The following is a 72,089-nucleotide window of genomic DNA, read 5'->3' as shown; positions in this document are numbered from 1 at the left end:
TACTAGTGTACAAGATCCATCAACCATGCAACACATACTTCAACTGCTGTAACTATTTATTCATATATTCTTTGAGTGATATCATATTATTTTGTTGTGGAAACAACTGATAGTTTGTCCTGGTAGACAATATTGGTAAAGTATGAAGTTCCTACTGAAAGAAGATATGACACAATAAGGCCAAACGGCTGACAGTTCTACTCACAAAAATACAATATTGTAAAATAAGATGCTGGGCTCTATATCAGGATGATAAAACAACAAATGAAGACTCATTTATCATAAATTTGTTAAAAAAGCGCACTTTAGGTGCATTGAGATAGACTACAGTCACTTAAATGGACGTTGGCTGCTGTATAAAGATAACTTGAAAGGGAGGGTTGATATCAGGTCAATCATCTGGTTTGAAACAAAAATAAGGAGAGTTTGTTCCTTTTCTTGGCACTAAATAATTTGCTGTTTTATTTTTAAATCTGTTATCTTTAGTACCAGTGGTAACATTCACCAGTGCGGTTACATTCTGCAAGTTAATGAAACTTTGGATATGATAATAGTTTCCTTTTTTTATTTAAGAATAGGAGTTTATTAGTTGGAGGAAGATGCTCTATTGATGCAGTCCACTGTGAAATATTAATAAATACTTAGATATGTTAATAAATAGAGGGTTTAAAATGGATTAAAAACTGTGATTTAAATACATATTTTCAGTTTCTCAATGTGTTTAAAAGTGCATGAAAACTGTTAAAAACGCTCAAATGCATTTTATTTAATTCAGTTTGTAAAAGGATGTTGAAACACGTATTGGGGATGAAGCTACAATTCAGCTAAAGAGGTCACAACCAGAGCTGGCGGTCATTTGAAATGCTAATTTAATGTTGACAGCGGACCACAGTAGAGCCTGACATTTATAAAGAGTAACAACAGCACCTGCAACAATAGGACTTAACAGTTCACTACCCAATTGAAAAAACACAAAATAAAAAGATGACAGAATACGATACAGAGAGGCTGATTCTCAAAGTGAGTGAGCCTCCTGCTCATCTCCATGTTTTCCCCTTTTGTCTCAGGTCAAAAAAATAACTGAATGTTTGATTTTCAACATAAGTTACACTGTAATTTTCAACTACTGTTGGCTTTCAATTTAAATTTGGATAGTTCATTGTGTATGTCTGGAACTTTTATACTTTTTTTATGTTCATGCTCAAGCTTATTTTAAATTTTTGTAGGGTTTGTTAAAAAAAAAAAAAAAAAATCTTAAGCATTGCAGCTTTTTATCGTCTTCCAACAGCATTGCAGCATTTCACTACGGATTCTGAGATTTACTTAGTTTAAAACACAACAAAGTATTCCTCAAATCATCACAGTGCTGCAATATTTCGATGACTTTATCTCCGTGTTTTCAATGTGAAGAGGACTTGTTGTTACGATGAGCTATCCAGTATTCAGGCTAAACCTTGAAGGCAGAACAAATTTCCTGGAGAGCCTCTTTCCTCTCCCACTTCTTTTTTGGTGAAACCCTCAAGAAGCCGATGGTTTCGGCTCTCAATCAAACATTAATACTTCACTGCACGTAAAAAGCTGGCAGATTGGCGTCGGAGACGAGCCCTTGATTACCGTGTGTGACTAATATTTCTCAGCAGCGACGGCGGCGACGCTGGCACGGGCGCTGGTGTTGTCATAGCGATGTCTCATTAGGCAGGGCGCTCGCAGACAACGCCGGTGGAGGTGCCGCACGTTTTTAAGACAAGTGAATTCGGCCTGTGAGGTGGTTATTGCAAAAGCCGGTGTAGTCTGAATTGGATATTGATCCTCTGGGGGGGGGGGGCGACGGCGTGGAGCGAGGCAGTAACTGCCCAACTGAGGCTCATTTCGTGGACGGCGAGCCAGAGGACGGACGGCCTTGGTGAAACTCACATGGTCGTTTGAGTGAATTGTGAATTGCTAAATGTTGCCAAATGCAAATGTAATAATGTAAAAAGATGCAAACAATGTAATGAAATTGCTATTTTTTTAAAGCCATAACTGAGAAAGTGATCCATAATTTGTATCCTTAATGAAAATGACGACTATGCCATCCACTTAGTTGTTTTTAGATTAGCAAACTGCACAAAACCAGTAAATTCATCAATGACTGAACTACACTTAGAGAAGATGCTCAAGAATGAAATCTGTAAAAAGTACAAAAACAAAAGCTGTTTCATCCGAGCTGGGGAAGACTTCCTCTTGAACTGAGACGTCTTCTCAGATCCGTAATGACTTCAGACAAAACACAACGCAGGAAAATGACGGATCAAAGATTTGATGAAGAAAAATCAGGGGTATTTTTACTTAACAGTCTGATTAAATGAGCAGCATTTATTATTCCTTTGACTGATGTATTCTGAGCTCCAGCTCAGTTGTAATGAAAGTGGAAATCCCACGTCTGTGTTACTGTTTGTTGGATCAACTTGAGCGGTCACTCATGCTAATGGCTCATACAATTGCCACTGGTTTAATACTGAATTTAACAATCAAATGAATGGGTGTATTAAGAGATATTGCAATTCCTATTTTAAAAAAGGAAGTTGAAAAATGTAAAGATGTTATTACAATGACTCTGATACACTTCCACTGATCCACAGTTGGTGGAATGAAGCCATTTTGAGGAAGTTCTTAAAGGCAAGAATGTCTAAAAAGAAATAATTTCTCCAAGTAATGAATCCAAGTCCAGGCCAGACGGCCTGTGTCTGCTTTTCATTCAAGGGTAAATGTGAGACTCTGAACTTTAGCCGATAAACTTGAAAATATGTAAATTCTGGAGCCATAGAAAAAGACACTGTGCTCCAACCAGTGGTGTCCGCTCATTCTCTGTCAAGTGTAATGCCGCAATCAGCCGTATCAAAAGAAGTGTAAAGATCAAGAGGGATTAAAATAGAGCAATCCTTAACACTGGCAGCCGGTTGAAGATCATTAGTGAATTTATGGTGAGCTGTTTTGGAGCTGTGAAGGGCTTTAAAAGGCAGGCTGATTAAAAAGACTGCTGTTTTTTTTTATTCTTTAAAGCAAAGACTTAAGGAAAAAAAAAGTACTTTTTAAAATAATTGTCGATCAAAGATTAAGGTTTTAAACCGTCAAGCTGACATGGACACAAAGTAGCTTTTAAGTGATGCACAGAGATGATGAAGGGTTTGGAAAAGAGCCGCTGTTTGCATATGACACATATCAGGGAACCTGCAATTTAAGCTGTAAGAAACAAATAATCATCTAATCTCCGATTTTCCTCAAACATCAAAAGAATGTGGCAGAGTGTGGCACAGTGCAATCACCCGACTGCAGCGCAGCCTGTGGTTAGGTTTTCAGGGACTGAAAGGCTTCCAAAAAAACTGATTTTTTTTTTCTTCCTTATACTTTCTCAAACATGACATGTTACATAAGAAACTGCAAATCTGAGGAGTGAAGTTTCCTGCATGTAGATGTACTAACAAATCAGGTGGATGAATACTGCAAACAGAACACGCACGCACAAACACACACACACACACACACACATACGCACACACACGCATGCACACTGTAAGTGATTTATTATGAATGAGCTGAAGAAAAAAAAAAAACATAAAATATTTAAGAATGTAGACTTTGACAGATGCTTAAAAGAGTTCCAACCTGACTGAAAGAAAAATGTATGAAAACAAAAAGTAAAAATAAAAACAAAAGAAAGCCTAACAGCGTATGTCGTGGTCATTTGGACCATTTCAGAATGATATTTAACCTGTGTTGTGAAATCTAATCAAAATCTGAAGTCTGAGCAGCATTCACCCGATCAGTGGACGAAAACCATTACTGGCAATCTAAAAAAAAGAAATAAAAGTTCTTTTTGAAGTACGTTTTTTTGTGAACTTGGACGTCAATGTGCTGCACAGGAAGCGATAACAAGATCAAACAATGCAACATAAATTATGAGAGAAGGTAAGAAAACAAGGGTTTTGGATCGCCCTAACCCTAAGAGAGTTAAAACCAGATAAAATATTAAATCAACAACAACAACAACAACAACAAAAAGAACCAATTACTACCTGGCTAAAAAAGAAAAAGGACTCCTAGTTATTCTATTGAACAGCCAGACGACAATGCTTCGAATGATGCAGCAAAATATGCATACATAAGAGATGCAGACTAATGCGCGGATACAGTCCAGAAATATAAACATCATGCGATGTACAGAGGTAAAGTCAGCGGGAGAAGAAGTTCAGACTGACAGCAGTTGCGGTGGAGTGGGGTCTGCAGGGGTTAGACTTTAAAAGGGGAGGCGGCTCTGGGGAAATAAGCTGCTCCTCAGTCTGCTGGGAGCATGAGAACAGTCTGATAAGTCTTTTGTTTTAAGTAAAGCTTTTGTTCAGCGTAAGACACTTCCACTGATCGGCAGGCAGTATTATAGACCAACCACTGACAGGCAGACAGACATGATCTATTCAAGGTTATGAAGGCTTCATTTTGTGTACAAGTGCATTTATTTTTTTTTAAAAATAACAAAATCTCCAAAGAGTCTGTCTTCCTAAAACATACTAATAATCACAAGATCGTTGATGAAACCATAGCCAGGGCTGAAGAAGGGCACAATTCAAAAGAAGAATTCAGTGGGATGAACTTTGTGGTTGTTTCATTGTTTATATTCTCCTGGATAGCATCAACACCCCGGGGGCACGCAGGCCCTTTCACAGCCTGTCACACAAGGCTTTCTGGAGAGACATCTGCGGCGGCGATACTGCAGCTCCAGCCTCTCGGCTCTGGCACGTTTAGAAGACACGTTGTCAACAGATAGAGATTGATGATAGCATCTGATGCAATTTACTCCATGTCCAGGGTTGCTGGTTCACATTCTGCGGTTAATGGTTAAAGCACAGGTCGCAAAAGAAAATCTTCTCCAAATCTGTCAGCTGGAATTGAACTGTGGGCTTAAACAGCAAAGCCGCTGGATTGGATTTCTTGTTTATCTGCAAATGCAGATAGGAACGTTCCCAGGATGTGCTCGGCGTGTGAATGACGCTGTGCCGTGTTTGGTGTACTTCAAAAAATCATTTTGACTGGTTCAAAGTGACAAAATATTTACAGCATACTTTAATAGTCGCATAATTTCCCTTCATACAACGAGGAGCAATTCGGCTCCCACTGAGAAGAACGAGTGTCCACACACAGGCTTTTTGTCGAGGAACTGAATCGTTAAAATCTGAAATATTACCATGATAACCAGATTAGGCAGGGCAACTTATCAAGGAATCTCCTGATAGGCTCTCTGAGCAGTTTGATGGATTGGATGCAGGTTTTTTTTTTTTTTTTTTTTTTTTAAACTCTGAATTTATCCTTAATTGCTCCTCACAATTAGGTATCAACACAGAAAATACAAAGGGAATATTTGTTTCCTCAAAGATATTTCATCAGACTTTTATTTGGGGTCTTGTGACTATTTTTGCCTTGTTTTATGCAAATCAAACGTACCAGACTGGACTGTATCTTGAGATTGTGTCTCCTCATATTCATTTCATCTTGTGTGGATTCACCCTTTATGGGCTGCATTTTTTTGCTTGAAACCTGCAGCATACGGGCTCGGTCCATTCATCAGCTCATTGTGATTCTTCACAGCAGCATCTTACAATAATTTTCAGCTAAGTTCTGTGAAAATGCAGATGCGTAAAGTCGGAGTACTTGAGTGTCGGCAAACAATTAGCGTTGAAAGCAATTTCAAATGTAAAATGTTTTTTGATTCATCAACCGTCTCTCGCTAAATGTTTTGGGATATTTGTCTACTAATTTTCTTTTCTAAATTGGAGGAGTCAATACAATCTTGATATTTCAGTGAAGTATAAATCTTCCTTGTTTTTCTTGGTTTATTTTTGTTCTTTGCGAAAAAGCAAATGTGATGTGTTTCCAAAGCACTAAATATATCCCTTAAAACACTCCGTCCCGTTGACACATGGATTTATTCATTTTTGAATGGCTGTTGAATTGTCAATAAAATGATATACACTCATTCCTAAGATAAGTTCAACCAACATTCTGCAATTTAACAGTTTTTTTTTAGACATGCTGGTGAATCTTTTCTGTGATTAGACAGTTATAAGTCAAAAGAACTCAATGTGCAAATCTGTATTTATCTGCTTTCTGGAAGTTTTAAATATTCTTGACAAACAGTCCCAGATTTGTGGTTCTGAAAAGTGATCTTGTAAAGAAGACTCACATGTGGACAGTAGTCTGCATGGTGTGTCAGCTGCTGTGGGTTTTTTTTTAGAGTGACTATATTGAATCTGTCCTTTACTGAAGATTACATTGAACGTAAATGCTAAAGGTTAGGAGTGTGTAGGCAGGAGATACGGGCCAAAAGAAACAAAAGCAGACCGGCGTTCCCTCCAGACCTGCGCCACATGTTGATATAGCCGTGGAGTGTGTTCTACTGAAGAGAAATTAGATTTGAATTAAAATAGAGGTTGAAAGAGGTACTCAAACACACACAGAGAGAGGATGGATGTGAGTGTAGTGGCTGAATGAAAGAATAAAATTATTCAGTAGGAACAGTGAGACAAGCCTATATGCGTCTTAAATGCCACTTATTCTATATGTATTAGGTTGATGCCAGTCCTGGTTTCTGAAAAATGAGAATGAACTCCAGTGACCTCCTGCTAAGTGAATTAACATGGGTGATTGTGGATGTAATTACTAATTAGCATGATTCACTGATTCTACAGTCTCTCACAGGTGGATCGTTCTCACTGTTTGAAGATTTTAAAAGCGAGAAATTGAATTAATACCAACTTTTTTTTTTTCTCCGCAAAATGTGAGAACTGCTCTTATTTTTGGGAGCTGGAATGAAAAGTGGCACCTTGTAGAAGGCCAACACCAGTGGGAGCGAATAATTGTGTCCACATCACAAAAGGTTAACAGAATCATTTGTCATGTGGCTGCATGGCCTGAAATCATATATCACCTAATATGTGGCAGCGCACACCACCTCCATGGCCATCAAATACTTCAGAGACAATATCATAATGGGACACACAAACAACCCCGTTGCCCCTTGAACTCCTGGTCTCATAAAAAAGCCAAAAGCCAAAAAGCTCCAAGCTCCACTGCTCTGACAGTCTCTCCTTCCATGGCCTGAAATAGGTGAGCACTTTTGTTTACTTAAATCAAAATCCAATACAATGCCCTGGCAGTTTCTCTCCTGTTGTGTTTTTCTCTCTCTCTCTCCCTCTCCCAGCAGTCGGCTGTGTCGCGACTCAAACAGATGCCCTTGACTTTTCATTAGGTTATTAACCTTTTGGGAGGTGAGCTATGATTCAGAGGTGGGCGTGGAGTTCCCCAGAGGCTGCACTGCAATACTGACTCTGTACCGAGAGGAGAACAGAGGAGACGTACGGAGGAAGAGAGGGAAGGGTGGATGAGAGGCGAGCAGGTAGGGCAGGTGTTTGTGACAAATGGAAAACAATGGATGTTTAAAAAAAGTCCTGTTGTGTTGAGCCCGGGCGTCACTGCCTGAATGCATAAAGCCAACGACAAGCGCTCGCAGAGGGATGAAAAACAAATATGCTACTTTGTCACCGTAGGTATTAGTATCATACATCAACACTTGCGTATCTGTCTTGTGCTGCAAACTCACTTCTACTGCAGCAAAAAGCTCTTTGACTTTTTCAGGGGGCTTAGCGCCGCTTTGCCGAGTCGTCGCAGTGTGTGTCCTCTGGACGGACACAAAGACCGGCGAGACGGTGAACTGGCAAGCTGATAGAGCAGAATGCGCACCAGAATAAACAGAGATGGAGTTTTTAAATCATTTTTACTTCATTAAAACTGAATCCTAAGAAAAAGAATTGCAGTAATGAGACTGAGGAGGGACACATGGTGCAGTCTGTGGCTGCTAAAGCAAATACCAACAGTTCATTTATTTCCACCTAATCTAAAGACATAATCAAATCTCCTGCAATTAATTTTATACTTCGCTGCTGAGGAATGAAGAAAAACTGACAGATGATGACAGACGTTTAAGGTCTATATTTATGTCTATCAGTGGTGCTTTAGTCAGCCAGTTTAGATTAGTCATGTACTGAGAACATGACTGTAGCCCAGGATCAATCTGCTTGAAATGTTCATTTAAGACCAATATGAGGGGATCGTTGTGGAAGCATGTCCCAGTCGAAGTCTCCTTTTATTCTGGAATTATATATCGACGAGCACACATGTAAGGAAAGATTCTATGTTCTGAAGTTTTGGTTAATGACAATATTTGCAATATTTTGAGGCTACAAGTATATATGTTGCTCAAAGGGTAACTGTTTTCAAGGTCTCACGGTTTTAAACTATTTTTATTTCACAATTTTCTTACGGCATAGGTCTAATTTGCATGTTTAAACTTTTACTGTCAAAAAACTAAATAACCAACTAACTGAGTAAAACAGTTTCCAGTCCACAAGAGTTCAGTTTTGATGTAGACATCTAAAGGTTTTGACCTGTGAATCAGCGTTTTGCTTCTCACTGTTTAATTATCAGAGGTGGGACCAAGTCCTTGTTTTGCAAGTCAAAGTCGAGTCTCAAGTCTTTGCACTCGAGTCCCGAGTCAAGTCCCGAGTCCTGACAGTCAAGTCCTGAGTCGAGTCCCAAGTCAAGACAGTCGAGTCCCGAGTCGAGTCCAAGTCCTAAACTTTTTTCCTCGAGTCCTAAACAAGTCATTAAAAAAAAAACTGGGGAGGCACTGTTAAGGAAATTTTGGACTGAGATATTGATACTTTTTGAGAAGCGAGCTTGTAGATTGGGTATTTTCACCATATCTGTCAAACACAACAAAAAGGTGCTGTGCTCCACCTGCCCCCAATGACCAGTCACCGCTGCTTTTGAGAAGTGCTTGAGATGATGACTATAACTGATTTTACTTTTGGTGTGGCTGCCTTGAAGCCCTCTGAGGCAACTGTTGTTGTGATACTGGGCTATACAAAAATAAATTGATTGATTGATTGAGATGCTTAGAGAATTATTTCACATTGTAGGTGATTGTCATGTTTTTAATAAAATCCTCTGGCCTCAAACTTTTATATGAGTTACAAACCCAACAATGCTGAACTTCATGCTGAAATCAGCTACATGTCAGATACTTAAGCTACTTGTCAACAGGATTTACAGCTCAGGGACAGCACAGAAACAAACCACTTAACTATATTCATCACAAATAGGAATAAGGTCAAAGCATTTCCAGAATAAAAGAATAAACCTCGGGAGGACAGTTGGAGTTACATTAGAACACATGCTGTTACCAGAACATTATATCTGTGACTGGACCAATCTTGGCTTCAAGCCTAACTATCCATTTCCACTCAAATCGAACATTTTACACAAAGCAACTCCAGGAGTAAATGCAAAAATTACAAAAACACAGTCAGGCAGCCCACAACAGAAACACCAATGATCAGTCTGTCTGATGACTCTGTCAACTTTGTCACAAAAACCTGGTGAATCAGCAGAGGAAGAACATGAAGCCTTATTGTCTTACCTTTGTTGCTGGGAGGCTGGAAAAATTTATTATCCTCATTATTATTATTAGCTTTAATTATTGGAGCAAAACTCTGTCATGAGTGGATATTCCAGGTTATGGTATGACCTCTTCCTCTCCTGCTCTCTGGTGTTTCATGGAAGTTTTAATTCTGCTGTGCTGTTTACTGCCTCCTGTACAACCTGCGTACGGCCAGTCACTCTGTTTCCTTCTTTCATTTATAAAATCTGAGGAAAGACCTAATCACAAATCAACATTTCAACATTTCAAAAAGAAAAGCAACCGACATCAGAGGAGGCAGTCTGTTAATCCAAAGAATCACCATCAGACGTCCTCAGATAGCTTTAGACTGATCAAGCTAATGAACCAGATCTACACACTGACATGTCTCTGCCCTGGTAAAGATGCTCTGCCACCATTAAAGAAATATATTAAAATACTAACTGCGCCATCGACACAACAACAAACATTACTGAACATCCAAGGTGTGTTAGACACAGAGAACCATCAGTCTCAGGAGTGTTTTCCATTATTTTATTTGTCCAGGAGCAGAGTTCAACAGAAATGAACAAAGCTGACAGAACTGGTGACTGAAGAGGCGACGTCTGCACAAAGAAAGAAAGAAAGAAAGAAACAATAAAATAATAGTCCGGTTATCTCCCAGGTTACAGATTACAAGTTACAATGGAAGTGCAAAGTGTACTTATTTGATCAGGAGACCCTGGTTCTTGCTGGAGGTCCCAGTGGAGACCCTGGTCCGGCCCCTGCTGGTGGTTCAGTGTTCTCTTGTGAAGTGGAGAGCAGCCTCAGTTCTCTGCAGCGTCTGAAAATGAGGCTCTGCTCCACGATGTCCCAGGAGAGGCTCAGCAGTGTGACGCCGAGCGCCCACATACTGCGGAACGGCTCCGCTGTGCTGCGCCGCGCAGGTCGCAGCACTCACGCAGCCTTACTAGAGCGCCCACCTGATGCGGTGCGGCTGCGCCACAGCACTCTGCCTTTTGACCAGACATGCGCTCAGCGCATGTGTGGGGTTATGTTTCCATGACTATCTCCATGTAAAAATGTTTGATCAGGCACTTTATATCGTTACAATTTACTCACCACTCATGCCAATAACTTCAGCTATTGTTGCCCGAGTGTTCTCCTTTCTGCTGGTGTCTTTATAAAAAAGATGACTGGTGGTGACCTGTAGGACTTCCAGTCCTCACAGCTGCAGTTCTGTTGGGGACAAAAGACAGTGTCTGAGTATGTTTAGCTCTGTTTTCTATGTTCAGTGTTAAATGTCCAGTGAGCTGTGAACCAAGGGGCAGATTTAAAAAAACAGTCTTCACTGAAGTGTGCACATTTAAACCTATCTTAAAAAAAAATTGTGTTTCCTTAATGAAATAAAGCATCTTTGATGCATTCTTCTTCATTACAGTTCAAAAATAAAAATATGAAATTCATCCCTATTCACATCTTTCAATAAAACTCGCATTTCTTTTTAATCAAAAGCAACAGGTCCCCCGGGGACGAAAAGTATGTTGATGATGAACATTAGCTGAAACTAGAATGAGGCCAAACAGCCTCAAAATGTTGCTGTTAGCATGTTGACAGTAAAGTTCTTCAGGGCATATCCACATTTCAAAACAGACTACCGCCTCTTGCATAAAGTCTATAACATGGGATAATCACAGGGTTAAACTAGCAACCAAGTTTTCAAACTCACCACAGGTGCTGCAGAAGACAGAGCTGCTCTGTGTGGGGCTTCCACTGGAACAGACGCACATTTAGAACAGCCGCACTTTTTTGTTTTGTTTTTTTAATCCTCGTGAACGTCTGTTTGCGTCTCTGATGCTTGCGGATGGTGCGTTCAGGAGCATCGGAATGTTATATAGTACTGAAAATAACCGGGGTTAAAATGGCTACACGTGAAGGATTTCTGTGTGGTGGAGAAAAAAAACATCTCTGGCAAAAGTCTCCCCCTAAACTGACGCCTATGCGCGCATTCCAGGCGGGCAGTGTTGAAACCAGTTTATTAAAAACAATCGTGGCCGACCTGTTGTGTTGTTTGGAATGCGCCTGGAATGCGCGGGTGTCGAAAACGAGCGCTCCCGTCAATGCGGAAGTGAACGAACTCCGCCCGTTCCACGTGGTCTAGGCGACACGAAACAAGCGCTCCCGCTGCAGGCGCACCTTGCCACTGCGATCCCATGAAATGAAGCGATAAAAAATAAAAATGATTCATACATCGCACTTTTAAAATGACTATTATGACTTGACGTGACTCGTCGAGTCAAAGGGTTCGAGTCAAGTCCAAGTCTAGAGTCACTGAGCTTAGAGTCCAAGCAAGTCCAAGTCTTTTTTTGATTTTATCAAGTCGAGTCAAAAAGTCATAAAATCGTGACTCGAGTCCGAGTCGAGTCCGAGTCTCGAGTCCAAGTATCCCATCTCTGTTAATTATTCTATTATCTGTGTTCTGGGTATATTTGTATGGCATTGTATCCCTCTGCTCACAGACCGTTTAAGTGATCCAAAGTGGTCAAAATGCAAGTCAAAACAACAATTACCACTGGTGAGATGATGTGCCCTGTTAGCCAACTGAGGGAAATTTTCTGCTCAACGTGGGTAACCTCAATTGACACCACATCCATTAAACTGTGGGCTAATCTGGCAGTAAGTAAATGGGAAACCCAAGTGACCTGCTTTCAGTGTGCAAACACATGGAGGAAAATTGCATGCCACATTCTCTCTCTGTGTGTTTTCAATGGTATGACTCAATTATACCCCGAGGTATCTTTGTCAGTGCTTTAGAAAAGAAAAAAAATACCTCCAACTCGTTCCAAAACCGGCTTTGCACATCCAAACCGTGTGATGACAAACAATAGTGAAAGCCACCAGTGATCCATAAATCCCCAACAAAAGACTGTTCATAATCATTTAACCTTCATGCCCAATTTCATGCATATATAAAATAAGAACTTGACTCTTTTCTTTTGACTCTACACCTGTATTACGTGCGCAGCGGCTCCCGTGGAGCTTCGGGGGAGCAACAAAGGAGAGTTCCACATTAAATAAAAAATGAGCAAAGCGAGGGAAGTTTCATTATTCATCTCACACTGGCATGCCCAACTCCCCAGCTTCCCGAAGGGAACACTATGAAATTTCAATTGGCATCATTCTATGTGTTGAGTTTTAATGTCAATATCGCAGACAGTCTTCAGCAGCCTCGCAGCCTCCCTTCTGACTCCAACAAGAAACTTCAAAGGAGCACTTCTCTGAATCCCTCAGTCTTGCATTAAAAATGTTAACCTTGGAGACATGCTAACTACCCGGTCGTGCACGTTGTCGAATTCCAATGAAGATTCGGATCATTCAAGACCAGGGAAGAAAACAGGAGCTAGCCATGCCCCCTCTGCATCTGTCCGTCTCCCCATCTCTTCCTCTGACCATCACGCTCCCCTCAAAACTGCAAGCATGCGTGTTTTTGTGTTCATGTTTTAGAGATATCACCACTAACTACAGCTGACAATTTCTGTAGAGACACACACACCAAGCCTCTTTTTGTTCTGCAACACTAAAGTCAACACCCAATAAAACACAGAAGCGAATGGCCTTGTATGAAAAAAACAGCCTCATTTGATATGATCTGATTGAAAAAAAACAAAAAAAAACCCATCCACTTCCACTTGGAAAAGCTGAACTGGTTCTTTAGGGGATTGTGTGACTGCTGCTCACTTAGCCTCAGGTGTGCAGCTCTAATGGTTGGCAGTGAAAGCTCCACCTGAGTGCCAATGTGCTCGTAATGCTGCCAGAGCTGCGTACACTGGCAGTAAAGTCTGTGCAGGTGCAGTATTTACACTTTGGTCTGCTGCAGAGTGAATGACATGCTGTCCTCCAGCAAAGTCATGTGACGCCACGTGAAATCTCAAAAGACAAAACAGAGAGAAAACTTTGTAAAAAAAAAAAAAAAAAAAAAAAAAAATCTTGAATTTTTTTTCTGTTTTATCAAAGCCCGATTCAGACCAACCATTTTTTTTTTTTTAGATCTAGAGAAAGGCTATCAGGTCAGCCCATCAGGGGGTGAACACAGGCACGCGTTCAGGTAATGAAAAAATCATCAAAGTAACCCCAAAAAAAAAAACCAAACACACAACGAAGAACATGAAAACTCTAGATGGATCGGCCAAAAGCACAGAATCACAACAGGATGTCATCGTAGCAAGGTGAGAGAACAAACCACTAACCCAAGGTGACGCCTTTAAACCGATATGATAATCTGCATGTGGGGAAAAAAACAAACAACAAACTTGATCTGAAGTTAGAAAGTGGCTCTGTGAAGCCTCAGTTGACCCGATGTCGATACTGAAGCCATCAGCAAAGTTCGGAAACAAAAAGCTCAAAATAATTTCCCAACTCTGCAGCGTTTGATCCCAGAATGATTAGTGCGAAGGCAGCTTTCCAGGATCTAATTATTAGTGCGAAACCCTGAGGGTTTTCAAACTGTCACTAACTGAAGGAAGCGATGTTGCTCTGGATTATACGTTACTTATATATTATATTTTCAACATCTGATGATCAGTCCTTTAGTTTTACATAAAACCTGTCTGGTCGTCACTCGGGTTTCATTTCATTCGGACTGAATGTGCTCGCAAAGACAGAAAGAAAATCTTCTCCTTTTCACCCTCACTTCATATCTGAAGAGGTTTAAATAATCCTTATCGGGTTCATCTCTTGCAGCTGGGAATCTCAAGAAAAGCATTTCCACATAATGTGAGCTGTCCATCTGATAGACCTGTAAGGAATAGATTATCATCATCATCCCTGCACATTTGGAACACCCACACAGTCTCTCAATCGGCACATTTAGAGAGGGCATGAATAGGAAGGAAAATGTCATTAGTGAGATAGGTAATCTGTTTCTGGAGAGGAATCAAAGATCATAATTGGATTTTCTTCAAGGCTGCTCAAAGCTTTTCGGAGTCTCGTCCCACTATCATATTAATGATTGTAAGCCGACTGATCTTGAGAGTGAGCTTGGTGAAAAATGGCCGCCTCTGCAGGTGCCCGCCTATAACTTAAACCAGACTGCAGCGACTGTGCGATCATAGAAAACCCTTAGCAGGAGGTTTAACTATTTAAATGGATTCACAGTATGTACAGTGAGTGTTACACAGAAGACATGAAGGACAGGGGGAGGAGTAGAACGAGAGAAACTGTGTTATATCACAGAAGAAACACATCTGGGACAAATGATCTCATTATTAAGCCCCCTTAAACACTCAGCGGCCTGCTCACCAATTCATCTACTGAATAATGATTAGCCTGTCTTATTAAAACATAACCAGACACGGCAGACTGGATTTTTTTCTGTATGCTAAAATGGTGTACATGCCTCGAAAAAGCAAGACTGAAACACTAAAAAGGTTTTCCTGGGTGCAGTGATCAGAGGCTACCGAAAGCGTTTTGAGGAAATAAAGCAGTGAAACAGTGACTTATAGGCAGCCGAGGCTCAGACCAGCTGCTGCATCTCCAGCCACATAATGCTGCTTCTGATATAAAGGTGTAGAAGAAAGTTGTGCCTAATACATTGGTTTTATTAAGTAGCGGCTCCCAGCTTTGCACAACAGGAGGAGCTACCTCTACACTTTGGACATTAAAGTCTGTTACTTTAATGGTTTGTATCATTTATGTTATGTTGACTTGTACATAATTGTTGTTTTGATATAAGTCGCACGGAATCTCTATTGAGTCAAGTCAGGAGAGATGAAGCATTTTTCCTCCAACTCTAATTTGCTTAATTAGCTAGCTGTCACTTCAGCCATCTGGAAATAAATAAAAAAAACATGCGATTGTCTACCTGTGAAGAAAAAAAAAAAACAAAACAAATCAAGGACACATTGTTTACTGGAAAGGACACCGGAGAGCCTGGTAGGCAGAGCAGCAGCTGTTATCGGAGCGGAGATGAGAAAACAGTCGGCTCCTCCGGAGAGAGACGCTATATGCAGCCATGGAGGGAAAATCAAGAACTGTTAGGATCCAGATTTAGCAGGTCGGAGGACAATTGCAGGCTGCATGAAACATGAAGACCCTGAGAAGTTAACACCTATAGCTGACACTTCAAATCTCTCCTCTCCAGAATACATCATGCTAATGAGCTCCACTTTACTTTTAACATGCGTTGAAGGCTCGCTGCTGGAAGCCTCCACAGAATATACAGTTTTAGTATGAAGAGTAATTTAATAGTCTGGTCACACACTGTCACCGACAGCTGTTCTAATCAAGCTTTTCTGGATCCCATAAAATGCATCAGTCAGTGGAGAGAGTGATAAAAGCCTTCTTGTACAATGTAAACTTTCCTTGTTTCCGGGCGGAAGTCTTTTCCTGTTTCTTGTAAAGTATTAATGAAGAGTAAACACTTTCCCCCATATACATAATTAATAATTCATTCTTGAGCAAATTGACTGCAAAAGAGTTCCTGACTTTAAAACGACGTAATTACATCCCAGGTTGTAGGGAAACACACACACAAATGGCTCGTAGGCTTCCAAATAGTGAAATTAATTTCAGTAAACAGGGTTATGTGTGTAGTGCAAATCACACCGAGCACGCCATCGCTGGTGTAACGCAGATTATAACACTTTTTGGCACCACCTTTGTTTAAATTAATCTCAATAGACAGTATGTTATTTTCCTCCAGTATGATGACATTTTTCATCACCGGATATTTTTAAAGGTGTTCTGATGAATGTGTGTGGAATAAGTCGGCGCATGAAGCGGCATCATGTCCCGGCTACACGCCGCTGATGTCTGAGCAGATGGCGCCTCTGCCGTTATGAAGGCAGGTAGCTATAATCTGAAGTGTTACCGATATGGAGCGCTTTGAAAACTGCTTTAATGCTGCAACACATGAAGAACTATTACAGCAGCGTGATTTCTCTCACAGTGGTGGTTTGCTGAGACTTATGTTTTATCACAATTACGCTCTGCGCTGTCGAATCACACCCGGGCAGAGCGGCGGAGGCATGCATTTAGGCGATAGTGCGCCGCAGAAATATGACACTCAAATACTTGCAGCACCGGGGGACATGAAGTAAAAAAAAAAGAAAAAAAAAAGCAGAAAATCGCAAGATATTTGACAATCTCTGCTGATGTGAAATCTCTGACTGGGAATTTGTTAAAAATGATTTTCTTCCTTCCCCATGTTACGCTCCTATTGGCTGTTGGTGGGATGATTTTCTGATGTCACTCTTGCCAAATCCTGGAGAAACTTCACCTTGTGATAGTTTTGCATTAAAAGAGCCAACCTGACAGCTGCGGTTTGGCTCGTGCCGGTGTGTCGACTCCGCCGGCCCAAGTGATTTGACAGAGGCTGAGTAAGAGTGTGCAGCAGGAGATGAGCAGAACCAAAGATATTCAAGACCATTTATATTTGCAGTAATCCCAAAAGCGGTGGCAGAGCCAAGAGACTCAACTGCAGGAGAGAAGTTTTTCAATCTCACACCTGTACTCTGTGTTGCTCCATGAAGGCAACTGTTCTTCAGTGAAATAACATGGATCCACACAAAAATATGCCTGTTTTAATAAGAAATGCATATGTGGTAATAATTGTTGAAAACTGTGTTCACACAGTTTAAAGAATTATTTTTATGGTTGTACTTGAGTTTTTTTGTTTGTTTTTTGCACATGTGCATCGGTGGCAGAAAATGAATGCAGCAGGGCAGGTTAGTGAAGCGAGCTCATAACAGGATGTTTACAGATGCAAAATTTACCAGTTGATAAAGAGAAAGTCTCTTCTTGTCCAAGTGATCATCAACACCATGCTAAAAAAAATCCGCAGATGTTCCCTGGGCGCCGTACAGCGGCTCCTCCATCACTGTGCTGCAGCTCACAAGAAACAATTCATCTTTAAACCACTTTGACCAACTTAGCGTGGCGAGCACTGGAACGGACTCCAGCTGGCTACGAGTGAAGGCAGGATATACACCCCGTACTGGTCGCTGATCCATCATAGAGCGAATACACTGAGGCACAGGTCAATATTTCTTAAGGAAAAAGCACAACATAAGCACAGAAATGAAAATTTAAAAAAAAAATGCATGAAGTTTTATATGAAAATAACAGACAGCTCTTAGAATTAATGCTTCCTAGGAGCAAACAGCCACCCTGGGTCCCTCTAAAGGTCAAAAACACATCTAGAACTTCTCTCACCTGACTAATAAACACCCTGCATATAGTTTGTCTAATCTCGCGACATGTAAAAGTGTAATGACAGCCTGTGATTCCAGGGGGGAAGGAATCATGATTTAACTACTCTGGAAGGAACAATGGTTTATCCATCTGCCCGCCACTTCTGGCCAGCATCTTTGATGGTTGCCTGGCAACCCCCTCTGTGACCACCGCTAAGAAACGAGCCGCAATCAACCCCTGAGTTCACTCATTCACACCATTCCCCGTATTAGAGGGAGTTTACTCGGAAACGAGCGCTAAATGACGATGTCAGGGGCACCGTGTCGAGTTTCTGGCCTGTAATTTGGAAATGATGACACATTGTGTCGAGCTGATCATGGACACCGTCTGCACCACTTTAACTTAACTATTACTTTATGGTGCATTATATAAAGTATCAGGTAGATTTTGATATAAGACCAGCAAATAGATTCAAGACGGAGCTGAAGAGGACTCCATTATCAGTGGCTACAATACTTGGTGCACTAAAAGTGCCAGCGTCAGGCTGGAGCCCTGTTTGCCATCACTGTTTGTGGCATCAGATTAAAGAAGATAGGCAACGTCATCATCATCATCTTCATACCAGTGCGGCAGATCTATCTCCTGTGCTTCCATAATGTATAGATAAGGAGGAACTGATTGATATCTAACTCCATTCAAACAGCAAAATGTAACTCGAAGTGCTTCAGAAATGATTGAGAAAACTGAGGTGAAACAGGCAGATAAACTAAAGAAGTAAATGGTGAAAAAATAGCATGCTATACACGTGTTATTAAAACTACTTGTGCTCAAATAACTGCACGAGCTTCCTATGTGCCAATGGATTGATTTTCAAATTTTACTAATTGTCTGTTTGTCCTCATCTCACGGACAGCACCTTTACGTTTACAGTTTGAAACTTTCAGGCCCCTGAAGTCCTCAGGAGGATTTTCACTCTGTGTACCCAGAGAAGGAAGCAAACAAGCTGCAGCTTTTAGTTACTCTGCTTATGACCTGTGGAACCGACTTCATGAACATCTGTGGACTGCTAACACACTCACGTCTTTTAAAACATCACTGAGTGACATTATTTTAGTTTAATTCATTTCTGTTCTTTTTTTTAATTTATTGATTCCTTATTACAAGCGTTGTAAAGCACTGTCACTTGCCTTGTATCTGAATGAATGATATTCAAATAAACTTATCTTGCTGGAAGTAGCCACCAGAAAACAGGTATAATCATGAAATGATGATCAACAGTATTGTGATGACTGGTGTTTGGACTGGTTGTAAAACACCAGTAAATATGTGCATAGTACAAAATTAAAAAATAAATAAATAAAAAACATGAATTGTTATGATACTTGAAATGTTTCCTCAATATTTGTCTTAATATAAAGTTCTGAGATTTATGACCTTGCATATATTTTCTGTTTCTAGGAGCAGAATAAACAGAACATTTAATGCTGGAGCAGCCTCCTGTGATGAGACCACAGTGAATATTATGAACACAGCTGTATTCATGAGCTGGAGAAGTGCTGCACCTCATCAGGACGACTTTGACTCTTTATAACAGGGCTGTTTTATACAGTGCGGCTGTCAAGAGGATCAATACTAATCCTGATATCAGGAGTAAACATGTCCTTCATGAAATATCCACAGGTGGTTGGTCAAGCCTTCACTGCTGTTTTCTTAAGTTGGGAAAACTTCAAGTTTTTATCAGGTGGTACACACTTTAGAAAGTTTGAGAAACAGTGATATAGCTTGAGATTAAAAATAGACTGTGGGAAGTGAACCATGTTTATCTATGGCATTAGAATTTACAATTACATTCAGTTTAAAATGTGTTCTTTGAAAAAAAAAATCTCTTTTAAAGTTAATTTAAATTTTTTTCTACACGCCTGAATGCTTTGGATTAGTGATTGCTGATTACTGTTCAACAGTTATATCTAATGTTATGGATGCTGACTGGTTATATTACAGGATATCCATGCAGTTAGATTTTTCTTAAATCTGGAAATGAAGTGAGTACAGTATCATACAAGTGTGTCTCTGAATTAGAACTATGGCTGTACTCGGCTTATATTTTTTGGGACGAATACACAAATTGGAAAGTGTAGAGAAAATTACTGGAAAGATTTCTGGCAAAGGATGAAATATTTTTACATCAAACGGGCAATGTAATAAATAAAAATGTCCAGTTTGTCAAGTTATGGAGGGAAAACGAGGCCTCACTGCCAAAGACGCTTCTCCCAGCAGAATAGACTCCTTCTGCAGGACGATGTCAGCTGGCAGGGCTCTTTTCCTCTGGGGATCTTTGTCAGCGCTGAAAGAAAAAAGGAAACATTTTACTGAAAGTAGTCTGCTGAGAGTACACAAGATGTTCTCCCTGATGCAACAGTTTGTCCAGTTTGACAGGTTTGTGTTATGTGTTCGTTTGAATGAAGGCAGCGATCTGACTCCAGACGAGACGCCAAGTTGGACAAAACGTCTCCGGGGACGAGCAAAAATGAAATGACGCAAAAAAGCATAGCAGTCCCAGATGTGCTTTATTTGAAATCCATACTTATGTCAAAAATGTTGACCGTCTTTACTACTAAACAGTAATCCTGAGTCCTAGAATCAGAGTCTGACCGGTCTTCACTTCTCAGTATCCTCCACTGGCTCAAGTCGTACGAGTATTAAATATCAACAAATGTATGTATTTTTTCTGGGTTTTGCCCAAACATCATCCTCAAATAAACTTAAAATCTGTCTATTCAGTCTATGGTCACAGTGTCCCAATAAAAGAAGAAGAAGAAAAAAAAGACCCAAAGCATGAATTCAATTGATTTCTGCAGTTAAAACTTGTCATTTCAAAATTCCTAAGAGCTTATTTAGATAATAATGCAACTGAACTTTAATATATCTTTCAAGCACAATAATGACTGATTGTGGTGTCAAAACTGCCTGCTTGATGACAACACATTGTTCACACATTTAAAAAGAAAGAGTAATGATTTGGCGATTATGTTTTGCTTTCCACTGTTTCCTGGGAGCTCCAGTTCATCATCATTAGCTGCTATTGTTGTAGCTTGTCGGCCATCATGTCAGCAGAACACAACATATGAAACTCCGCTCGAGAAAATTAACAGGTAAAGCACATGGCAGGCATCACATAGCAAATATAAATACAGTATCTTACATGTGAATCCAGTGACTGGTCTCAGTATATTGAGACTTTCAAGACCACTAATCCCTTTAATTTTAGAACAATTTACAAACATCAAAGTAGAAGAAAAAACAGGAAACACTAAACAGAACAAAGTCACTGTACAACACTTAGTGCCTAAAACTGTATCCAATAAAAAGTCTTTTTGGATATAGAAAAAAGGGGAAGAATTAACTGAGCTATTCCTTTGGTTTATGTGTATGGCAGTTATTGAGGTGTGTGTTTGTGTGTATCACTTGCTGTTTAAGTCATGATGTACATAACTGGAATAAATTATCATCATCATAATCACATCCATACTGTGCCGAAGCTCGGTGTCAATAGTTGAATCAGGTATCAAGCTGCACAGCAAAAAAAAAAAAACCAACATATGTAACTAAATAATTCCAACTTAAAGCACATCACATAAATCCCTCATAATAAATATCCGTTCTGTTGCTCATTACTGGTGAAAACAAATATTTTTTTAAACGCAAAAGAGAAACCGGGATTACTCGACACTCTGTGATCCAAACTCATAATTAAAACAACAACAGTATTAAAATCTCCAGAGCACCAAACTACCATTCAAAATAAATAAAAGCCAGCAATAGACAGCTTAGCACAGTGTTTTAAAATAAGAACCTTCTGTATTTTGTCTGACAGTAATGGCATTGAAATATCACGTCTTTTGTTTAATATGTACAAAAACAGAAGTGCAAACATCATAAAAAACCTGTTACAAAGAGTAAATAAACTCACAGTCAGTGTACAATGTTCTGTGGAGAATTCAAACAAGTCCTGAGATTCCGTGTCAGCCACTCGATTGTTAACAGTGTGGAAATAAACCACGGTGCCTGTCTGGGCCTGAGGCTTCAGATGCCCCACAGCTGGCGTGAAATGGCCACAGGGGGCACCGGGCAGACTCCAGAACCTCTGAGGAACTCACTGTCGGGTTGCGTTTTTGTTGCATCATGTCTGTGGCGCCCGGTGCTGAGAGGCTGCTGGAGCTGACCCGTCCCCTTCGCTGCATCACGCCTCCATAAAATGACGCCATTAACCATTTCAAAGCCAATGAAGACTAAAGACAGACGTCTGCACTCGTTTTCTCAGAGGAGCAGCGGTTTAAATGTGACCACTGAAGAGCTGACTCTGTTTATCGTCGCACGGGGAAACGCGCCGGCTGACACCTGAAGGCAGCGGTTGTTAGCGCTGCCGCGGTTTACGACGAGGCAATTCGGTCTAAATGGAGGATGCAGCTCGGCGTCCTGGAAATTACTTCAGCTCTGATGATTCCACGCCGAACGATCTCTGTTCCATGTCGAGTGAGAAGAGCTGTGCTGGAAGTGATGTGTAAAAGGCGAGTTCACACACAAAGTGTAAACTTCTGCCCTTTCACAAAATGTGCTTGTAATTTTTGTCCTATAACAAAAAGAAGGGACACAGAGGAAAGAGTCACAAGAGAGGAGGGGAGAGAAAGTGCACATGCAAACAGACCGTGCACTCTGCCATGCACACATCACATGAAGGAATGTGTCTGTCTGCATTAAATATTTGAAAACCCTGAAAATGCTGTGCCGCTCACACCAGGTCAATCAGACGCCAAAAACAGAGAAGATATGAGGCACGCACGGGAAAGTGAGAACATAAACAATTCAAATTATGGAGCCAGAAGCGAGAACAGCTTTGGGAAATGGATTTTCTCCATGCATGTGCAGGGAGAACACGCAACCCCTGCACAGGACAGCAACTTAATTCCACAACACACAGATGAAAAATTGTGCAAAAATGTAATAAATACATTATACTAACCCGATAAGGTTCATTAGGCCTTTTTTTGTATTCATGGTTTGGATTCATATACACAGGCCAGAGGTTATTTTGCCTACCTTGACATGTTTCGGCTGCCAAGCTGCAGCCTTCTGAGGAGGGCTGCAGCTTGGCAGCCGAAACATGTCAAGGTAGGCAAAATAACCTCTGGCCTGTGTATATGAATCCAAACCATGGACATTATACTAACATAAAACAAAACATGGTATGTATGAGTTTTACAATCTTTCTGATAGTTCTGGAGCAGGTAATTTGTCAGTGCTGTTGCATAAATTAGATTAATAGAATTACATGAATAAGAAATTAAGTTTATTTTAATTTGAGATTATTATTTTAAGTACAGTACCATTGTATGGCATGCATGTAAACCTTAGGCTTAACAAAAGTTTTGATAACATTTTGTCCTATTTGTCACACAAACGTCACATCCAGTTCAAATTTTAATACAGCCAAATCATTCATTTTATAAGTGAAGCATGTCTCACATTCCTATTTTGCTTTGTGTTTCACTGGAAATGGAAATTCAGCATTTCAAATGTGTCCATACTGTGATGATTACAAACTGTTTTTGTAAAAGACAAAGCAAATGCAAATCCTGTGTTCCTGCAGGTTTCTTTATGGCACTCACAACACAGGTCAGGTAGTGTAAAATTGAGAACCTTGCCATGTAAAATTGTACAAATTTACAATTGGATTTTACACTGTGGTCTGTGCATGGCAACTAGGTGTGCATTTTAAAAGTTAGTTTTCTCTCCATCTAGTTGAATCTAAATCCAGCTACACCAGAAGACACACTTGTCAGTTTCCCCCTGGACGTAATCTGTGCTTTAGCATTATCACCACCAACAACCATGTTCCTTTCAGATAACCGGATTGAAGGAGTCAATACATCTGGAGGCAGTAGTTCCAAAACAAGCAGCTTTTGAAGTGTAAAGAACTTTGAGAAAACACCTGGATCTTTTGTGCAGTTTTCTGAGGAGGAAAATGCAAATTTAAATCCTGAAAATTCAAACAGAGCTCTGTTGATCTGAATCTTTTATCACATCCAGGTAGACAGAGTCACCTGTAGCGGCGGATTCGCCAAAGCCATCTATATTCAAGGTTGATTACTTGTACGGTGTCATTTGCATTATCAGAGACTCAGCACTAATGAGACTCCTGGTTTTGGGCCTTAATTGGATTGCTTCACCACAGTCCCTTATTGATATTTGCATGCCACAGTTCATCATGATAAGTAATGAGAAGATTATTCACCGGAGGTATCCAATTGCAAACTCCATCTGTGAAGTAGAGGGAGCAGTGTCCGTGCTATGGTTCTCCCGAGGACAACAGAACACAATGACGAACATCGTCGCCTATAAACGCGTTACAGTAGACGGTGCGTTTCAGTCTGCTTCGCCCTTTCCACCTTATACCAGCTTCTGCTCGCTATTTCAAAAGCCAGATCTTGTTTACATGCTCAGCACTATTTAGACTTCTACAAGAAATAAATTACTGCTATGCAAGTCAACCAAAGCAAACATCTGCCAGGGGGAAAGGTAAGGGGATTAGACGGAGTGTCGCTACCTTTGAAAAAAAAAAAAAAAACATAATCCGAAAAGAAGCATTTGCAAAGGAAAAGAGCTGAAATTGGTGAGGCTTAGGAAACAAATGTGGCAAATCTGACCTGATAAGAACGCTTTATAAACAGACAGATAGATGTATGGATTTAAACAACAGCTTGCTAAAAACATGTCAGTAAAACTGGTGGAAAAACCTTTGACTAATTGAGGCAGATAATGAAACAAAACCTGCTCATCAAGAACGCATTTGTCTCGAAATGAAAATGGGGGAACATTTCTGAAATGCCGTACAGATGGTACTTTAGCTGTGGGCATCAGAGTGTGGATGCACTTTGGCTGCAATTCAAAGAAATAACTTTCTATCATTATAACTTGTCAATTAGTCTGAAAATGGCTGGGCATCTGTGTAACAAATGTTGTTTTTCACAATTGTCATCACATCAAAACGCACTGTGATTCAAATCCATAGAGGGTTCTTTTTTTTTTTTTTTTTTTAGAAAGACAATTGGGCTTGTCATCTTTTATCATTGAATCGTGAAAAAATCAGCGACTACATCAAAGGTAAAGCTTTCTTGTGTCTTTTTGTCCTCTGAGGGAAATGATGACTTTTATTGTGCAGGCTTTTACATACATTTTGATTTTGCACATGAACAGAGTCGCATTGCTTCACATTCACAAAGGAAACTCAGCCATTTGGCCACCAACAATGATTTAAATTACGACTGCCGTATTGAGAAGGGAAGGAAACCCTGGCAAGTGGCGTCTCGTCCCTTATCATCAGCCTCCACTGAGCTTCCACTCCGGACCACTCCGAGGTCCATGACTGCTGATTCGGTGCAGAGTGAATCCCATTAAAAAACATCCTCTCTGCTTGATAGTCAGCTTTCAGGGAAATGAGATGGTGCTTGCAACAGGGCCACATATTGGTGTTGTTTTAAAGATTTCCACTTTTTTTTTTTTCTTTCTTTCCCCAAATGCATTTCAGCCCCCGAGGGGTTGATTTAATGGATGGATAGATAACATGGCCCCGACGGAATCATGTGCACGGAGAGAAATTGTCTGGTTTTAAATGAGAAGCCTTTTTCATTTACTGTATGTTGCCTTCATGTCTTCAAAGGACACTTTGTTTGCGTAGAGAAAGGCCAAACTGTTGTGCCGCAGCGTTTTCAAACCTCACAGTCATGTCAAACATGATACGGCTACATCTGCGGCTGTCAGAGCGTAGGTCTCTTCTGACCTGGACTGGGAGATGGGAATATGCCCTGAGCGGTATTTGACACCTCAGTGAATCTCATTACCATAAAGTCAGGAAGAGAAAAAGCCACACTTACCCAGCATGAAATTTCTAACAGTGTCCCCCAGCAAGCCGGGCTGTCGCAGCTCATAGTTGAGGCCGAGCGAGCGCCACGAACGTGCAAAAAAAAAAAAAAAAAAAAAAAAAAAAAAACCTTTTCTTTTGGTAAATGAATCACACGTGAAATCGTTTACACAAATCAGCACGATTGGTCTTGGTGTTCACTTGCTTTTCAGGTGTTGTGGATGGTGAAAAACAATGAGCGCCTCCTGCCGCGCTCCGCCGCGGGATGTCGGTTTCAGAGTGGTCAGCGCAGCATAAACTTGGCTGCGGCTCCCACCGCTTGGCCTCTCCTGCTTTATCTAATCACTCAGACATGGCCAGGCCTCAGGCATGCTGCCCTAACTCCACACTAGCTCCGGGCAAGGTTGAGGCAGAGGGTACATTGACTAAAAGCACATTCGCTGCCATATCCCCAAGATTATCGACAGTAACATCCACACATCCTCTGCATCTGTTTTCCCCAACCTCTGCTTTCATCTCACTCCGGTTAGGTAAAAGTAAAATGGCCTTTTATGTTGCTTTGTGAACTGATGGAACCAGAGCAGAATAGCTGATTAGGATTATAATCTGTGGAATATAAGAATTAAATATGATATCTATGTAAACTGCTTTGCTGAAACACACACACACATGGAAGCCTTTATCGTGTTTTGATTGTTTTCCCCATTTTTCTTTGAAAATAATCATGAAATCTTTGTGACAATTACAAAAAAAAACATACATTTTCAAACAAGAGTGGCACCTTGTTGTCAACAGAATTAGACAACACTCATATCAAAGCTTTTTTAATTCATCCAGTAAGATTATTTTGTTGTTTTTACAGTAAGTTATGCAACATGACGCCTGCAGCAGCCTGTAAAAAAATGTTCATATTCATGTTTAAATTCATGGGAAGAAACACCAATAGAGATGGACAACACATTCAAATGTAATAAATAGGATTTTACCTCACCCAAGTAGAAGAAATGATAATTAAAAAAAAAAACTACACAGTACAAAGTGCGAACATGCAAACACCCATTCAGTTCAATTCGATTAAATTCAATTCAGTTTCAATTAACACCAATCACAACACAGAAATCTCAATTCAAATATTAAAATGAAAATTAAAAAAAAAAACACGACCAAAAGTAAACTATTCAGGAAAAAGAACATGCAAACTCTGCACATAAAGACTCCAGCAGAGATGCAAATCTTAGTTCTTTGCACTGCGAAGCAAAAGTGTTAACATTACATCAGCGAACCAGTCTCACACGCTTCCTCATTAAACAAGACAAATGAAAGCGCAAATTAGCCCTTACAAAAGTCCCGACTGAATGTGGATACAAATCAGAGGATAATTAGAGGAAAGTTTCCTCAACAGTTTTAGTATATTTTCTGAGCAACAACGCTGTATTATCTCTGAATGGGCCAAGTTTTGGGGTATTTTAACAAACGCATAATTGGGCATTTTGAAAACAAATGGTCAAGGTCACCAGTTGCAGCCGTCCCGGCCGCATGTGAACTGTGTGCCGCTGCCACAAACCTGAGCTTCTTCAGTGGAAGTTCTTCCCTGAATGAGTCTCCGACTTTCCTCTGCTGCCCCGGAGCGTCTCATCCAGCTATAAACTCAGATATATTGCATCAGTAATCTCCCCACCTCTCTTTGTGTCTTATTGGCCGCAGGTCTATTGAGGCATCAAAGCAGCGAGGGATCTCAGAGAAGCGAGGCCTCCTCTGCACGCCACGCTTCCTCTGATGGTCGGGCAGATGCAGGGAGAGGGCATGGATGAACGACGGTCGAAAGCTTCCAACGGAGAGCCGGCTGCCGATTGCGACTCCCTTTTTTTTTTAGTGTGTTACACTAAAGGTAATGGTGGAAATATTTACAGACCTGAAACTGAGCAGTATTCTGCTGAGCGCTCAGAAAATCTTGACATTGAGATTTCTTTGAAGCTTCATTGAGCATAAACTATTCTATACCTACAGCAGACTAAAGCTGAAAATCCATCTGATCTGTTACTGTAAAGGCTCTAAATGACGAGCAGCAGCCAAAGTACAATATAAAGATCCATCCTGATGGAAACATGTAGTAGATGAAATACTTACAGATCTAAATTGGGCATTCATACTAAATGCCGCAATAAAATCCAGCACTAGTAGACATTTCTAGTTCATTGCACTTACAAAGAACTGCAACTGTGCTGCTAATCATTTTCTGGCTCCAGCCCCGCACTGCGCAGACAGACATAAAACTTAAAATCATATTGATCCTCTCGTCTCACTCTGTCATGCATAAGCACATCTTAAAGAACAAACATTTCCCTGAAAGTCCAATAAAACAAGAGCTAAATATTTTCCAGCATTACAGAATTTCCCTAAACACACATCGAGTACGGATAGACAGACGCACTTTTAGAGGAACAGTTTTGATGAGTGACTTTTGCAAGTTGTGCTCATGAGCGGCAAGCCGCACCGTCTTTCCAGTACCCAACGCCGAGGCTGTAATTAAACCCACACTGAAATATTTCTATCATCTCTGGTCCCCGCGGACGGCACGGATTCCTGTGGCAAATTGTGTGCCGCCAGCTACAGTATGTGGGGTCAGTCTCTCAGGCGTGTTTAGCTGGGCTGCCTTATCCCCTGTTCAATCTCGCCTTTTGTTTTCCTTCATGAAAATAAATGAAACCGTGCAGTCATCTGCAGAGGGGAGCAGAGCCCTCTTGACTGAGGAGGCCTTCGGGCTTCGTCAGGCTTTTCCAGCACGTTGTCATGGCAGTTCAGAGAGACTGAGGGAGAACATTGCAGCCCGGCACCGCTGCGGAATGACAATAGGAGAAAAAGGCTACGGAGGGGATTGCTAATGCAGAATGCCAATCATAGCAATGTTGTTCTAATGTGCATTATGAAAGACAGGTAATAGAGGGCTGAGACCAGAACGCTGCTGAAGGACAAAGAAGTCGTTTAGTAAGAAAAGCTCATGAAATTGAATTGTGATAGAGAAATTATGCACGGTATGCATTTGTTTTTAAAGTTTTAATGTGACGCTGTTCGTGTGAGTGTATTTCAGATTGAACTGGGATCAGCCGTGAAATGCTACGCAATGAATGGATATCGTCATCATACGAGGTAAATAAAGCTTGTTTTCATCCTGCAGCATTCTGCTGTATGTCAATGCATGTGTGTATTTATTCATATGATTGTTTAGACATATTACAAGGAGAAAGGAAAGCAAGTTGTGTGATCTTGAGAAAGTTTTCAAAATGTTACCTAACCAAGCTGATTTGTGATTCTTCTATTTTGAGAAGTGAAGATAGAGACAGGATGGGGATGGGAGTTGATTTAAAGACTGCTGTGTGTGTCTTTAGTATCAATATATGTGTGCATATAAGCATATGTCTATTTTTTTTGTGTGTCAAGATCATCTCTATATATCTAGAAATACTAGAAATGAGATGGACAGATAGACATGATAGGTATGTAGATAGACAGATGTGATGAATCGTGCTTCCCACTTCATCACCTCCAATGAAAAACATTACCCTCCTTGCACTAATATTTCTCTCACTGACTGTTAATCTATAGTGCACAGGCTGAGAATAACACTGCTGATTAAAAGGCAGAACAATGGGTGTAATGATGCTTAATGACGCAGTTCAAATGGGCTGCCCTCAAGTTGAATTCAAGCTGTTAGATCAGAAAGTTTTACAGAGTTGGCGGGGGTCTCATAGTTCAACGTTCTTATATGGCTTTATTTGCTCAAAGACTGCAAGTTTAGAGGGATAAAGAACCTGCCCAGGAGAGAACAGTGAGGTCTTAATGAGTTACGTAACTTCCCCAGCACCGCACATCCTCTGATGTAGCACCAGCCCAAGATTTTGGAGGACTTAAACCTAATCCACAGATGGAGGGAGATTTTCAGGTAGACAGGCTGGAATTCTTATTTGATGGCTCTCTTTTTCCAAGCAGAGAGAGATGTCAGCCGCTTCCTCCGCACCGTGACAGATGAAGAAAGCTGCATTTGTATTTATTCTGACCTCCAGCGTAGGTGGAGAATATAAATGAAATAATTCATTGGTTAAGGATCATGATAATGAGGGACTAGCCTCAAAGGAGCATCCAAGTTAAACACTGGGCAAAAACGTGCTTGTTTATGTAGATTTTTCTTTTTTTTTTAAGTTTTGTGGCTTTTTTTAATTGTCTTCGCCCTTTCCCTCATCAGTTATATGTTAAAGACATATCAGATGTGAGAAATCACAATTTTCTGATCATTTACTGTATCCTTTTCCTGCTCCACCAGCTTAAGTCAAGATGCTTTTTGGAAAAAAGAAACTTTTTCAGTTATGAAACTATAGAGGTTAACATCCTCACCTCACGGTGAGAAGGTCCCTGGTTTGAATCCAAGATGGGGCTTTCTGTGTGAGGTTTCAATGTTCTCCATGTGCATGGGTTACCTCTGGGTGCAGTCGTTTCCTTTAGCTCAAAAACCACTTGACAAGCAGTAGAACTATATATGAAAAAAGGACTGCGACAATGGAAAAAGAACCCACACACCATGAAGCTTAATCCGTTTCCTTTGAAGGAACCAATTGAACTAACTTAGGATCATTTGTCTTATAAAACCAGGAAATTATTTAATTTCCTCCAGGCTGATCACACTTTATTTCTACCCACATTTCCAAGGACATAGGAGAGCTGTGCAGCTTTAACATTACCTCGGTAAATATTTAGGAAAGGTGACATTTACAGCTGTGTGTTTGCTTTAAAAATTAGCATGGACAGAAAATAGTCATCAGGTTTATTTTGGGTGAAAAAGAAAAGATGTTATTGTTTAACAGTTGAGTTTTCTTCAGTTTCTCTGGACGGGAGACTGAGCTCACCTGTGAGCCGATCCAGAGCTCTGCCTGATTGGCCGACCGGGAGCACGGGGGATAAAAGGACAATGAGAAACTGCTTGAGGAGATTTTTTTTTTTGAGGCTGTGAGAAGAAGCAGCTGTCGAGTTGCAGCATTCTTCCCTTTTCTACTGAAAAGTCTAAGATCTGGTTATTCACACTGCATGCTGGTCTGAGGTGCAACACAGTGATGGTCGATATTGTGTTTTGGTCAAACTACGCAGGTCAAATTAGAAATCAGTGGAAAAAGTTTTTGACATTATTGGCACTTTAAATAGGCCTGGTTATGTAATACACATTTGTATGGAAAAGAAAAGACAAATTGAATGCCACTGTAAGGTCTAACAATGTCTATATGTGACTAAACAACAAATAATTACACTACACTACACTATATTTTAATTTATATTCATAGCATCTCATTACAAAGGTCTGAAAACAGTTGAGGTTCTTCATACACAGAAGTGTTTACCAAACCATCCATACATTTCAAGGTTAACATGAAGCTACAAAACTTGAAGGTCACTAAAGCGTATACAATTTTTTTTCAAATAAATAAATAGATAAATGTGCTTTTGTTATTATTTCTTCAGCTTTTTTTTTTAACTCCAAACTCAGATTGCTGGCTCTTTAAAATCAACTCAATGATTACAGAGAATCCGCTAAAGTGTGCCCACCTGGGAAACGTGCAGTTTGAGGTAATTACTGATTAATCTTGAAATTAGTTCAGATTATTCCATCCCTCGGCAGACGCAGACAAATCCGTGCTTGAGTATTCTTAAAATAGCCTCGTGGCGTCCCTCCCTCTCTCAGACGGGCATCGCTGCAGCAGGTGTAGGCACAGACGCCGCTTTTTCATTTCCTGAAACACAGCTCCCTAATAAATCCTATTTAACACTCAAAGGTTCATATGAATGGAGTATAGAGACTTCAAAAATACCAGCGATTAGCTGTAATCACTTTATTTTTTGCAGAATTAAATTGAGAGTGCTAAATGCTGGTGTAAAGTTACTGGATGCCACTGACGTGCACGGAGGAGAGTTTTCATGCTTCCATCCCGGATGCTTCTGAAAGTGCCCACCCGTGTTTATTTTTTCATTATCTAAAGGTGTTGCAGAACATCCATCATCAAATTTAATAAATTATGACCTCTCGGCAAATGGGTGTGTGGTGTTAATGGAGGAGACGGAGGAGCGAGGCCGACTCGTGAATGGCCACCAGCGTGAGGCATGCACCGCACGTTGGACCTGCCAGGGAAAATAAAGTTCACCAGATCACAGTTCACTCCGGCCCTGTATGTAATCAGTCAGTAGTGGGGCCTGTCTGTCAGCCCCCTGACAGCTGCCTGTGCTGGTAAATGTGCAGAGATCAGTGGTCGTCAGGGCCCTTCGTGTGACAGCCTCTAAACGAGGACTTTAAATTAGTTCCATGGGTGGTGAAGCATTTCGCTTCAGGTCTGCTCCTTGCACACACACACACACACCCACACACACCAAAAAACCTCCATTTCCATCACAACCTCCAGTTCCTCTGCTTTGGCTGCCACTGCCAACCAGACCCTGTGATTACATATCATTAATGGCTCTGTTCACCTGATATTCCGGCCTGTCTGTCACAGAACTCCTCCGGTCCCATGAAAACCACACACCGCGCACGGGAGGGACACAGTTGTCTTCAGCTTTGCCGGATTTTGGTGTGCACCCTCGTAATTTAGTGTGGCTGGTAATAATTACTTTTGCACCTTATTGTTCTAAATCCCAGTTCTTTCAGCAGTAATTACCTTCGTTTAATTACAGCCATGCACAGCACAGAAACACTATACCGGCTAGTTCGCTTGCAACATTCAAAGACGGCGTAATTTATTTTTCGCTGAAGCGTGTACAAAACGTTCTGTGGTCTGGTCACAGACCTCTGAAGTCTGGCAGAGATCTCAGTTTGTCAACTAAATAGAGCTTCATCGTGACTTAAATCCAAAGATGTCACATGTAGATCAGTTTATCTGCCTTTCCACATGAGGCTGTGGTGGAAATTTGGAAGGCAGAGAGGCCAAAACGTCACCATACGTTGCATCTTTCTCCAGATTGTCCCCGAGGCATTCACAGGCCATCCAAGAGGTAAAATCTCTCCAGTCGGACCTGGGCCAGACGTGGACACTTGTCCCATTTGGCTGTGCCAGGAACTCCTCCAGTGGAGGGTGACCATGAGGCATCCTGATCAGATGCTCAGATCTCCACTTCCTAACCAGGAGCACCAGCTGGAGCTTCAGCTGGACAGCCTCACCTTTTTCTCTCATTAAGAACGAGGGCTTCCGCCTTACAAAGAAACTGAACTGCTGTAGCCTCAGGTTAACCTCACTGCAACATTCTTTTCTTACATCCAACAGTTTAATGGAATCTTGAAACTGTGAGGATGTGGATGTCATGTTTATGTGCGTCTTATTTGTGAAAGGCGTTATAGAGTTCACGGGGACCTCGACACTCTCTGCGTTCCCATTTGTTCAGATTCCCGCAGAGGCGGACTCCTGCTGGCGCCTGAGGGAGCAGAGACAAGCCCAAAATATCGAAATAGTAAAGAAACAACATGGAAGCGATCATGCATTGCCCCTGTGGCTCTTTGCATGCAAAAGCGACAGCACCTCCCCTCTGCCGCCTCAGCAGCATCGGTGAGGGCAGTGCAGCGAAAGACTGTAAAACAGGACAACGTGCTGCTATTGTGTGTAACGTGTGCAAGGTCCACACATGGAAAACTCTCATCTCCGCTTTCAGTTCACAACAAGCACTTCATACTTTGATACAGCAACGAGGACAGTTTGGAAATACGAAAGTTCCTGAATGTTCATGAAATTTTCAAAGTAACAAAACCAAAATTACATCTTCATGTTTTTTTCATTACAATACGACATGAAATTATACTGTGTAATAGATACTTTTCAGTAAAAATAAGTAATGTTCTCTTCTTTGAAGCATTTGTGAAGGACTAATCACTCATTTTTTTGAAGAAGTGGCATAGTTTTTTTTTTTTTTTTACAATTAAACTCTACACCTTAGCTCAACAGTATGTCAGGGTTAACCTGGTTTACATCAGTCATGGTTGTTGAAGACATCTGGCTCTTTCTGTGCATTTTTTTGAGAGGCCATGTTCAAAAATCCCAGATCTATTCAACAAAGTATCTGCTATTGAATAGAAGCATTTTTAATGCAGTCGATTGAAAAGGTTCAAAGCATGCAGCAGTATAACATTTAATTACAAGGCACACATTTTTTTTTTTTTTTTTAGTTCAGTTTCATTCCCTGAAAACTGAGGGATTAATTTTACGTTGCCAACTTGTCATTGGCTGCCTGGCTTGAGACAAGCTGTTGATGGCGGGCCAGAAAGTTTCTTGAGAAAGGGTTTATACTGAAAAGGTGTTCTTCATCTCAAAAGGCTGAAGAATATACTTGATTATAGAACGGAACAGAACAGAATAGATTGCCCTTTATCATCATCATTAATGTATAATGAAACTGGAGAGCTGCTCATCTCACAGTGCAAAAAGAAAGAAAAAATGTAACATACAAAAAAAGTTGCATTCTGTGATGGGATTCACAGTATGAGGTTGAGCTGTTATGATGTGCAAAATGTGTGTGAATCAGTGAGTATATGAGTTAAGGTGAAACACAAAGACAGGAAGAAACAGGAAAACATTGCTTCCTCATTCGTTTCCCCTCCTAAAATAATATCTATCTCTGAGGGAAACCAAGTCAATCTCAAGAATGGATGCTTTCCTCTCCATTAATCCTGTGCAAATTTCTTTAAAATCTAACCCCTGGTGGTATCCATAATCTAGGATTACATCGGGTAGGAAAGGAAAAAGAGGCAATCAATCTTCTTTAAAGGTTTTAATCCTTTATGAAATAGACTGGATTATTTCCTTGGGTTAGGTTTTATAGCCAGGATTAAATCCCCTGGAGTTTTAGTGGCAGCTCTATGCATCTCTCCCCCTCTCCACAGCTCAATCTCACCCTCCGCCGGGGGATCCTTGATTTATAGATATCATTTGACCTGTTAAGGCAACAGTCTGCCAAAAGTCCAAGATTAAGTGCCAATGTCTGGGCTGACAGGAGTTCCTGCTGCTAATTTTACATGATCTATGGGGCTAATACCTGTTCTCCATCCGCCCCTCCACGTTCTGTAGGGGGTCACTGAGAAACTGCCTATACTTCAAACCATCAAGCAATTATTAGAGCCAGTTTTGGCACTCGGCTCGAGAGCACAGAAAGAGAATTTCAGCCGGTGTTACAGATGCCCTCCAAGAGCGAGTGTGCAGGAGGATACAACAGGTGCACCTCCTCCACGGTTTCCTATCTGCACATTCTTCAAAGTATCTGTGTATATTTTGACTTCGGGAGTCGCCGAAATGTAGAGAAAAAGAGAAAAGGGGAGAGATGAGAAAGTCTTTTAATAATAGTTAATTCAGAACAGAACTTACTGTGATAAGGGGCTTCAATTGAAATGCTCCTGATACAGTAGAGAATTTGCTGGAAACTAGCAGCTCGTCAGTTTGCCTGTTTTGCACCGGAACTAATCTTTCAAGCCATTCGGTTGCAGTTGCCTAACCACTAGTTGGAGCTACAGACTTCACTGTAGTGTTATGGAGCCATATTCAGCTCAAACATGGGCTCATCCTCCTGCACGAGAGATGCCTGTTGCAGTTAACCGAGTCAAGCTCGGTCCACCTTGGTCTGAGAAGACGACGGGAATCCAGTAACGTGTTGTTCCAATTAACTTTGTTGAAGGGAAGATGTTCAGGATTTGTGATGAAAGGTCTTTTTACACATGATATGAGTCAACTAGTTTCAATCAAAATTTTAATTTAGTCACCAAGAAACAGCAAGTGCATGATTAATGACCTTCAGCATCCCAAAATTCATCAGCCTGAAGTCATTTTGAGTGGTGTTTTCAGAAAGTTCATGTAGAAACTGACAAATTACATGGCCCCAAGAGTCATTAGACTGCATCTATGCATGGAATAAGGTATCAATCACCAGGTGTATAATGCTGGGGAGCAAATCTCAACAGAAACTTCAGAAATTTAACAAAAAAAAAAAAAAAAAAAAAGCTCAAATAAATTAGTGTTGAACTTCAGTACAGTTTTTTTTTAAGTTGCAATTAATGGTGTGCAGTAGCTGGAAACATTAGCAGCACTGATAGTGACTCTGTGGGAGTGTGCGTGTGTTTGTGTGTGTGTTTGTGTTTGTGTGTGTGTGTCCTGTCAGGTTTCTTCTAGTGTTCTTCTTTTCTCTTTTTCTTCTCATCCCTGCACAGTAATTAAACCAGGTCATGTCATTCAGCTTCCGCTTGAGAGAACAGTTTTATCTCCACTTCCTAACTCGTGTTCGGTTGGATCACTGCCACAGTTTTTTGAACCCTGGGCAAAATTTGCAGTCGATTTGAATCCCCTCATCTCTCTTACCCAAACTTTATATGGGATTTCTTCTTCAAAAAATCTGATCTGTGTTACAGTCTGAAGACAGCTCCAGTCCTCCAGGCTATGCTGTGTGTTGAACCTTCGAAGGAGGAAATACGTTACACCGCGTCACAAGAAAAATCCGGATTTGAGGAACGACTTTGCCTTGTTTCAAAGTTCTCTACTTCTTGTTAATGTGCATATTGTGAGTTTTCTAGGACTTTCTTTACATGCCGTAGAAGTTCAAACAGAGAAACACATTTTCCCCGTTATGTTTCGTTATAGGGAGGCATGATTGACTTTGGCTGAACATAAACAGGAAATTATTGATTTTAACAATAATTAACCAAATATTGCCTTTATGACATCACTTTTATTATGCTTTCATAAAATCATCCACAGATGTGATACCGTGCATTTATCACAGTAAAACTCTCTCATAAGTGTCCTCTTGACGTACAGTCTAACAGTTTACAGCCTCCAGTATTCTCAGCCTGCTCCTCCTCACACAGATCTCCTGGTGTCGCTGCAGTTGGACTCTGAAGAGTTGTTAATTTACAGCTGCGATAGACTCGGCTGACTTTTGAACCAAGAACACCAGAACTAAACTTTCTCTCTTTACATAAGTGAAATATTTTGTTCTGTTTCAAATTGTCCCAGATGGAGATTTTTTTACTGCTACTTTTGGCATCGGTCCTAATTCAAGCACTTAGTGTCTGTAAAAATTAATTTTGTCTGGAAAGTTAATTTGGACATATGCTGAGAACAGTCTGAAACTATTACTTTGTTGCTTCACTGAATATTTGCATTTTGTAGCTCCGCCCCCTCAAGCGCTCTGTATGATGTCGGCCTCAACCTTATGTTTAGATCACAAATAAAACTCAAAGGAAAAAAAAAACAGCATTTTACGGAGAAGTTTCTTTTATTCATTCAGTTGTATAATTTTATCATGTTTGAGTTTTGATAAATTCTTTGTTTATTCCAAATGAAACATACAGCATGCTGAACAAAACCAAACTTCATCTAAAGTGTGAAGTGATGCAAAATATGAATTGAAAAGCATCAAGACCACAACACGAGTGAAAGATCCGCCCGTCTTTCACCAAACATGTTTTCTGTAATATATTTCAAAGAGCAGCACAAGAGTCTCCATGTTCAAAATCATATCCTCACATAAATAAGTCTAACAAGAGTTAAGACACAAACAAACTATAAACCTGGATCAAACTTAAGCAGAAGACTCTAGAGAATATGTAAAAAAAAATAAAAATAGGATACATCTGTGCAGTTGAAAAATTAACTGTAATAAATTGCTTCCAGCTGGTTTAAATGAAACTAAATTTGTATTCCCTCTGTGAGGAGACGCAACTTATTTTGGCTTGTGGTTCGTTCCACACTGTTTATGACCATAAGCTTTAACACAGCGCAGTTCTCAAAGGAAATAACGGAGATAATAAAATGATGCAGATTGTTCTGTATAAAATGGAATTAGCAGAAAGCTCCCACCGTGTCAGTCACACCAAAAACAAAGACGGATCTCCCAAGAAACATGACAGATTGGGTTATTCTAACAAGACCCGTGTTTACATACCAATGGACAAGTCGTCCAGCGGGAGAAGTGGTGATAATATGAGCGATATAAGAAGTATGGTACTATTATCATAGAGTTTTAAAAACCATGTTGGGGGAAGATTGGGGCAGATTGATGCCTTAAACCGAGAAGAGAGCTATCACTCCCTCATTAATGTCATGTACAGAATAATCCATGACTAACTTTGAAAACTACCCTGACAGTTTTAACAATAACCGTAGATAAAATGTAAGGGCAGCAGCGGTAAGTGAAGAGCCAGAACAGGAATATCAGTGGAATATGAGCCAACACACACACACACACACACACACACACACACACACACACACACACACACAAAAAAAAAAAGGAAAACACCTCCAGGAGATAAAATTGGTTCTCAAAATTGTAAAAGGGTTAGAAGCAGAAGCACTTTGAAGAACTGAGAGGATTTTCTCTCCTGCAAGACTTCTAAGGCATATTACACAGTGAGGTGATTAGCATTCCCACTCATTATACATGCATGTAGGGATCACTTGAAACCTCCGTATTAGGCATTGCTGTGCTGCAGTACTGGAAGGGGAATGTGAGATTACAGACGCACCGAAGTACTTTTTTTTTTTTTTTTTTTTCCCCCAAGTAACCTCTCCCTTTTGTCTCATTTTCAGAGATCCAGCTCACACCTTCCCCTGAAAGTCTGGTATTAATCACCAAACAAATTGCCCAGGTTACACATAAAAGAAACTTGGCTGATTCTTCTACATGGCAGCTTCACTTGATAACAGCTCTGGTCTTATGGGTGCCTGCAGAACCTTTGTGAAGTGTGTGGGCAGTGTGTTTGGAGAAGCAGACATACCTGGCACTTGGACCTAAGGTAAGAGGTGGACTGCCATAGGTTAGAAAGAAATAAGGCGAGGTTAATGAAGAATTATAAAATGGAGTTTCACTAAAAATCCTTTTTCAGGGAGCAAGAACTGGATTAATGACTTAAAGCTGTTCTGCAGTAATAGAGGCTGATCAAGCCTTGAAACTTGGTGCTACTAATTTTCAGGTGTTCCAGCCTGTCTGGATTACTCACAGCCAACCCCTCCTCTCTCTGCGTAAAAGCAGTATTAGAAAACCCTTTGCTTCCAAACCCCCATGAGCATCAGGTGGACAGCAGTGGACTGCAGAAAGCAGCGTGTTGCTTTAAAAACACTGAGAAAAAGGCAGCTGACAATAAAAGAGAGACATATCAAGATCATTATCTGATTTTTTTTTTTTTTTTTTTTTGGGGGGGGGGGGGGGTCACTGATGTATTGTGGTATTTTAGAATAGTTCCTGAAATGTTCTTGTTTATGTGTTACTTCCAAAGAAATCCATGGGAAGTTGTTAGGATTTGTTGTGTTTACTGATGATTTGTATGAACTGCTGAGAGCAGCCTAACTTCTCTGAGAGCAAAAACACTTTGAGAGGGAAGAAAAGTTTAGAGCTAGTAGTCTGTGACAAAGCAGATAATCCCAGTTTTATTTTTCCTTGATGCTCATAAAGCGGTTGACATCTGTCCTGACAGGGTTCAGGGTGCATACTTCAGGAAGTCATCCTGATAAAACACCCAATCTGGTAATAAACGGGAGCAGTCTGTCTTTAAGGCCAGAGTGAAGTGGATGAGAAATTTGCTTTGGGAAGGAGCAAACGTCACTGTCATTTTCCACAGGATGAGGCAATTAAAAAAAGGGTGCTTTCATCGTATACAATGGACACTTTTTTCTTTTTTTTTTACAGTGCAATAATTCATCATTACAGTAAATTAATTTCCACCAACTACAACACACATTTGAGTTAATGCTCATTTCGCTGCTGCCTGAGGATTACAACAATACATGCTACGCCAAATTAATGAAGAATTGAGTTTGATTAAGAGCCAATCCAGCACAAGTAATCTGTCAATGTATATTTATAAGCAATCACAATTTATTTAAACTATCACAGAAGAGGCGACGCGTTTGAAGCCTCGGATAAAAACGCACAGTTCAGTGTGTTTTACAGCTTTTCACAAAGCATTGAAGTGACAGATATATAAGACAGACATTGTTTATTTTGTTGACATCCCATGATAACACAACCTTTGACAAATACTGAAGCCTACTGTTAATGACTTGCTCTAAATCCAATAAATTCTTTGCGTAACAACTGGGCCCCCTCTCACGAAACTCCAGAAGGCCTATCTCTAAAGAACATATTGGAAGGAGGCTGGCGCTCGGCGGTACCACAGGGAGTGTCTGCGAAGTCTTTAAGTAGCTTGGTATTATGCTGCCGTATCCAATTTAGAAAGATGGCTACGGAGCAGCCGATCCATCTCTGCCACAACGGTTCCCTTCAATCCACACACACACACACGCACATGCATGCACACACACATGCACCCGTTACTTCAGGCCAACTCAGATACAAAGACTCTCAAGCACAATGTCAAACATGTCACGGGAGGTTAAAGTCCCGCTTTCAGCTTCAATTTGGAGGAGCTTCAGTTCAATATCGGCTAAGTAACAATGGAAGCGCAGCTCGTTTTATTTCACGCTAATTGGACGACTGACCGCGCAAATATTTCACGGGTCGGAATTTCATGTCATTATTGCTTTATTTGAAAGGAGGAAGGCAGCGGGGCTCGGCGCTGACACAAGATGTGACATTTTTATTTGTAGTCATTTGTTGTTGTCTGTCGACATGAGGGCAGGGGAAGTGAAAGTGGCAGTAAAGCAGGACATCAGGAGGATTCACCTGAACTCTCATCGGTGCCACTGTCAAAATGTGTTTGCCGTCGCTGAGCGGAGATCCAGAGTTTGAAGGTTTTACCGGGAAGCCGCGCAATCACAAATGACACATTAGACCACAGGTGACCTGTGCAGTGGTCAGCAGCCAAAGACTGCTGTCTAATTTCCCCACCATCAAGAGTTCCCCAGCATGACCAGAGGAAAAGCCGGCAGATCTCTCGCCCAGGAGGGTCTCAGGAGGAAAAAGGGAAAAGTTCGAAAAGTGGCAAAAGAAGTTGGAGAAGTTTTGGAACGACGTCTTGCTTGGATAAGTTTATCTGACAATAGCCTGTCCAAGAGGGCTGAGAAAGATGAAGATATAAAGAAAAAAAATGAACAGTTCCTGTGTTGAGGTGCACCGTTATCCGTCATACTTAGTGGCTGCCCTGTAAAACTGGTTCACCAGTGAGGAACTTTACGGTTGTTTCTACTGGAAGTAAAAGAACCAGAGCAGGAGGGAACAAACGGAAGAAATAAGACCGAACATAAGTCATTTGAATTCGTGGTCCTGCTGTTAAGTGAAACCATCAATCAACCCACTAGAAACTTTGTGATGCACTTTTCATACATACTTTACAAACATAAAGCATCAACCTCCAAACAAATGCTCTGAGTAAGACATATATGCTCATGTGCCCTATTTAGCATAACTAATAAACCAAATCTTTAATTATGAAAAGCCTTGAATTTCTTTGATATGTGCGATGCACTGATTTTGGTCGCCTAAAACTGACCTACATGAAAAAGATCTAAAGTGTTTCAATTCACAGAAGACTGTTTCTTCACAATGCGTCGTGACAAGGATCAGATTATTATTGTGAGCTGTTCTCAACTCAAGCCGGCCAAAAGTTTAAAATGGATGACGCGTTTGTCCTGAGAAAAGAGTTGTGAAAATTGTGGAAATGACGATCCGGAGTCAACTTTTATCAGCGTGTTCAAGCACTAACAGTGTTAATGCAAATAGGTCTGAGAGCGGAGAGTGTGAGAGAGGATGACGAGCCCAGCGAGCCTGCTCTTGGACCTGATATCTCTTCTATGGAGACAGATTTCCACACAAAATCCAGATTGAGCCTCTCAGGCTGGGGATCCCTTTGATATGAGAACAGGGCTAATCCCTCTAGTTCTGGCTGCTGCCACGTCTTCATCCTCCCAACCAGGTGCCCTTTCATTAACCTTTGACTCGTACTGGCACTGTGTTTGAAGAGGCCGGTATTAAACTGGCTTATCCCAGATTGCTGCCGCTGCAGCGGCGAGAGAACCCGCTCTGTTTCTCACAGGTCTTTTAAGGTGCTGAGCAGTACAACAGTAACATTATGTAACCCTCGGTTACTGGCTGCACTCCGCTGCGCCCTCTGTGAACGGGCAACACGGTGTTAAACGGTAACATGCAGCAGGTATGAAAACGACTGACAGATGCAACTGTTTTCTCTGAATTCTGTGACCTTGGCTAAATTCCTGATAGTTTGGTTTTAAGCTCTTACAAAGTTCACAGTTAACAATTGAGCTTAACTAGCACAAATAGAAAAAGTTGTTGCTACAACTCAGTGTGTATCATGCATATGGACCACACATTAATGCTCCATAGATTAAAAAAAAGCAAGATATTACCATTAATATATTTGAAAGCAGTCTGCATGAAGTGACTTGGGCATGATACACTGCGCCGATGTCAAAATCGAAAGTTGCATCAAAAGCTGAAGAGGTTTCTTTTCATCTCTCTCGCCCACTCCTGCAGAGAACAGATGGGTAAGTGTGAAAGCAGTCCATTTAAAGTTCAGGCTGAAATATCTCAAGAAGTCGTCGGAGCAGTTTCAGCTGCTCTGCCCTCCGCATAACCCCACGCATTCAGAAATGTATGCATGCTTTTTTTCTTCTTCCATTCATCTCACGTCAGTGTTGTTTCAAGTAATAATTCATTGTTATTACAGCCGGTGGATTTGGTGAATTCACTGTACGAGTTGATGTCTGTCTCTATAATTGTTGTTGCACTCTGATGAACAGTGATGAATTTTGTCATGTGCTCGAACCGCTGCTGTTCTACAGAGTTTTACTCTCCCAGAAGATACTAAACAATTGTGCATAATTCAATAACATCTCCAATCTAGCATAAACTAAATATCATGGAATGTCCAGTGGATTTTATGCTACGATTTAAGTGGGAAAAAGTCCATTGTTGTAGGCGGACAAACCTTTTACATGATGCACTGTGGTGCATCATTCGACACACTCTTTGCATGCTATAAATGATTTATAGGCCAACACTAAGAGGATAAAAGAGATTTGCACTTTGAAATTGTTGTGAAAATTGAGTCTTAGCAATAATAATATAAAAAAAAAAAAAACACACACACACACACACACACTCACATACACAACAACAAAGCAAATTGAATCTCAAATGAAATCGCTCATCATTCCCTGTCCCAGTATTTTGTTAGGTAATGCGACTGCAGAGGAATTGATGCATTGACGCAGCACAAAGAACAACTTTAACCTCAAAGGGTTTTCAGTTTTTGTCCAATTAATATCGTTTTTAAAACCTGAAACAGACTCCAGCACCGAAACCGTCAAACCAAGCTGAAACTGGAGCAGATGTGAATAATCAGCAGCTCATTTGAAAGTAGAAACAGAGAGAGCATTAAGCATTGGTCCCTGACAAAATTACAATTTTGTTGTTCAATTATCCATGATGCCACAGAATGATCCATCCTGGCCGGCGGCCCGAGCGGCCAGTCGTCTCGGTCTCTGATGGCGGGAGCCATGTAATTGAGAGCGAGTGTTTTTTTGAAAGCCACGGTTGTGAGAATATTCATAAAGTCATAACATGCACAGTTGCTGGACATGAATGGACTTCTTGCATTGTCAAATGATTTACCGGACAGCAAACTGTTGGCTCAGCAGCAGTGGCAGCATTAGCACCCGCCTGTGCATGAAATTATGGCCATTAAGATAATAAGATCATCAATTCTGTTTCGCCACGTAAGTGTTGTACAGAAGGACAAGTCCCTCGATGCTTGGTGGCATTTCTGACACAGAATAAGAAACAGGTCTTCAAGCAAAAGAAAGAATATAATTTACGCAGCTTTCTTTGATATACTGGCCATGCTTCATGCTTGTGAAACACTGAATAAAATCGTGTTTCAACACTCTTCCAGTTAAACAAGAGAGATGAACTCTCATTTCTGTTTCACGTTTATCAAATAAAATGTTTTCAAGTTAAAGGTTCACAGAGAACATGAAAACCTGATGTTTGCGTCATTTAAATGTAATATTTCTCATGTCTCTTCCGTTGATTTGAAAGTCACCTTACTTCAACCATAATCAGTCCTCCTTCTAAAGCAGGGGTGGGGAACCCTGGTCCTGGAGGGCCGCAGCCCTGCATGTTTTCCATGTCTCCCTGCTTCAACACAGCTGATTGCAATGAGGCTCGTTATCTGGCTTTCTGCTGGACTTGGCCATGAATCTTGATTCGATTCAGGTGTGTTGAAGCAGGGAGACATGGAAAACATGCAGGTTTGCGGCCCTCCAGGACCAGGGTTCCCCACCCCTGTTCTAAAGCCTAACTTCACCAAACGTAAACCTTGACAATTAACCAAAATCCCACTTTGTTCGGAGACCCAGAGATGTTCAGCAAACATTTTTTTTACCCATAGCTGTCAGTTTGGTCAGTATGTGGAGGATCAGTCTGTTAAAAAAACTGTGCACCTTAAGTTTAAAAAACAAAGAAAGAAAATAATTAATAAATGTAGGAAATGTAAGATTGGGTGCTTTCTGATCTGCAGCCAAACAAAAAATTGGTAGCGGTTGACTTGCATCTGGCCTTATCTCGCCTGTACAGTCCATTTGAATAAGAAAAAAAAAAAAACTCTGGTAATAAAAGCTATTTTATTTTTCTACTCGATTTCACCTTGATTATCAAAATGTTGTCTCTTAAAGCTTGTGTCCGGAGTTTTGAAAGAATGACAGTTTCTCTAATCCAGGGGTGGGCAATCCTGGTCCTGGAGGGCCGCAGACCTGCATGTTTTCCATGTCTCCCTGCTTCAACGCACCTGAATCGAATCAAGATTCATGGCCAAGTCCAGCAGAAAGCCAGATAACGAGCCTCATTGCAATCAGCTGTGTTGAAGCAGGGAAACATGGAAAACATGCAGGGCTGCGGCCCTCCAGGACCAGGATTGCCCACCCCTGCTCTAATCCAACGTCTCGGGGTTCCGCCCTCCCTCTGCTTTCCTGAGCGACCAAGCCACGCCCCTTTAATTGTGCACGCGCATTACCCCTCGGGTGAAAATAAGAGCCTCCGGGTCCGCAAGCATCCGACATGTTTAGCTGTTTACGGTGGATGTTCAGCAGACCATGGAGGTAAGCGCGGCGGCTGCTGCATTGCTGATTCACCTCTGCCTGGGCGAGCGGCCGTGCTCTCTGGCTGCGTGCACACGTTGATTGACAGCATGACAAAGCAGAAGCTCGAAATTTATTGGCTGAAGCTGACCGGCACTTTTTCGGATAACATGGGGGTCTATGAGACGAAGGCGGACCTCATAAATAAATTTTTATATTGCTTTATGCTAATATTACATTATAGTATCGAACCAGACTGACACATTTAAGCTCTGTTAAAAAAAATTATACATACATTGGAAATGAACGGAAACTCCGGACACGAGCTTTAAAGCTTTAACACCTTCTGTGTTGCATTATTTCACTTTGTTTTGTATCTTACACATTTGTGAAGTTTGACGTGTGAATTACAACAAAATACCATCTCTGTGGTGACTGTCTCCAAAAGTGTTCAACTGTCTATACAGTGATTTCAACTGGGTTTATAAGTTCATGAAGAAGAGCACATTTTTCAGACCAGCTGTTAAAGAGAAGCATAGTTTGAATTAAAAAAAAATAGTTGAAATGTTGTATACAAGGCATACAGATCTTCCTTAAAATGTCTTCAAGAGCTCAAATTTATCATAGGGACAAAGAACTGCAGGGAAACTGATTATTTTTTGCACTGAAGTATGAAGAAGCACCAACCTTTTCATTTCCAAGGCATGAAACAAACCACAAAGACTGAGAAAATGAAACCACATGAAACATGAAATGTGATGAAAACACAATCAAAGCCATCATCAATCGGTGGCATCAAAATGACACCAAAAACTGCAGCGCGAGTGCATGCTCAGAAACACACTGCGTCGGTCAGATTGATACTGCAGAGGTTCAGCGCGTGTAACACGATCACAATCAGCTCAGCTACAAGTAACGCCGCTCTGTCTTCCTCGGAGATAGATGAGCTCCTCTTCCACAGTACAGTTCAATAAGAAAAGGCTGATCTAGCCAGAGGCGAATCTCTACTCAACTCGGCACAGACTCGCTCCCTTTTTCTCTGTCTGTTAAAAAACAATGAGACACAAGTGCACCGTGTGCACAAGTGTTTGTTCTTTTATTGAAACGACTGATGTGCCATATTGTCGTCATCCCAGACGGAGAAACTGATTTTGTGCACTGGACTTTGGCCTTGAGGAGAAAAAAAAATTATATATATGTATATATGAAAGAAGCCCTAAGGCGCTCACGGCTAAATTTTCATTGAAGCTCAATTGAGTTTCAGTCAAAAAATATTGAGAGAACTATTTGCTTGCAGTTGGCTTTGTTGGAATTTAAAGCGATACTTCAACATTTTGGCAAATTGGCCCACTTAGCGCAATTCCTTAGTCATTTCGAACAGCGTATTTCCTTTTTTTTTGTGAGGGCGAGCTCTTGTTTATTCAGAGGTGAGTCGGGGAAGGTTTTCGGGACGGACACAATGGAAGTGAACGGTATTTTTGGTTCCCCTCATCAAACTCATCAAATACACAATCCAACAACGCTAAAACACTTTGGTGGACACGTTATAATCCGCACATTCACTACGCTGTGGAACACCAACAAATAATATTGTAGCGTTACGACACTGAAGCAAATACTGGGAACTACTTTTTCTTTTGAAATCACTACGCCCAGACGCCATGTTTGGTAAGTAGTTCTGTCTTAGCAATCTTCGCATAAATAACTCAATCTTGTAATTTTGCATTAATATTTCACAGCGTAGCGAATGTGCGGATTATAACGTGTCCACCAAAGTGTTTGGGGGTTGTTGGATTATGTATTTGATGAGTTTGACGGGGGGGAACAAAAATACCGTTCACTTCCATTGTGTCCGTCCCAAAAACCTTCCCCGACTCACCTCTGGATAAACAACAGCTCGCCCTCACAAAAAAAGTAAGTATGCTGTTCGAAATGACTAAGGAATTGCGCTAAATGGGCCAATTTGCCAAAATGTTGAAGTATAGCTTTGAGCATATTTTCAATCATCACATTTGAAACTATTTTAAACAATATTTACACCAACATCCAAAGCATGTCACGCAGAGCAGATGAAAAGCAAACATGAAATGGATGATGTGGATGTGCTTTCATAAAGACACTCCGCTGTGCTGGGTTTCTTCTGTAACGGCTTTCTGCAGTCTTCACTGAGAACCGAGTCGTTTATACCTTCACAGGTCTGCATATCAATCAGTGTTTACTCTCAACAAGCAATTTATTAGAAGTAGCCTTCAAAATGCTCTTAAACAGCCTCATTCCCACAAAAGGTTGGATATTTTCCTTTGAGATTCAGTTTCCTGTTGACATGTTGAAAGTCACCAAATGACTGCAGCTAAATCAACTGTGTATTCATGGCACCATTATGCCATTCAATGCTAAACACTTTTTAACTGAATTTACATGTACAGTAGAGATAGAGGAGCAAAGTACTTGTTTTATTAAATGCTCTGTTATCATGCTTGATGTGGCCTTTAACTCCTATCAAGTGGAAAAACATGGTCAGAAACAATATACAGGGACACTGTGGCGCCCAAACCATGATAGATTGGGGATGTCCAGTTGTAGCGATGAAACGTTTCCCGCACCATCACACCACCGCCGTCTGCCTGGACTGTTGACACCAGGCAGGTTGGAGCCGCAGAGTCATGCTGTTCATGCTAAATTCTGAGTCTCTACCATCTGCCACTTCAGCAGAAATCAAGATTTACAAGAGCAGGCTACATTCTCCTCCTCCTCGACAGTCCACTCGTATCAGGCCTGTGCCCCACTGCTGCCATGGATTTCTCTGATTGGATGACAAGACTAAAACCATACACGCGCTTCAGCTGCTGCAGCCCATCAAGGCCAAACATGTTGTTTATTCTGACTACCTTTCTTCTTGCCACAGCAGTGGAGTTCTTATCTGAGTCACCACAACCTTTCTGTCAGAGTGAAACAGTCCGACCAGTCTTCTCTGACCTCTCTCATCAACGGAGCCTTTCCATCTGCGGAGCTGCTGCTCACTGCACTTTTTGTTGTTGTTTTCTACTCTATTGTGGATACTATAGGGCTGTAAATTTACCACAGAATCACACAAATCAGCCTATTTGTGAGCAACAGTTAAGCTGCAGTTTCATTTCGATCATCATTGAGCTCCTGACAGTAGATTAATTGATTAAAAAATAGATAAATATCAGGTGTGCATGTGTTTCCTGGTGCCAGTTAACAACCAATCACTGAAGTCAGCCATGAAATATAAGCAGATCATGAGGGGTGAACCTCGTTACGGTGTGGTTGTACCTTCAGAGATTCAGGTGACGGAAAGCAACGCGTGAATTTGAATTTAGAAATGAAATGCATGTTGTCCGTCCTTTCTCTGTCTCCTCCTTTCACCTCTCTTCTGGCAGCAGCAGCTACAGCAGTGTGGCAGCTTGTAAGTAACACCTGCACCTGTCTATCACCGCTTCACGCTGCATCCACTCATGAGTGACTCCCCTCATCTCAACTCGAAACCACGAGGTTTTGTCCAAAGAATTCAGCTTGAGGGCTATTGCACCATTAGTTTGAGGTGTGCTTATTGATTTAACCCAAGGAGGCTGGATGGTGTGTAAACGTGACAGAGGAAGGTTTGCGTATGTCCACAGAGAGTGGGGAGACAACATGAAATGGCTGACAACGATTAGACCGATGTGAAAAGTAGAGGATATATTTTGGTGCTGATAACATCCGTAAACTCATTTTGAACAGTCCCGGAGTTTATTAACTTAAGCTACGGGAGGAAATAAAACTTTCACACCGCGAAGCATCATGGGACCGAGCAGCATCTGCACTTGCAGATCAGCTGCGCTCGCCATCTGCTCCTTCATCTCCTGTGATCATTTTTTAAAATGCTCAGACGACGTGATTCAAAGCAGACGTCTCATCAAGATGAGTGACAATTTCGGTGGCATAAATTTGTCCGGCTGACGTGGAGGATGGCGGGACTGGCAGGGCACCGTGCTGACTCCAGTCAAAACACTGCGTTGTGGCATCGACTCGGTGACTAATGCAGCTGTGCTGTGCTGCGGCTTCACATTATAAAGTGCAATGGTGTGTTTTTCCACTGCTGCTCATTTGTTTCTTGTTCTTTCATCTCTGTGCTTTCATTGTGTGTGTGTGTGTGTGTGTGTGTGTGTGTGTGTGTGTGTGTGTGTGTGTGTGTGTGTGTGATGCAGTCACAATTAAGTCTTATAACCTCAAAACAGGATCAAGATACATGATATATCTTTTTGACTGAAATCATGTTGCAGGAGTTTGGTGAAGATAAAATGTGCCAACAATGAGAGTTTTAGCTGCAGAAGCACAGATCAAAGCAATCAATACACACCATGGAACAAAACCAACAGTGCAGAAACTTTTTCTTGAAACACACACAGTGCTACACTTCATTAAGTTATTGTATTGAAATAACATGTTAAATAAGCTCTTTATTGAATTCCCACAAACATTAGATTCCACCAGATGTATGAAGTTCAGCATTGACTTTTCATTTCTATATTCTGCCTGTGTGAAGGATTTTCTCAATGTGTTTTCCAACCACCGACTGCAGAAAGTAAATCTAAGAATGTCAACAAAGTGAACATCATCAATGAAATCAAACATGATATCATCTTCAAATATCATTTCCCCAAAGGTTTTTTTTTCCCAAAAATCACTTGAGCTGCACCACGATTACTGCTTAATGGATAAAATCAAGAAAATATCAGTTGACCACATTGTCCGGTGCGATACAGAGCACGATCTGAAGACTGTTGAAGAATGCAGTTTTTTTTTTCTCTTTTTTCCCAGCACCATTAAAGTAATTACAATCTATGACCCAAAAGATAGAGAAGAGTCTGGGAACTCTATACACAACCCAAAGATAGGAAGGCTGTCCCTCAAGCCTTTCTTGATATATTTCATTTATACCATAATGGATCCACATTAGATCACTTTTACTTTGGGCCATCAAAACTTAGTCTTGTCTTGTTACATTTTAAGTCACTTTAAAATCATTCAAACATAAGGTCTTAGCGTTAAGCTTAAAACAGAAGTACAGCGGATCCGCAAAACATTTCAAGACAAAACAAGGAGCTACCTTTCTAACTAGAATGACGAAACTGTGATCCCATTGGCATGAACCCATATGAAAGACATACTGTAATTGATAAACATTAAACCTTTTTCATGTTTGAAATCTAATTTTTTAAAATTTGTTTAAATGTAAACAGGTTCAGTGTATGTATTTGGGAAAGCTGATTTGTCTCTTAAAGATGCTGTGGGTCGAGTCTGTGGATTTTTTTTTTTTTTTTTTTTTTTTTTTTTTGGTGAAGTGTTGTCGGCAATTTGACATTTGGAAAGAAATAAAGTGTCCATATCAATTCCCAAAAGGAGCAATTTGAAAGCAGCGAGGAGTTGCAGCGCCACATGCTGACATGTTGAACGTCTGTGGGAAGTCACAAACAGTCTTCACTGAAGTGCCCTGAGGGGCCGACGGCCTCTCAGCCTGACATTTATCCATCCCATCTAACTGATCAGCATTTTATTGGGGCACACACCCATAATATGCTTCAAGACAATAGCTCACCGGTCTCTGGTTTGCGACTAAACATAAAATAACCCTCCAGTGCCTGAGAATATGAAGGGGGGTAATTTATCAGGCTAATTCTGAAGTTATGGTCACTAATAAAATACACTGGCACATCCGTTAAGTCCTTTCTTGGGGAAGACAGAGACACTCACCGCTGTATCCAATAGGCTCGACACTTGGAAGTGGAGGAAGCCTTTAAAAAGTGAACTGAATTTTAATCTCTTTTGAAAATCTTTCCCTCTGGCACAGAAATCCTCTCCATGCTCTTTCCCATCGTCTCTGCTTCACTGGGGCATATGATGGGAGAGGTTTCAGCTCTGTCCCAAGGTAGCCGATCTTTGAGAAATGACAGGCCACAAGTTCCATTTTTATTATGATTTATTCGAGCCAGCCAGTTTTCTGTAATGGAAATTCATTTGAATCAACGCCCCTTTGCAGAGCCAGTCGGGAGCCGTACCGGCCATCTGTGAGCCAGGAGACACGGAGACGGGCCCCATTTGGCAAAATGAAAGAAACCGCTCTTAATGCAAACATTCGCCAAGCATGAAGATGTGAAAACAGGTCCCAGGCTCCATTTACAGGTTTGTGGGGGACTGCATTTCCTCAGGACCATATGGGAAGCAGCACTGCAGCGCTGCACTATAAGGTTTTACTATTTCTGACCATTTCATTGAAGAAGAAAAAGAAAAAACTAAACACCTTCATTCTAGTCTTGTTTTTTTTTTTTCAAACTGCTTATTTATTACTGTGTTTTGATGTCATTTTAATGTATGGAATATCTGTTTGTTGTTGTTTTCTTCATCTGCCTTGTGCACAGAGCTGATGTCAGGGTATTAGCAAGTTGACAGCATGACATATTAGCTACACAACCTCGAGAGAGAGTGAAAAAGCTACTGAGAGACACTTACAGCCACATCTCAGATCGCTTGGCTTTGTGTTACACTAACATTTTAAAGATAACCCTGTCAAAACAAGGAACAGAAGGGGCACAGATCAATGCACCCACAGTGAATAAACATCCTCACAGGCCATTGATAAGATTATTTGCTGCTTAGAAGCATGAAGAAATGGCAAAAAGGATAAACGGTTGACTATTCTAAATGGTTAGAGACAATGGCTCCGCTGTAAATGTGAAACTTGCCTCCGACCTTTGCTTGCTCAATAAAAGTTTTAGGTTTTTGAAATGTTTGGCTAAATAAAAATAGATTGCTCTTTCAGCACCCTTTTTTTCCCCACATTGGTGATTTCAATATTTGCAAAAATGTGTTGCTAGCAGAGCAACCTACTTTGAGTAATTTATGTTCAAACCGATATTCACAGAATCAAACTTAATTTATTCCATTTTTAACTTAATTTTAAAAGAAATGCTTCCTGGTGCTTAATGCAGTACTATCGTCAGAGATCAATTCACATTTTATATGCACGGAATCACACCTCAGCAGCTGCTTTAAGAAACAAAAGTTACTTATCCACTCAGGCTATTCAACTTGCTTATAAAAAATTTCTTTCAAACAAGAAATCAGGACAATAACGTTAAATACACTCATAAGTCTAAACTTCACACCAGGGGGAATATTACTAATCGTGTTATCGCTTTCCCAGCCAGCTCGAGGATGTTATTGATAATGAAGCAAAGTGGAGCTGATGACAGGAACTGGAGACGCTCTGCAGCTGTGCCCTGCAAAGAGCATGTGCAGCAAAGTCAAATGTGTGAGCCTCGCAAGCCCACACGGTGACTTACACCCGGTGCTGGTCTGAGCCGAAAAAGGATGGATGTTTGAAAATGTGATTACTTTGAATTTAACCACTCTGTCATGGCGACAGCTGCTCCGTCCTCCTCTGCCTCCATTTCTCCCACTCACCCACTGTACTGTTTACTGTCATTTACGGCCTTGTCACAGCTCTGTTGTCCGCAAGTCACCCACGTCTTTCACTTTGGTCCGCTCGCTCACACCGTCTGACTGACTGGATTTGCATTCGCACAAATGCCAACAGAGGGACTCGCAATCATATGTCTTCTCTAATGTGTGTTCTTTTTTTTTTGTGCATCAGTTAGAAAGGCTGTCTGATTTGTTGTGCACAAAATAGTTTGTCTGGATTTTCTCATGAATTTTGCTCATTGAACAATAACATTTAATTTGAGATGAATGATGTGATTTTAATTTAGATTCTTTTTGCTCAGTGCCTCGATGTTTTGCATTTAATACAGTCTATTCTGTCTGCTATCTGACACAATAATTTATGACCTGCTGCTCAGCCTCGGAAATTGATTGATTTGAATTCCTGAAAGTGATTAAAAAGGTTTATTGTTTGTTTTGTTCTCAGGTTTTGGACAGAATTATTTGCTATTCATTGTTTTTGTTTTTCTTGTCATAGTTTGCTCTCTCACTGCGTAGCGGGAATGTCCCCAGTTCACTTGGGCAGAATTGGCAAATTCTCACAGGTAATCTCTCACTTTCCATGAACTTCTCATGGATTTAGCATCTCTAAGACTACCTGTGTGCATGACTGACTGTGTCTTTCTGTGTTTGCCACACCTGTCCAGTGTGTACCCTCTGTTCCAACAGTCCATGACTAAGTTGGATAAAGTGGTTTCGAGAATGGATAAAAAGATGGACATCTTTCTCCTGGGTCGGATAGTTTCCTTCCTTAACCTGGCATCTTCCATTATTGAAATTATCTTTGGCTGGCCAGGCTGTTGTAGTCCTTTTTTGAACATGGATAAACTGGTCTTCCAATCTTGCAGCTCTACAAGAGTGCTTCTCCAGTATCCTCTAACATAGAGCTTTGTAGAATAAAGATCAAGTCTATATGAAAAGATATACTCATTATAGTGTTTTGTTGAAGTAAAGAACTTGAAATCAATTACTAGAAACATGGATAAGGGACACAATGCCTTTTCAAGTCTACTTGACCTGATTCAATTTGCTTTGAGAACATCCTGAGATATATAGACATCACAGGAGTGTTGTCCTGCTTTGTGGAAACTTGCAGGGACCTTTCTGTGTGCAGAATATCTCCAGAATTATCTCTCTGCTATAATCCAAAGAAAGCTTATTAAGTGAGATGGTGACTCTAAATTGCCTATAAGAAGCGAGTGTCCGCAGGGTGATTGTCTGTCTCTCCGAGTTAGTCCTGTGATGGACTGGCACCCTGTCCATGCTTCTATCCTGCCAATTGCCCAGAGTTAGCTGGGACAGCTTCCAGCTCCCCTCACCAAGACCAAGTTGTTCTAGAAGATGGATTGATGGAAGTTCTCAAAATGTGCAACTTTGATTAGGTCTTTGAAAGTTTTATAAATTATGTACACGTTTCAGATAAATTAGGTTCCTCCTTCATGAAATCTGTCAATATATTTTTCATAAAGGATGTAATTTATTAACAACAGCCTGTACATTTATTCATTCTCTAAGATTTTTCGTTATTATCTTAGAACTCTAAATTGCCATTCCAGTTGCGCTGAACCGAGCCTCTTTGACACATTTTACTCAAAATTTAATTCTATTTGTTCATAGTCTCTTTGAGGTTTTTCTGCAGTTTATCCTCATTATCAACTGAATGGAAAAAAGGAATACTGGAGATGAAATGTGCATCAACAAACTGTCTCTTTTCCTTCAGACTGGTTTGGTATAACTATGGATCATTGTTAGGGCGACACGGTGGTGCAGTGTCATGGCATAACAGTCAGCCTGATTGCACAAATATGCCAGTTTGGGTCCGGTCCGTTGCCTTGATGTGTGGCGTTCATGTGTTTGATTGACGTCTTTAGTTGTGATGCGTGACTGGGTGATTGTCTCTTTGTGCGAGTCCAACAAATGATGGGCTGCAGCCGCGTATGACTACAAGTTGTATCAAGCAGGTGTCAAAGATAGATGGATAAATGGAATCTCAAATAACTGCAACTGCGGTACCCTTGAAGGTAAGAAATAGCACCTCTTTTTGTGGAAAACCCAGTGGTGAGCAGGTCTTCAGACTCAGCTGGTTCTTTTATAATGATTTGCATATCACCGTGCACATAACCTGCACTTACACAGCATTTACCACATTTATACGGCACTTGAGGTTCAACTAAGAGCTACCTCAACTCATGAAACAGTTACATTTACAACTCCAAAATCAATAATTTGGTCTTGAATGTGACATTGTTGCAATTTAGTATTGCACTTAATGCGAGTCACGAGGGACTCGCAAGAACAAAGCTGGATCCTACATTTTCTGTTACTCGGGAGTGCTTTTCATCCCCATCATTAGTGTGATGTTATTCTTTTCCCACTTTGATGGCACCCTTCAGAGTCACAAATAGATTTACTGTTCGCAGAGGCTGAACAGAAGTCCCCATGACAAATACACTAAGCTTAATGTCATCAATCAGCGCAAGCACCTCTTTAAAAATATAAAGTATGTCATCCTGTGCATTGCAATGTGCCTCTACATTCCAAAAAAGCATGTGCCGCTGGAAAATGTGATTACTCGTGTTATTTAAAAAACCTCTTTTGCAGTTTCAAGGAACAGAAGGGTGGCTGCGCACGTCTCCTCTAAAAAGTGGATTTCTCCTTCTTGGAAAAAGCGCCGCTCAAATCCGAGCCCAAAATGTGGAGTCTGTGTTCTGCACCGTTTCAGGCCCTCAGGTGCTGTCTGTGTCTGCATCCATGGAGTCTGGATTCAGTGTCAGCAGCAGTGAGACATCAGCGCTTAGGGCCGTCATAAGCCTCTCTGTAAATGTCAAGTGACAAAATGTGAACTCTAGGCGGCATAAAGAGGGACAACCCTTTAAAGGATGACTTTGTATAGATGTGACAAATGTATCATCACAGTGTCACTGGGTTCATCCATAATTCAGTGCTTGTTTGTGTGTGCGTGCGTGTGTGTGTGTGTGTGTGTGTGTGTGTGTGTGTGTGTGTGTGTGTGTGTGTGTGTGTGTGTGGAAAGGAAAGTGTGTGACGTGCCAAGGAGAGGAGACGTATGGAGGGAGACAAAGTGAAGCTGCGAGTGGAGTACAACCTGGACATGTTCCAGCCGATATGGAGGACATATTTTATACTTGGACTTTGAACACTTCACTCTCTTGACGCTCTTCATCAGTTGATGTAAAACTGCTTGAGCAAGTGTGTGTGTATGTGCATTTGTGCACCTTGCGTGCTCATGTGCACGGTCAAAGAAAGATGAATATTAAAGATGATTTCTGTCGCTCAAAAACCGATGTTTTCCTGAGCGAGAGACTCCGGCAGCGTGGCTGAGCGCTCGCTGTCATGTTCTCCACTGGGTTGTCAATCACCCTCGATGTATGTAAGTTCTCTGAACTCGCTGACTGTCAGCGGCGCTCTGAAGAGATGTAATTCCTCCCCCCCCCCCCACATATTGCTGCAGAGTACAGTATGGCACAATGTGCGGCAGCTTTGAAATTCGGACTGAATGTGTTGATAATTAAATCATGTATAATATATGAGCCTTCTAAAAAAAGACATAGAAAACAGGCTCCCTAAAACAGCACTCCAATAACCTCCGTTTAAAGAATATCAATTATAATTGGTCCATTTGATTGAGAGGCTATGTATTCAGGCGAATAAGCTTTCACCCACATAAGCCTTAAACTGAATTATATGTTCAGTTCACCAATAATAGATATCACTCTTTTTGACAGTTTAAGTGGTAAAGGATATGAAAAGCAAATGACAGAGGAAAAAAAATATATGAATAAAACATTGGCATTTGGAAAATGTATAGACAGGGTGGATATGTCTTATGTAAATATGCAAAACAAATATCATTCCAGGGTATATACATAAATGGAATCTTCTTTAAGACTGGAGAGCGAGCGGATATGCTTTGAGAATGAAAATCTCATTAGTTTGATATCAAATAAAAGCAGTCATCTGGAGGGAATGGCACTGACACCGCAGCGAGGGAGCACAGCACACAGAGGGAGAGTGAAATTTGTCTTTGAAGTCAATAGTATTTACTAAGGAAATTTTGGGCTATTTCAAGCTGTTTTGGTTCTTGGGGGGGGAAGACCGGCAGCATGTGTACATTTTTTTTTAACACAAAAAAAAAAAACAGCTTTTGTGGTGTCATGCGAGGTAGAAACACCATGCTTTGGTTGAAGGCTGCAACCTTCTGGGGTGTTTTTTTAATCGCCATTTCCGGAGAAAAGCACTTTTTTCTTCTTGTGTGCACAGTGGTGTAGTGCCTGACAGAGTTTGCATGTTCTCCCTGTGTAAATGTGGTTTCTCTCATCGCACTCTGTTTTTTTTTTTCCCCGCCATAAACCAAACACATTCATGTAATTACCGACCCTGCACGGCCCTCAGGTTTGAGGTTTAAACCTTTCTTTCCTCCACATCCAGCCAGGATCGACTCCGGTCTTTGACTTGGCCAAAGCTGGTATGAATTATGGATGGATGGGTGAACTATTCCCCACACGTTTCATTCATCATACGTTCATTTTCTGCATCAGGTACTGTGTAAAACCCTCTAATGGGGAGGTGATTTACAACCACTGTACATCTTCCTGCGTGGAATATAATTGTTAAAGCATGATTTCAAATGAGTGTTTGACTAATGACACCTCACGTGTCAGCCATCAGAGCTTTGTTTACCGCTCCAGTATCATTCATTCCGTCGCCGCGGCGGTCCAGTCCGTGGGGGATATGATCAAATAACATGCAAATTATTCGTTTTTTTTTTCTTTTTTTGACATACAATCATAATTACGCGCTGCATTTGCATGATGTTGATTTATATTTAATTGTCTCACAACGTGTCCCACTGATGACAAAGTCATCCGACAAGACAGGCTTAATGAGGTAAACTGTGACAGTTAATCTCAGCAAAAACATTTACACAAGACAGCCTCGTGCAGATGACAACCGCATCCGATGAAACAAGAGATTATAAAAGACATATCATATGCTTTTTGGGTCATCTCTCTTCAGTCTATTTCAGATCACTTAGTAGCAATTACGATGAAGCAGACACTTCATTATTGAGTATTATTTATTTAACATAGAGCTCATCTTTTACGGACATTAAAGACAAACATATCAGTGCTTGAGCAACTGTGTCTTAGCTTTCAAGTTTTTTTTTTTGTTTTTTTTTTAACTTTATGTCCTGTATTGTGGTTTGACGTTTTACTTTCATTTTATGCCTGTTATGGTATACGATTTGACTCCCAGCAGGACACAAGATGGACACACGAGTTCCTGCGTTGCCATTTCTCCTGATGATTACTCCTTGGAGACGTCGCTGTAAAGGGTCCAGGCTGCCGTTATGGTTGCTTCAGGACATTGCCTCATCTTGTATGCTACATTATTTATCCAGCTACAACTCTGACAAGGATCTAAATGACGAGCGCTCTATTTATTTATTAATCAAAAATATTGTATACATTGAATTTCAATAAAAGGTTCCCTATTCATTTGTGAGAGCCCCGCTTCATCATAATCAGCGTCACCACCCCCGCCGGCGGCAGTGACCACATCATCCGGTATGATATAAAAAGCCCAAAATGGGGCGTGCTGTCAGCCCCCGTGATGGATTCGGGGGGCAACGCTGAATGTTGATCAAGGTGAGGCATGGAGGAGGCCCTGCTTGTCAGGGACCCGCCAGCATCCCCAAGCAATCTCTGCAGTCAGGAGATGGAAAGAGCACCACTCTGAAATCCATCATGTGCCACCTCCGAACGGAGCGGTGATAGAGAGGAGCCGCTGTCCCCCAACTAACGGCACGTGAACGATGTGGGATTTCAGACCTCGTGGCGCGACTTCGCCAGCGATGTTTAATTAATGTCGCATATTTCCAGGTTAAGATTTATAGTTTTTGTTTCCCCATATGCAGAAACAAAGAGCGGAGCGGAATAATGTGCAGTGGAGTGTGCACTCCGGCTTGGTTTTGTCGGATCGGAGAATTTTAAGCGTGCACTAAAGCCTGTATGCTTAGGTCTGTATGCTGCGTTTACTGCCTTCGCAAAGAAACCTTTTTTTATTCTAAGTGTGTGTTAGCCTTGGTCCGTTTGTGCAAGCGTGACCGCAGCTCTCTGAACTCATGTGAGAACCGAACAAGTGGATTTAATCTCAGAAAGCTTGGTCCACGTCTAAATCAATCTGTGCAATTCATAAATGTCGTACGTACAAACAACTCTAAACAGACAGAAAAGAGAGCAGGGCAGGCATCAGATAGTTGTACATTTACAGTGTTGAGACTAGAAATATTCGAACTACAGACACTGCAAACTGGTATTCTGGAGTTTAGAAAGATAGACTTGAAATCTGAAATTCGCAGGTTTGAATCGGGTCACCACTGTGAGACCCTGCACCAAAGCCTTGACCCCCAGCAGCTCCCCGGGCAGCCCACTGCTCCTGGATACAGGATGGACTAAATGCACTGAAAGAATTTCCTCTCAAGGGATCAAGTGAGGAGAAGAAGATGATTTTTGAGGAACATAGCACACTCAAAACTAGAATTTTACTGTATTATACTTATTCTCCAAGTTAGCTTCTCAGCAAAACAAAGGTTAAAAAAATCCCACTGATGACCAGAAGATAGCAGGATTACAACAAAATAACTAAGACTGAGTGCAAAACACAGTTTCACTCAAAAACCAGAGAGTGGATCTGCCTCTGCATATAGAGGCTATTGGTAAGTCCTTGGCTAGAGACTTAAAAACAAATCGGTAAAAAAGCATGAGTTGGCCTTTTTGTTCCAATGTCACCAAAAATGTTGATTTCAGCACATACTTCCCTGCCAAAAAAGCACTTTTAACATTTCCCAGCAAAGAAAATTCAGAGTAAACTCTATATAAATTACTTTCTGAGCATAATCCACCGTACGACCTCATGTCTGAAATTTCATTCACTGTCTCCACAAGCACATTTTCTATAAGAGCTATTCAGCATCACCTAAGTGTGTCAGTATTGAAGTTCAAAGATGTACACGCAGTATTAACAATAACACAACATCTGAGAGTGTTGTTGTGCTTCCTTTGCCTCTGATGAATCGGAGCATGTGTGAAGATTTCTTTTCTCTGAACTGCTACAGAGCTAAAGATGAGGGAAATACAAATCAATAGTCATTATTTTGCTTGGCATGAATAAAAACTGCAAAAAAAAAAAAAAAAAAAGAATTTTCTATATATTAGCTTGTAACAGTAGTTTCCTTTGAGTCTTTCAGACAGCAACACTGCCTGGGCCGCAGACATGCAAAGTTTAATAAGTAAACGTCAGTGAAATAGATAGCAAGAAGTATTACTGGACTGTATCTTATATTGAAAATGTCATAGTCTTCTCTTGTGGACAATAAATGCACATTGAGAAAAAGCTGAAGACGCTTATTGGATTGATTTTGCTGTAGTCCACCTAATTTTTTGTGAGTCCATAGAGGGGGGTTTGCCTCATCCTGCGTGCAGCTCTGCGATCTCCGCTCCGCTCCTCGAATCTGTTGCATTCAATATCTCACGGCGCAGCTTCAAGTCCCAGCGCCTCCGCAGTCTTAAACACAGACATTCACCGTCAGCCCGGCGAGCGCGCCCGGCGCAAGTCGGCGGCGCCGAGGCTCGGCGGCAGATGACAGGCCCCGTGAATATTCAGCACAATTACAGTACGTAAAATATCATGCAGATGGAACAAACCCAGATCAAAGCGTGTAATTAACCATCAGAGGATAGTTTCCAGTGAGGGAGGAGAGCCGGAGATTAAGGGAGTTGGTGAGGACGCCGTTGATCGCGGCTGCGAGGAAAGCGGAGCAGCAGCTGCTGATGTATTCCCGCCGACTGAACGCGTGTCTCTGAGCAGACATCATTTTACAAGTGACTTCCTTAAAACAGGTATGTCTTAGATGATAAATAAATTACCAAACATTCTAAGTAAGCTGATAAGTGTTTCACTTCCTGCTTTTAAATTAGACTCACAAAACAACTCGGTTTGAAACTGCAAGCCAATCGAGGGAGGAGGGGGAGAAAGCGTGCCTGACGTGGGACCAGAGCTCAAGGTTGATGTTGTCAATAGAATCACAACATTGTTAGGCAGGGGAGGGAGAGGAGAGGCCAGAAATAGTATGGAGTCCACCCCATTGTCATGAAAGTCGTCTCCATTTCCCGTGGGTCACCGAGAGAGAGATAAAGATCTGAGAGGCAGTGCCTTGATAAAGATCACAGATTGACTGGGGAGCCTCCCCCAGGATTTAATTGAAGTCAAACCAACTCGCAACATCTTAGATCTAAAAGATGACCCAAGCAACACTCAATATTTTATTCTCTCATTTTTATCTGTATGCCTCGCCACCTTCCACCTCACCATACTTTTATTTGTTGAAACACACAATGTCCATGAAATTAGCTTGAATGTCAGCCAGGACTCCCTGTTGGCCGCTTCCTGCCTCATTGATCTGCCTCACTGGAAAGTTAAATGGTAAATTTCTCAAGCCTGTTGTGTGTTCGAGGTAATAGAGAACTTGATAATGTGATAAACACGTAAACTCAATACCTTTATATAAAAGCGAGTCCATTTAAAGATGGAATCATGCTGATTTTAATGGGAACTGCTAAAGTCAACACGGGGCACCACGATGTTGATACTCGGATTGTGGTGGTTCCTTACAGAGGTATGTGGAGCAACATGATATCATGAAATGTTTTGAAGATAATCAGGTTCATGTTGCTCTGTCTGCCTCCTGTATGGACATTCGCCTCCCCTGTCCAGCGCCTCATGGGTTTGTGGATAAACTTTACGACTCCAAGCTCAGCGATCTTTAGGAGCAACAACCCATAATCAAAATCCTGTGTTCAGACATAATTTCTCCTAAAACATCTCAAGCCTTCATTAAGATTTATACCAGAATATCTGTTAGGTTTGATTTTCACAATCACACCATTCGACTGTCTCTGCCTAAATGCTTTGTTTTTAAATGTTTTTTTTTCTCACACATTAGACACAGACTTCCAGATAATTAAACATATAACTCAAAAAGAAAGTAATGATCACTGTCTGCGGCATATTGTTTGGAGAGCTAAAATGTTTTTTGGATGAAAATTCAGAACATTGAAATAGTCACCAACAGAATGTATGAAGTCAATGCTGAAATGCTTAAATGTAATCAAATTTAATAGAAAATGTGATATAATGTAGATTCACTTACACATTTTCAATACAAAATCATTTTGACTTTTAAAAACAATTTATTTTTCAACCTTGACTAAAAATCAACAACAAACTCACTGATTTATTGTCTTTTGCTGGGTTGTACGACACATTTTTGGTATGGTACACTTTTTGCTTTCTTTTTTATTTATTCATTATTATTTCAATTTCAGTTGAAACTGTGACAACATCTTTGTGATATTAGATGCACCTCAAATCCTAATAGTCCCAGAACTAAACCTGGAATTGGAAATATTAATCACTTCTATCATTCGATTAAAAAAAAAAAAAAGAAAAAAAAAAAGAAGAAGATGCAAAATATTAAATTGTTATGGCAATTACTTTAGCCTCAAATGTTTTAATTTGCTATTTGTTGTTTCCTTCCATTTATGATCAATTAAATTCCTTTCATACCCATACAACCTGTCTAGCATGGAGTGAAATTCTCTAATTTATCAAGTTAAAGAAGTATGGCACAAAACAAAAACATTTCCAACACACTTGGAATTTTGGTTCATAAACGAAGACCTCATGCAGTTTTCTAACAAAGGAAGCACGGATCCTATTTCACAACATGTGTTTAGTCACTCATTTAAAACATATGCCGTCTGAGAAAACCAGACAGGGACAACAGCGCATCAAATATTAAAGCAGCCACATGTTCAGACGACAAGCAAGCGGAGACTGAATTCTACAACAAATAGATGTTTTGTTATTATCTGTCTTTTTCCCGTTTCAGTTTTAGGGGGAAAAAAATATTCATGCAAAGCCTTGCTTTCAGTGATTCCTTGAGAGTAAAAAAAAAAAAAAAGTCAGAAAACCTGAATTACATGTAAAACATCCACAGGGACGTTTTAAGGGCACAGGAAAACAGCAGCGTATTCACACTACGGTACGACCAAATGTAGATCAGACTAGAAGATCTGTTCCTGTCATTCACTAGAGGACTTTAAGACGAAGCAGCACAGTTTCATTTGCGTGCTAACTCTGGCGCTCATGTGGTCTGGAGCCCACCCAAGTTGACATAGAGTCAAGGGTTTGTTTACCCCGGTCCCGCATTGCCTGATTAGGGCTAAAACAGGAAGACCCACAGTCACCCACTCACACATATTCATATCTAAAGGCAATTTACAGACACCCAGCATGTCTTTGAGTTATGTAAGGAAGCTGGGGCATATTGCTGCTCTCATCCAAATCCCACTGAACTACAGTAATTAGTTACCCAGAAAAAGAATATTCCACAACAATCCCAGTTTAGGATGCACCTGAAATAAGTGACCAGAAGTGAACAAAACTGCATAATGATATAGACCATTGCATTGTCAGGAGCAGCAGCGAAAATAGAATGAGTCACGGTGTGAAAAGTGTCGCAGTAATGTCAGTTACACAACAACAACCTTTAACATCGGTTCTTAAACCTTTTCAACCCACAGTGTCCATATATAGACATAGAGCAAATCCTTCTGCTAACCCGGAGCCGTCTTCACCAGTCTTGGCTTCACTTCTACCAGGGTTTCAGTAGAGCATCTCCAGATGTTTGTTCTTCTGTTGTGAGGGGGGAAAAGACCAGATGTGTAAAAACCACAAAAGTTGAATGCATTTGACAAATTGCTGCACTAGAAAATGCTAATTGATTGGCAAAATGCAACAGGATTCAGGTTTTAATGATCACAGCTATCACACCTTAATTCAGCCTTCAAGAACATTTCAGCAAACATAATAAGAGCAGTGAGCGTCGACATGTTGACACAGTCATCGCCAACATCAAATATTATGAGGCCCTCGTAGCCTTTTTATTGCAAACAGGATTATTAATTCATTATTCTTCCATTTCCCTCGCTCATTGTCGGATCCCAACACCCGCCGCTGCTCAGGCTTTGCTCTGACAGTTCTACCTACTTCATCTGTCGACGCTGTCAGGCAAAGTGAGCCCGACAGCCAGCGAGCCATGTATTCCTGCTGTCACGCATTCAGTCCCAAATCTTAATTACTGACTGTACACAGCCCGGGCCCGCTTGAACCCTTCCAGCTCGGGTTCAAGTGCGCCCTCATGATGGGACACAGCACCCCCCCCGCCGTCTCCGGGCTGAGCTGTCAGGGCGGGACAAGGAGTCGGTGATTGATGCGTCTCCCAGAGTGGCGGATTGTTCCGCTGAGTTGCCTCATGCGCCAATAATGACACATGATGGAAACCCCTGTCAGTGAGCCATGATAGGAAATGAAGATGGATAGTGTATAGGATGGGAAGTGATTTTGTCGAGCAGGAAGTTAAGAACATTTTTGTAGTGATAATGTTGCACAATAACTGTCTGCAGTGCAGCATCTTGAAGACCACAGGACAAAATCTAGGTAGTTTCATTTTTTTTTTAACCAAACATGTTTTCATTTTTTTTTTTTATCCTTTTCAGAAACATTGCGCTTTGTGATGGGGAGTATGACGCTGTGTTAACCAAGAGGTTGCGTGAGTGCTTAGATTTAATGGCTACAGTAACACAGCTTTGTACATTTTTTTAGACACATAAGATGAAACAGGGAAATAATGTCTTAAAAATAGAACAAGGGGAAAATACCAGATGGTGGTCTGAGGATTAATAAGCCTGCTGCATCTTCAATATGCCTGTCGAAAAAGAAATGTGCTTATATTCACAGCGTTAATCACGTTTTTCATCATTAATGGATTACTTTTGCAACATGCTTGTCACCGTCACACATATTTCTGCCCATTATGAAAGCCCAGGGGCCCGAGGTGCTAATCACCTGCCAAACAAACCGCGGCACACGAGAGGACAGGATTCATTGAAGCAATCTCACCGTTTTAAAAACGGCGCCGTTTTATCTCAACATTCTCATGGATGACACATTCGAGTGGGCAATTGTCTCAGGTCTACACTGAAGAAATGAGTCATTGTGTATCCACGGCTCGCTGACTGAAGCTGCGAGCACAGTCTGCCGCTGCACAGTGTGTACTTGAGCTGGCCTTGTCGCGGGGAGAACGGAGCTCGCGCCCTCCTCCTTCCCCTGGCTTGCAAGCTTTGGTCTCTTCACTTGAGCTGGGTGATTTTAATTTGTCAAAACTGTTTACCAGCATGCCTCCAAGGCTATTACTGGTATGTCATGAGGGAGCAGATAGGTAATGAAAAGCATACAAATGGCAGATAAAAAAAAAAGCATTGCTGAGGAGGGAGAGGGGTTGGGTGGATAATGTAGGGGGTATCTTTCATGTAAAAGGAGGCCGGCAGTGATTTATTATTCCATCTTTTCTTGAAAATCAATTATGCTAAAATGCTAATCGGGAACATTATGAATTTCTCCATTTGTTATGAATAATTCAAATATTTATTGGGCGTGGGCTGACATCTCAAGTGACTTTGTCCTTAGCAGGATGTATAACCCACACAAGCTAATGAGGCGATGTCCAAACGTCTGCTTTTTTTCTACACGTACGCGGGTGATCTTTTCTTCTCCGCGCTGCGGTTCACCCTCACGGTGTGTGGCACCGACAAAAGGGCTCAAAGATCTGAGGCCAAACCGAGCTCGGTGTCAAAATCCTACCAATAAACAATAACACAGTGCCGCCGTGGAGTCAGTGGTACTGGCAAAGAGGAAAAGTACAGCAGAGGAGGAGGACGAGCAGGAGGAGGAGGAGGAGGTGTCACTGGCCAGAGTAATGAGGCCACCCAGACACGAGGATGACAAGGACGCGTCTGCTTGGCTGTCGTCATTTAGGTCCCACAGAGCGGACCACCACACAGTCAACACGCATTAATGTCACGCTGGCCCATCATGGGGAATTAATTACACACCTGTTAATGACAGGCCACTGGAACGCTTCCCTCTAATATCCATCTGGGTGTGACACCTGATCGCATGACGGCACGGCGGCACGGCGGCGGCTCGTCGTCAAAACACACACGCCCACGTGCCTGTGATCACGCTAACTGCCGCAGCATATGCCATTCCAGCAGATGCTTTTTATCTGAAACGCCACAGTGACATGGCTGCGCACGTTTTCAGCATGAACGCTCCTGCAGGGAATCAAACCTCGTGTTCACTAAAGCTGAGGCCACTGAGACACTCAGCAGGACTGAGACAATCGTCTACAGAAAACTAAGAACAAATGTTTTCTAGATTTGCATTTGTTCAGCGATCATAAATGAGCAGCTGAAAAAAAAAATCTGTAAATTAAGCTTTATTTTACTTCAATTTTCATAACAGGAAACTATATGGACTCACATGTCCAAGTATGAATCCAAAAAAAAAAAAAAAAAGGAAAAAAAAAAGATTTTTGTTGTGGTTAACCAGTAGGTGCAAACTCAAACAAGAGGGTTTACAGCAGGGGTGTCAAATATTTCATTTCACGACACAATTTCATCTAAAGCGAGCTGGGCTGGTGAAATATTGCCATAATAATCTTAAAATTTACACTTTAAAGTTTTCCTTTGTTGTGGTGCAGATGCTGATCATTTTACAAAACCAAACAATTATTACAGAAAATGACAACAATCTCAACATAAAGTCAATTTTAATGATACTTTCTGTTGCAAAATACAGTGAAATCAAGAAATCTTCTCTAGCTGTTTCATCATGCATGTTTTTACCAATATCCCCAGACAGCATGGCTGTGGGGCAAATTATAGACATCTAGCTTCCATGGTAGCATCAACGAGATACCAGCTTGGATCTCAGTGTTCTGTTGTGTTCATTTCTAAAGAATTTTGCCCCCCAAAAAAAGTTTTTTTTTTTTTTTTTTTCCAATTTTGGGTGGAAATTGGAGCCTCCTGCAGACCAGTTTTGGCCCACTGTCTTTATGTTTGACAACCCTGATATACAGTAATATAAGAAACTTGAATGCAGCAAATTATTTATCTATTCAAAATTAGGGCAAAAACAATGATTCGGTCAGTCAGTGAAGAATGAGAAGTGTCCTTCACAGGGTTTAAAATAGCATCAAATTCAATACTTTCATTACAATACTTTAGTTGATGAAAACAGCCCAAAGATTTGAGTTCGGCCATTTCAGCTCCACAGTTGATTCGCTTATCCACTGCAGTTTTCTGCAAGTTGCTCAATCAGTAATTGCTGAAGTGCCACACAGAGCATTGTTACAGGAAAAAGTCATCAGTTCCACTCTCTGCTCAGTCCTGCGAGCAGTGACCGCTCCAAATCCTCCGGACGAGGGGGAGAAAAGCTGCCAAACCAGCTTTAGAAGGGAGAATTTAGTGACGGCGCGGAGCAATGACACACTGGTGTTAATTAGACAGCAGCAACGGAGGGATCGCTTGATCCAGCGCTCTGACAGCCAACCGCAGCCTGGTAATCAGGTCACGCAGATTGATATGATAATCCCAGGGGCACAGTATGAAAGGAAAGGCTAACTCTGCATTGGCAGGGTGCGAGCCACGGATGTGAGGGGGAGATATCCTTCTGAAGTCAGAATCACTCTCAGGCCTCGGAAGGCAAGTTGAGTACTGAGGGGGGAAGAGAGAGAGAGAGAGAGAGAGAAAAGTCGAGGGAGAAATAAAACGCTCCTCCTATACAGATAATAATCTCAAGGCTACTATGGAATTTCACTCAGCGGCGAGAGGAGAAGCTGAGGCCTGACACGCACAGACAGGGAGGCAGACGGGACTCAACGCATGTGACAAAAGGATCGGGCGGCATCAAGAGCATCCTGTCTCCTCATCAGTCAAGGTGGAGGGACCCACAAAGCACCAGTGAAATTAGACGGTGCAAAAATATCAAACTTTCAATACAGTAAAATGTCTGGGAGGGGGAAAAAAAAATATGATTTTGAGGGTGTGGCCAAGAAAAGCAGATTTGCTCTCCTTTCAGTGATCAAGACAAAGTTTCAATCATAAACTTGTTTAAAGCACAGATTGAGGTCGTTCATCTTGAGGCCCATTCATTTGCAGTGACATGAGAAGGGTGCTCATTCTAACTGAAAACACTGAAATCACTTGTTTTCAAATAAAGTAAAATAATATCAAATATATGATAAATCTGACAACAGGACGACGTTTCCTAAAAATATTGTTATAATTGGGACTTTTCAGTTTCTGTGTCATAAATGTGTCATATTTGCTTTCATTACATCATGAGATATTTTCTTATGACAGCTTTGTCTATTACTGGCAGCAGCAGAAGCTCTAACTACTTCAACTACATACTCTTGTTATACTTTGTGTCTGACATTGATGTTTTTTCTTTTATCATCTTTTTATCAAGCCGTATAACTGATTTTAAAAGCACAACATAAAGTCTATATAGGTTTATTATGAATGAAGCTTGGAGAAGTTAATGGACAATGAAAACATAATATATAGTAATAAAAACATTTACAGAGCTCACAAATGTTCCCTGTGGGCCTGATCAATGTCCTCCTTTCACCACATGTAAAACAGCAGCATCCTGAAGTTAACACTGTCAGTTCCATATCGGTAAAACAAACAAGCAAGCAAACAAATCAAATTCCATACAATCACATGTGAAACACCGGTCTGTATACACGATGATGTGCTCCAACACTTTGACACGCGTCCAGGAGACGTGAGCGAAACACAATTTTTCTGTTATCAAAGACATTCAGCGAGTCTTCATCAGAGTCGCACCGGTTGCCAGACAACAGTCACTCATCAGCATTGCACTTTTCCTGACATTTGCAAGCACATGCTATTACCAAGAAGGCCTCGACTTTGACATTTAGGCCCTGAGTGAGATATAGTGTATCAACATTACACAGCACAAATGGGAACCGATATCTATTCTGCCTTCATGGAAATGTTAAGAAAACAGTTGGTGTGGGTGGATGTTTGAAATAAGCACACACACACACGGCAGCCTCTCGCTCCATCATCGTTGCTTATAATGTAAAATGCCGTACATACTGCGTGGAGATTAATAATGAAGAATTTATGAGAAATGAATCAGCAGTGACTTTTCTTATTCTTTCCTTTAAAAAAAAAAATCAAACAATTGGAGCTCCTCACAAGACAGCCCTGTATATTTAGATCTTTTAATAATGGTAATACTTTGAAAATGTATAAATATAATAAACATCAATGTTAGAATATTGTAGTTAAGTCCCCAGACTATAATGAATTCCAGCAGTCTTATTTGTGTGAATCCAGAAAAATTTTGATTAAAATATTGAAACGAGTTTCTAGATTTGAATGGAAATCTTTTGGACTCCATGTTGATATGGAAAAGATAAGCATGATAAACAAACGGGTTCACTCTGTAATATCAAATCGGGGCCAAAACACTGCAAGGAACAAATATTCAGCATCATTAGCAAATGTAGCTGGACAATTACGCTTCTTATCGGCAAAATCCCTACTGACTTAAAGCTAGGGTTGGCGATCTGAATTAGATACGTTTTTTTAAATACTGGTTAAAATGATCTTTATGACCCGATGGGAAGCAATTCATAGCGTGTTCTTAAAGTAGAGCGGAAAATATCCACCATCTACAGCAGGAGTAAAACAGGAAAAACAGCAACCAATAATCTTGCCGGGACACCTTGGTTGTAAACCAATCAAATCCCTTCGCCGTTCTACCTGCCCCCTGCACGTACATTTCAATGGCATGCACTGGCCCTGGTTCAGTGCGCGCGTTGCCAAGCTGAGAAGGACAGAGCGTCGTTGCAGAAGGGCGGAGAAGAATGTTTGGGGGTTTACTTACCGAGTGCACCATAACTTGGCGTAGTGCAAATAAAGAAAAACAAAGAAACGAAGCGCTGAGGACAGGTTAGTACTGTAACAGCGGTGCTCGTGCATGTAAGCGGGTGCGGGAGCTGGGCGGGAGCTGGGCGGAGATAGGCGGAGATGCTACATTCGAATACATGCTAGTTTTCCAAGATCGCCAACCCTAGCTTTAAGAGGGATCAAACTTTATGATTGCTCGATTCCTTTTTATATGTAATTCACTGTCACCCGACTGTGTTCCAGTCCTGAATCTCAATTATGCTAGTTTTTCTTGGAAAATGAAACAGATGATAGTTTTACAGGTGATGGCAACAATGCAAGCTGGGATATACATTGTGTGAAAAACTTCCGCCACTCACCGGTAACACCATGGTGGAGCTGCGTGGACCAGAGGTGTGTGGTCATTTAAGGCTTCTCCTGCCATCCTGAAAAGATAAAAACAAATAATCATGAAGTTTTCTTGCATTCTGGTCATGTTGTGATCTGTATTTCAAAAAATGCTACAAAGTAAATTTCTTTCCTATTGTCATCATTCATCAACATTTAAAAAACAATTTTTGATGTCAATTTCCAAAGAATAGTGAAAACATTCCATGTCCCTCAAAAACATATGTTGTGTAGCTGAATTGAGTTCAGCAATCTGATTCATTGAAATGAATCAAAGAACTTGTCGGGGGTCAGGGGGGATTTCCCTAAATCAACCCTCATCTCACAATGTTACATTAGGTTGAATGGAGGGGGGATTTGTTTGCTGCTGCTAAGGCTGGAAGCGTATAAACATGCATTGAAATATGTGCATTTAATTTTATGATTGGTCGTTAATAGCCCTTCAGCATTAAACAGCCTCCCTACGTCGCAGTTTATATGTATCGTATACAGAGTACATAAAGCTGACAAGTCGACAAATGCTCAGATGATACCGGATTATTTTCTGCTCCTCTGCTCTGAGTCAATAAAGATGGCAGACACTCGGAGGGAATAGTGTGTTCTGTGATTTCTGGGTATGATTTCAAAGGCTAATGAGCAGTCACCAGAGGAAAGAGATACACAAGCAGAGGCTAAAACACAATGTTCAACAAAGGGGCTGAAAGGAGTGGAATCGGGGGGGGGGTGGGGGGGACGCGGACAAAGAAAGGCATTATCTGATGCATTTCAGACAGCATGTAACCCAGCGGAACGGCTTTGCTTTAGAGAGGCCGCCTTGACCTTTTCAGTATTCATCACCAGATTGCATCTCCAGCTCCTAAACCAATCAGCACAGTGGAATTTTGAGGTCAGCGTAACCACCTAAAGCAAAAGGTCAGCATGGAGGATTCGGGGTCTGCGATTACTTGGAGACTGTGCATGGCGAAGAGGTTTATCTACCTGGGAAATGACATATTACCTCACCGTGGCTTTAAGTCCACTTTAGTGAGCTGCAGGACTACTCCGGCTGGCTGCAGAAGAAAAAGGGGCTTTTCATCTTTAGAAAAACTGCTGCTTCAGAAGATGTCAGCCTCAATTCAGATTGTGCCGATGCACATTGTACAGACTGCAGAGGAAAGCACCTTTCCATTTGCGACAAGTGGATCAAGAATACTTGGAAAGTATTGAATTATTAGGCAACTGGTTTTAAATGAAACTTTTTCATCTCAGCAAACTGACAATGCTTGTTTCTTCTGTTGATGGTTGAATTGCAAGATTTCACAGATAGAACTGTTTCCACATGCTCTCCTTTAAAAGGAAGTGAAAAGTTCTGACGTGGAAGACAACAGCCTTCAAAGGATGCATTCCAGAGCCTGACTCAGAAGGTGAAGTGGTTCCCTGCGGAAATACTTTTTCCCTCTTCCTCATTATAGCCCGAATTATATTGAATTTTATTTTACACAATGGCCGGGGCTTCATACTCGCATGAAACTAATCACATCAGCTTGCTTATCCATTTGCTTGGTGAGAGTTGATACAGTCCAACAACACAATCAATTCCAGATTCATTTGAAGTGTAGCTACAGCTAGTCTAAATAACACACTCATCTCCAGGGGGCCTCTCCACCGATGCAGCCGTGTCTGAAGTGAGGGTTGTGAGATAAAGGTTAAAAACTAAAGGCAGCCACCCTTTGGCACATCCCTGCCAACAAGGCTCCATTGATCTCCAACAACAGTTGTGTACCTGGAGTCTCCAAGTCCATCGCACAGACCTGAAGATCAAAACAATCATTTCAAAGAGCGCAGAGAAGACAAGAGAAGCTGGTATTAGAACAGGTCTGCGCAGTTCAAATATAAGTGTAACATGCAATTTTAATCTCTAGACTATTAGTAGCTTGACCATATTCTGAAAAACAAAATGAGGCAGGATATTCCTTTTTTGCTTCAGTCTTCTTTGTCTCCTCATGCATATTTTGCTGAGGAGCTCATCTTTCTCACCTTGATTTGTAACAGGCGGCAGCTTAGCAACAGTACACAGCGCTTCGCACTGATCGTCACCAACACAATGGAAACAGGGTGATTTCTCTCCAGTTTGTCTCACCTCAGAATTTTCCGTCTGAGAGTGCCAAGCAGGACGTCAGAGTGTTTTCTGTTTGGATCTGAGGGGTGGGGGGGGTCTTCTCTTCTGCGTCATGTGCATGTGGCGTGCGCCATGCATTGGTACATCAGGACCATGCCGGTGGCCCGGTGCAGTGCTTCATTATAAATACTAATGGTCTGTAGAAGAAGCCAAGCAAAACTCTGACATTTTAGGGAATTTTTTAAAAAATCCCTCTGGACATAATTCTGCAACCAAAATGGACACGAGAGGATGAATGTTCACGCTGCTATTAGGCCATATTTACTGCACAGGCTGTGCTTTTTAGTCGCTCCATGGGTGATCGTTTGGTTTGTGTGTTACTTTTGCTTCACTCTGTAAGCGTCATGCTCAGATTCTCTTAATGATGCAGCCTGAGAAGGTGGAGGTTAATCTTTCATAGGGCACTCATTAAAATACCTGGAAATTGAAGGTTTCTACTCTGTATAATTCAAGA

Source organism: Salarias fasciatus, chromosome 5, assembly GCF_902148845.1.
Source record: "Salarias fasciatus chromosome 5, fSalaFa1.1, whole genome shotgun sequence".
NCBI lineage: Eukaryota > Metazoa > Chordata > Actinopteri > Blenniiformes > Blenniidae > Salarias > Salarias fasciatus.
This window is presented reverse-complemented; position numbering follows the sequence as displayed.